Source organism: Ascaphus truei, chromosome 19 (assembly GCF_040206685.1).
Source record: "Ascaphus truei isolate aAscTru1 chromosome 19, aAscTru1.hap1, whole genome shotgun sequence".
Classification (NCBI taxonomy): domain Eukaryota; kingdom Metazoa; phylum Chordata; class Amphibia; order Anura; family Ascaphidae; genus Ascaphus; species Ascaphus truei.
In genome coordinates this window covers 33,399,984-33,472,072 of record NC_134501.1, presented here as the reverse complement: position 1 = coordinate 33,472,072, position 72,089 = coordinate 33,399,984, and the positions used below count along the sequence as shown (strand labels likewise).

General features: G+C 50.5%; 1 protein-coding gene across 1 annotated transcript; it reads left to right on the top strand.

Moving 5' to 3' along the window:
* Positions 1 to 23,708: 23,708 nt before the first annotated feature.
* On the top strand, positions 23,709 to 63,957 carry LOC142470150 (C-signal-like). Its single transcript, XM_075577106.1, has 7 exons — positions 23,709 to 23,908; positions 25,568 to 25,724; positions 26,195 to 26,246; positions 43,138 to 43,325; positions 44,417 to 44,578; positions 57,321 to 57,431; positions 61,573 to 63,957. The coding sequence occupies exons 2-7, from the start codon at positions 25,587 to 25,589 to the stop codon at positions 61,684 to 61,686; spliced, it is 765 nt and encodes a 254-aa protein (XP_075433221.1). The 5' UTR covers positions 23,709 to 23,908; positions 25,568 to 25,586; the 3' UTR covers positions 61,687 to 63,957.
* Positions 63,958 to 72,089: the final 8,132 nt, after the last annotated feature.

The following is a 72,089-nucleotide window of genomic DNA, read 5'->3' as shown; positions in this document are numbered from 1 at the left end:
GGAGGGGAGTGGGGGGAGGAGGGGAGTGGGGGGGAGGAGGGGAGTGGGGGGGAGGAGGAGGGGAGTGGGGGGGAGGGGGGAGGAGGGTAGTGGGGGGGAGGGGGGAGGAGGGTAGTGGGGGGGAGGGGGGGAGGAGGGTAGTGGGGGGAGGGGGGAGGAGGGTAGTGGGGGGAGGGGGGGAGGAGGGGAGTGGGGGGGGGAGGAGGGGAGTGGGGGGGAGGAGGGGAGTGGGGGGGAGGAGGGGAGTGGGGGGAAGGAGGGGAGTGGGGGGGAAGGGGGGAGGAGGGGAGGGGGAGGAGGGGAGTGGGGGGAGGGGGGGAGGAGGGGATGGGGGGGAGAGGGGAGTGGGGGGGAGGGGGGGAGTGGGGGAGAGGGGGGGAGTGGGGGGGGGAGGAGGGGAGTGGGGGAGGAGGGGAGTGGGGGGGGGGAGGATGGGAGGGGGGGAGAGGGGAGTGGGGGGGTGGAACAATAGATGACTATTTGTTGGAAAGGTTGGATAATAATGTTGAAAAGAAAGATGGAATAAAATGTAATACGATGTTGTTTAAAAATGGTTTATTGTAAACACACCACAGTACAATGTATATTTTGGTGACATAACAGATGTAAAAATGTGAGGCGTGTGTCCTGCTAGGGTGTGAGGCGGCGGGTGGCACATGGGTTGTGAGTGCTGTCTGTGAGTGGGGGTCCTGCTATGGGTGGGGGGGGGGGGAAAGGGGAGTGGGGGGGAAAGGGGAGTGGGGGGGGAAGGGGAGTGGGGGGGAAGGGGAGTGGGGGGGGGGGAAGGGGAGTGGGGGGGGAGGAGGGGAGTGGGAGGGGGAGGAGGGGAGTGGGGAGGAGGAGGGAGTGGGGGGGGCAGAGGGGAGTGGGGGGGGGGAGAGGAGTGGGGGGGAGGAGGGGAATGGGGGGGGGGAGTGGGGGGGAGGAGGGGAGGGGGGGGAGGAGGGGAGTGAGGGGGGGGAGGAGGGGAGTGAGGGGGGGAGGAGGGGAGTGAGGGGGGGAGGAGGGGAGTGGGGGGGGAGGAGGGGAGTGGAGGGGGAGGAGGGGAGTGGAGGGGGAGGAGGGGAGTGGGGGGGGAGGGGGGAGGAGGGGAGTGGGGGGGAGGAGGGGAGTGGGGGGGAGGAGGGGAGTGGGGGGGAGGAGGGAGTGGGGGGGAGGAGGGAGTGGGGGGGGGGAGGAGGGGAGTGGGGGGGGAGGAGGGGAGTGGGGGGAGGCGGGGAGGGGGGGGTAGAGGGGAGTGGGGAGGAGGGGAGTGGGGGGGAGGAGGGGAGTGGGGGGGAGGAGGAGGGGAGTGGGGGGGAGGGGGGGAGGAGGGTAGTGGGGGGGAGGGGGGGAGGAGGGTAGTGGGGGGGAGGGGGGGGAGGAGGGGAGTGGGGGGGGGGGAGGGGAGTGGGGGGGGAGGAGGGGAGTGGGGGGGAGGAGGGGAGTGGGGGGAAGGAGGGGAGTGGGGGGGAAGGGGGGAGGGGGAGGAGGGGAGTGGGGGGGAGGGGGGGAGGAGGGGATGGGGGGGAGAGGGGAGTGGGGGAGGGGGGGAGTGGGGGGGGAGGAGGGGGGAGGAGGGAATGGGGGAGGAGGGGAGTGGGGGGGGAGGAGGGGAGGGGGGGAGAGGGGAGTGTGTGTGGGGGGGAGGAGGGGGGAGGAGGGGAGGGGGGGAGGAGGGAGTGGGGGGGGGAGGAGGGAGGGGGGGAGGAGGGGAGGGGGGGGGGGAAGGAGGGAGTGGGGGGGGAGGGGAGTGGGGGGGAGGAGGGGAGTGTGGGGGGGGTGGAGAGCAGTGGGCATATGTATTGTCATAATAATGTATGTTCATGTCCCCCCCCCTCCGTGCGTCCGTCCCCCTGCTGGTTGGCTGGTGCCCCCCCCCGTTCTCCGTGACTCCCCCCCCCTCCCCGTGACTTGCCCCCCCTCCCGTGACTCGCCCCCCCCTCCCCGTGACTCGCCCCCCCCCTCCCCGTGACTCGCCCCCCTCCCCCGTTCCCCGTGACTCGCGCTCCCCCCCCCCCCCCCGGCGGCCGCTTGGTCCCCCGATGTGCCGTCCGGCTGAGTGAGGCGCGTGCAGGTAGCGCCCTGTGTGGGCCTGAGGCGCGAGGCTGCGCGGGTGGGCCTGAGGCGCGAGGCTGCGCGGGTGGGCCTGAGGCGCGAGGCTGCGCGGATGGGCCTGAGGCACGAGGCTGTTACTGGCGCCATAAGCTGAGGCGGGGACGTCACTTACCTGAGCGGGAGGTAGCGCCGGGGAGGTAAGGGAGTGGCTAGGGTAGGAGGGCCGCGCTTCCCGTCCGGAGCCGGTGCAGGGCGGCGCATGTGATGGGTGGGGGGGGGGGTGAGGGGCTCCGGAGCAGCATCGTGCGGTGGATGTTCGGGTGCGTGTGGGGGGGGGGGGTGAGGGGCTCGTAGCAGCATCGTGAGGTGGCATCGTGCGTTGGATGGTGGGGGGGGGGGGTGATGGGCTCCGGAGCAGCATCGTGCGTTGGATGGTCGGCATCGTGCGTTGGATGTTGGGGGGGGGGTGAGGGGCTCCGGAGCAGCATCGTGCGTTGGATGGTCGGCAGCGTGAGTTTTGTGTTGGGGTGAGGGGGGGGGGGGGTTTGAGGTGCTCCGAAGGAGCATCGTGCTGTGGATGTATGGGCGAGGGGGGTGGGGTGGTTTTGGGTGTGCTCCGGGATGTTCGGGTGAGGGGGGGGGGGTGTGATGGAGCATCGTGCGTTGTATGTTCAGCAGCGTGCGTTTGCTGTTCGTGTGAGGGGGGGGGGTGATGGAGCATCGTGCGTTGTATGTTTGGGTGAGGGGGGTTGGTGATGGGCTGCAGTAGCGGGAGAGCTGTGGCGTGCGTTCGTAGTGTGCATGAGGTTGGGGGGGTGGTGGTGGAGGGGGGGGGTGGTGGAGGGGGGTGCATGAGGTTGGGGGGGGTGGTGGTGGAGGGGGGTGGTGGTGGAGGGGGGTGCATGAGGTTGGGGGGGGGTGTGGTGGTGGAGGGGGGTGTTTGTAAGAGGCAGTGTTGCGCTGCTTGTTCGTGCGGTGTGTGGAGGTGAATGCTGTGGTAGCAGGCGGTGAGGGTTTTGTGGGTTGAGAGGTCGCCCCAGAGCAGTGAGGATTGTCAGTGAGGGGTGGGACAGTGGGGTGAGGGGTGGGACAGTGTGGCAGTGGTGTTGGCCGAAGGCCAATGAGAGTCAGTGAGGGGTGGGACAGTGTGGTGAGGGGTGGGACAGTGTTGAGGTGGAGTGACAGGCCAAAGGTGCAATGCGATTGGCCCTAGGGACACAGGGCATGCAGACAAACATACAGACATTTCAGAAATATATAGTAGATATATATATATATGTATATACAATGCTTGACAAATCATCCAAAAATCTACTCGCCGAACCAAAAAATCTACTCGCCACCTAGTCCCGCCCCAACCCCGCATCTAATCCCGCCCCCAGCCCCGCATTAAAAAAAACCATAAATGAAATAAATTGAATAAATTCTTAGTAAGAACAATCATTTTTGACATAAGTTTATTTATTGTATTACATTATACTACAATTAGTCCTTGGTGTGTGTGTGTGTGTGTGTGTGTGTGTGTGTGTGTGTGTGTGTGTGTGTGTGTGTGTGTGTGTGTGTGTGTGTGTGTGTGTGTGTGTGTGTATAAATGTCGAATCTAGAAAAAAAAGCCAGATGTGAATGACTAGTTTCCTGCACCCCTTAACTAGTGCCTGGATGCCCCCACTTCACAATATTTAAAGCAGCAATCCCACCTGGGATCTTACCTGATCCGCAGACCCTCAATGTCCAGATACCTCATTCCCGCAATGTTATACATTGGAGGGGAGGTGTTCCCTACCTGTCTTCTGGGTTACGGGGGATTCCGATGTCTTCTGTGTGAAGCTTGAGTCAGATCTGGAAGAAAGCAGGATAGGTTATTTCGGTGTAGTATAGGGCAGTTAAGATATACAGGGTTAATAAAATATCCAGATCCAGATTGTGAGACAGAGAGAGGGTGAGACAGAGAGAGGGTGAGACAGAGAGAGGGTGAGACTGAGAGAGTCGGAGAAAGAGAAGGTGAGAGAGACGGAGAGAGGGTGAGAGAGACGGAGAGAGGGTGAGAGAGACGGAGAGAGGGTGAGAGAGACGGAGAGAGGGTGAGAGAGACGGAGAGAGGGTGAGAGAGAGAGACGGGGTGAGGGTGAGAGAGAGACGGAGAGAGGGTGAGAGAGAGAGGGGGAGAGAGAGATGGAGAGAGGGTGAGAGAGAGACGGAGAGAGGGTGAGAGAGAGACGGAGAGAGGGTGAGAGAGAGGGAGACGGAGAGACGGTGAGAGAGACGGAGAGAGGGTGAGAGAGACGGAGATAGGGTGAGAGAGACAGAGAGAGGGTGAGAGAGAGACGGAGAGAGGGTGAGGGAGAGAGGGTGAGAGAGAGACGGAGAGAGGGTGAGAGAGAGATGGAGAGAGGGTGAGAGAGAGACGGAGAGAGAGGGTGAGAGAGACGGAGAGAGGGTGAGAGAGAGATGGAGAGAGGGTGAGAGAGAGAGACGGAGAGAGGGTGAAAGAGAGAGACGGAGAGAGGGTGAAAGAGATGGAGAGAGACGGAGAGAGGGAGTGAGGGAGGGAGAGGGGGAGGGGGGGAGAGAGAGAGAGAGGGACGGAGAGAGGGTGACTGTGGGGGGATGGGGTGACTGGGTGGGGGGATGGGGTGACTGGGTGGGGGGATGGGGTGACTGGGTGGGGTGATAGGGTGACGGGGTGTCTGACTGGGTGGGGATTACTGACTGTCTGACTGGGTGGGGATTACTGACTGACTGGGTGGGGTGACTGGGCGACTGGGCAGGGGGCAGGGGGGTGGGATGACTGACTTTTGACTGACTGGGTGGGGGGGTTACTGGCTGGGTGGGGGGGGGGTGTATGACTGACTGACTGGGGGGGGGTATGACTGACTGGGTGGGGGGTATGACTGACTGGGTGGGGGGGGTATGATTGACTGGGTGGGGGGGTATGACTGACTGGGTGGGGGGGGGTTTGACTGACTGGGTGGGGGGGGTTGACTGACTGGGTGGGGGGGTATGACTGACTTGGTGGGGGGGGGTATGACTGACTGGGTGGGGGTGTATGACTGACTGGGTGGGGGGGTATGACTGACTGGGTGGGGGGGTATGACTGACTGACTGGGTGGGGTGGGGGGGTGACTGACTGGGTGGGGTGAGGGGATGACTGACTGGGTGGGGTGGGGGGATGACTGACTGGGTGGGGGGGTATGACTGACTGGGTGGGGTGGGGGGATGACTGACTGGGTGGGGTGGGGGGGTACCTCTGGTGTCCTACACGTTCTCTCTCTCTCATATACACACACACACACACACACTCACACATACACACACACACACACCACTCTCTCTCATACACACACACACACACACACACACCACTCTCTCTCATACACACACACACACACACACACACACACACCACTCTCTCTCATACACACACACACACACACACCACTCTCTCTCATACACACACACACACACACACACACACACACACACACACACACACACACACACACACACACACACACACACACACTCTCATACACACACACTCTCTGTGGGGGGAGGGGGGAAGCGGAGACAGCCACGGCGACCGAGGGGAACACCGCTGCCCCGCGCGTGCAGCCACAGGAGCGGAACCAGAGGGCAAGCGGGACAAGGGAGGAAATCCCCCGCTGTCATCTCCTGCCCCGCGCGAGCAGCCACGGGGACAGGAGCAGAGACTGAGGAGATGAGGGGGGAAGCGCGGGGAGGAGACAGGGACCGCGCGCGAGGAGCAGGAGCAGCCATTACTTACCCCTGCAGAGAAGGCCTCCATTCCGCGTCATGACTGAGTCACGGCCAATCAGCCAGGAGGATATTTTTTTTTGTTATTTATTTTTTAATTTGTGGGGGGGGGGGGGGAACGGAGAGGGGGAGGGAAGCGGAGACAGCCACGAGGACCGAGGGGAACACCCCTGCTGGCATCGGGAGCAGCCACGAGCACTGGGGAAAAGCGGGGACCGTAGGGCAACCGGGACGGGAGGGGGGAACATCGCCCGCTGTCATCTCCTGCTCCGCGCGAGCAAACACAGGGACAGGAGCGGAACCGGAGGGCACAGGGGGGGGGGGACGGGGATGGGGGGAGAAATCCCCTGCTGTCATCTCCTGCCCGACAGGAGCGGAGACTGGAGGGAATGAGGGGGGAAGCGCGGGCAGGAGACGGACCGCAAGCGGGAGGAGCAGCCATTACTTACCCCTGCAGAGAAGGGCTCCATTCCACGTCACGACCAATTGGCCAATCAGCCAGGAGGATATTTTTTTTTTTTTTTACATTTGCGCAGAGCAGGGGGAAAAAGTAGCTGGCCACCGGCCAATTTCCATCCGCGCCTGGCGAGTGGGCGACCGGGTTTGTCGAGCACTGTGTATATATATATATATATATATATATATATATATATATATATATATTCTCTGAACCCCGTTATAACACGGTTAGAGAATTGCACTAGCATATGACTCCTGCCTGATGCAGCAGATTTAGTGTGCGAAACGCGTAGCGAAATGCATTGCAGATACCTAGGCTCCACGCCATTTGGTTGCCAGATTCCATTTGTGTGCTTTTATTGCACGTAGCCACCATATTCCAATTGCTCGGGAAAGTAAGTGACGGAGACGTGGGGACCTACTCCATACAGGTACCGCAGTGACGCGTGAACCCGGAAGTAGGGGAACTGTGAGGTGGTGTCGGCTGATCCCAGCGTGCGGGTGAAACCAACACAAACACAACATCACCCCTATCCCTCCCGATACACTGATATGGTGGCACACAGCCTGGTTGCTTTTTTTACTGGACTGTGTTTTACTGATATGCAAGTAACCACTTGCTTTATTATTGTATTGTTGAATACATATCTCTTGACCTTGGTGCGCTCCTGTGCTTTCTTTCTTGATATATATATTTTACCCTATTTAAAATAAGTGGGGATGGGGGGGTGGGGGCAGAGCTGAGCCGCAGCACTCAAAGCTAACCCCCCCCCCCCTAAATTCTGATGTATTCCATTATGAAATTCCCTTACAAGAATTCTTAACCGGGAGAAACAAAATGGCGACTGCCCAAAATGACGCAGAACATCACCGATTTTTTCATAGGTTTCAATGGCAGTGGTAACGCAGGATATAATAATAATATTAATAATACTTAATAATTAAGAATATCACAGACTATGTCACCGTAACAGGCGCAATAACCCCCACGGGTTCAATAACCCCCGCTACATCTGTGTTGAATCGTTTTCAACATTTCTCCCCTCTCTCCGTCAGTTCTCTTTCTCCCGCCTTTCTATAGTTTTCCCTTGCCCTCCTGCCTCTCTCCCATGGGCCAAACCCTTAATAACGTTTGCTTTGCCAGTTTTCCTCTTACAGCCACACCTGGAATGTAAATACATGCCTGCGTGTCTGAGCCGGGAGGCTTTATATTGTTATCACGTTGGCATAACTTGCATGTACCTGCTTCCTGAGCGCTTTTGTCCTTGTATTGTATTGTATGTCTTTATTTATATAGCGCCATAAATGTACATAGCGCTTCACAGTAGTAATACATATCATATAAATAACAAATAATATAAATAACAGATCATGGGAATAAGTGCTTCAGACATAAAAGTAACATTAAGGAAGAGGAGTCCCTGCTCCAAGGAGCTTACAATCTAATTGTTAGGTAGGGAGAACGTACAGAGACAGTAGGAGGGAGTTCTGGTAAGTGCGTCTGCAGGGGGCCAAGATTTATATATCATGTGTCCAGTATTATCCACAGTGCTAATCATATGCTTCTTTAAGCAGATGTGTCTTAAGGTGGGTCTTAAAGGTGGATAGAGAGGGTGCTAGTCGGGTAATGAGGGGAAGGGCATTCCAGAGGTGCGGGGCAGAAAGTGAGAAAGGTTTAAGGCGGGAGAGAGCTTTAGATACAAAAGGGGTAGAAAGAAGACATCCTTGAGAAGAACGCAAGAGTCGGGATGGTGCATAGCGAGAAATTAGGGCTGAGATGTAAGGAGGGGCAGAAAAGTGTAAAGCTTTAAAAGTGAGGAGGAGAATTGAGTGTGAGATACGGGATTTGATCGGAAGTCAGGAGAGGGATTTCAGGAGGGGAGATGCGGAGATCCTTGTTCGAAGGTGAAGCGCAGTTGCCCTTTTAACCTCCCGGATGGGCAACTTATAAGGAACTGATGTTTACAGAATTCAACCGCAGACTTTAAGGGGCTTATACAACAAGGTCTGTTGCAGGATAGCGCAGCCGAATGGACGTTAACAGGCATTCAAGTCAATGGGAGTTAACACCCATTCATGCATGTTAATTCAGCGGTGCTCAATGCCAGTCCTCAAGAGTCCCCCACTGGTCAGGTTTTAAGAATATCCCTGCTTCAGCACAGGTGGCTCAACCAGTGGCTCAGTCGAAGACTGATCTGTTCGGGGGGTGGGGGAGGGGATGGCTTGACGACTAGAGTTGAGAGCCCCTGAGTTATTAGATCTAGATTTGAATCCTTCTGTTTTGCTGAAACCTATAATGCTGCCTCAATCCACCAAAGAGGTAGATGAGAGGAAGAACAGTAATTACTAGAGGAGATGAGAATAGTTGTCTTTAGTGATGCTATTTAGTGGGCCAACATTAGGACTCTTCAGAATTATAATGTATACAGCTTTCAAAACCTTATACAGAGGTAGCCAGACTTTGTGCTGAACGTTGCAGGAACCGGACCTGGGCTTTCCCAGGGAGCGAATATTAGCGGCACAGTAGGTCCCATAAGCAAGAATGGGCCACCCGCGGCTGACTGCAGAACTCACCTTTCCAGAACCGACACAAAATGCGGCTTTAAGTGATTGGTTCATTACGTATAATTTCTTCACAATCATTCTCGTGAAACAACTAACATGATCATTCCAATTCCGTGTCTGTAGAAGCCACAGATCCCGCCAGTGTCAAAGATGCCACCAAAGAGGTGGAGAAGCATCTGAACGGAGCCGGGTTGAATGTCCTGGTTAACAACGCCGGTATCATGCCAGCGAGCACGCTGGAGTCCGCGGACGCAGAAGACTTTTTGCATGTGTACAACACCAACGTTGTCGGCCCATTATTGGTGACAAAGGTAAGGTCCTGATCACAAACTGACTATAGGAAAAAGATGATTATTCCTATACTGCTACTGCAGGTATACCCGTGATAACTGTGACATTGGGTCAGATTTACTAAGTGGTGCTAAGCCTTAAAGAAGAGCAGTCAGGGCTGATTGCTGGTTTTATTTAACTTACTTTATGAGATCTCTTCTTACTCGATGCTTCGTTCAAATGATAAAAGTGGTTGAAATATTTAGTGACCAGGAGGGTAAAATGGAGCTCTCCCCGGAGCCGAGTGCCATCTAATGGTTACCATGCAGTGGAAAATTAGTGAAAAAAAGCGTTAGTAATATAAATCGGTGAACAATATATTGATACAATTCCAATAGTCCTTGAAGTCCAATAGGCTGCCTAACGAGTCTAGCTGGTTGTCTCCACAATATGCATATGGTAACAAAAAATACCTGTATGGCGCCAAGGATGACAACCCAAGGTATACTACAGCACACAGATAGTTCTTCTGTGGATCCTTCCCGGTCTGTTATGCGGATAAGTGGCCCCAGAATGTTCTCACAGCACTCCAGCATATATGTGGATGGTACCTAAGCCTGATGTGTCAATACGGTTTTGTAATGACTTTAGAAAAGTCAATGAAGTATCGAAGTTTGACCCCTATCCTATGCCCCGGGTAGACGAGTTAATTGAGAGGTTGGCGAAGGCCCCTTTTCTAACCACTTTAGATCTTACACAGAGTCAGCAAACGAGAAAACAGCCTTCTCCACACATGATGGCCTCTTCCGGTATACAGTTTTACCCTTTGGCCTTCATGGGGCACTTGCAACCTTCCAAAGGTTGATGTATAAATTGTTACAGCCGCACTCGAAGTATGCCTCAGCATAATGATGTGGAAATTCATAGTCCAGAATGGGACTCACATCTACAAAAGGTTGAGGCAGTGTTGAGAACCTATTGGGAGCGGGTCTCACAGCCAACCCAGTTAAATGTTCAGTCAGCTCGGCAGAAGCAAAATATCTGGGCTATGTTGTGGGAAAGGGGACAGTAAAACTTCAGCTCAATAAAGTAGAAGCCATTGAGAATTGGCCCCGTCCCCTTAGAAAAAAACAGATTAGGACATTTCTAGGCATTGTGGGTTACTACAGGCGATTTATACCCCATTTTTCAACCCGGGCTGCACAGCTTTCACACTTAGTAAAAACATGGGCACCCGATGTGGTAAAATGGAGCAGTGATACGGAGACCACGTTTTTAGACCTACCTACAGCACTCTGTAGTCACCCAGTTTTGGAACCCACGGATTTTACTAAATCATTTTTTCTGCAAACGGATGCCCCAGAAGTAAGTCTCCGAGCAGTCCTGTCCCAGTTTGTAGGAGATGAGAAACACCCGGTCTTGTATTTAAGTCACAAATTATGTCTCCACGAACAAAGATACGCCACGGTAGAAAAAGAATGTTTGGCCGTAAAGTGGGTAACAGACACTTTAAAGTATTATCTATTAGGCAGGTCTTTTACCCTCATTACAGACCATGCACCCTTACAGTGGATGCATAGAAACAAAGAAAAAAATTCTAGGGTTACCCGCGTGTTTCTGTCATTACAACCCTTCAATTTCACAGTGCAGCATCGGCCAGGCATACTGCATGGTAATGCGGACGCACTTTCTAGGGTGCACAGTCTCAGTGCACGGGCCGCTCAACACGATACTGTTACGCTGGGAAGGGGGATATGTGACAGAGTCATAGACTCTGTATATGATAGTACTAGGTTGCATTATGCCTGCTTTACAGTATGTGATGAATTAACTCCACTTGTTAGACAGGCCACAGGTGATCCTAATTAAGTAAGCTCATCTGCTTTAAAAAGGGGAAGAGGAAATGCCTCTGGGGCAGGAGTCTGTCTCAGACACAGAGAGGACAGAGGAGAGCTGATAGACAGACCCACGCTCCACATACTTATGCTGTCCCAAATGGAATAAAGCTCTCAGGTAAGGAGCCAAGTGGTATTACCAAATATTGTTGTTCTGATCTAGTTTAGCTAACCAGCCAGGTAGATACGTAGGCTTAACCTTGTTTAGTTAGCTTCCCTAACAGGGATAGGCTTTTGTTTATGTTTTTGTTTTACTTAAAGGGACAGAGCACCCATTGTTTTGTTATGTTTATGAACCAATAAAACCACCAGCATATTATTTCACTAGAAGAACTGTGTTGCCTCCTCACTAACCATGGTCATCCTGCCACACAGTATAAGGCCAAATGAACCTAGGTGCCAATTTCAGCGTAGGGACCTTAAGGTGGATATTTTTAAATGACAACCACACCCTGTCTCCCGAGCTGAATTCTTGAATCCTGCGACGGTCACAATCTGCCTGAGTCTTCTGTCTTGAAATTGCCCTCCTAAGATTCTCTTGGATTCTTTTCCAGGAATTCTGAAGATAAAGAATTCTGCTGTCTGCTGCCGGTACCCCAGAACTGGTTGTATCGATGGGCAGGAGAGATGGGCAAAACCCATAATTAACAAAGAAAGGCGACTCCATGGTGGATTCACTGCGATGATTGTTGTGCGCGAACTTGGCCCAAGGAAGGAGATCAGCCGAGTCATCTTGGGTTTGTGGAAGAAATTAACTGTTCGGCACTTCCCCAGATGTAAAAATAGTGCAACAGCACAACCTAGTGGTAAAACGTGCTAATAGCACTCGAAAATTGTACTCAATTCCACTTCAGCTCTGACGTCAAGATTCTCCGGTTGTCAGGGGTTGTTTCTCCTACTCTCTCTCGCTCTATGCATTTCACTGGCTCACGGCCAAGTCTCCTGACGAAACAACCCCAGACAACCGGAGAATCGTGACGTCAGAGCTGAAGGGGAACCGAGTGCAATTTTCCAGCGGCCGCATGAGGAGAAAGCACAAGGCACAACAAAGAGAGCTGAGGCGTCCACTGGAGTCTAGAGGAGCAAGAGACTTTTGCAAAGAAACCTTTGATGCCCTGAAAGACATGACAAAATGTGAGGGTGCATCCAAAGGGACTGCTTTATTCTGTTTAAATTATATTAAAGGTTCTTTTACAGACCAAAGTTTCTGAATGTCTCTCTGCTATATCATCCTGGATGGCCCTCCGTCGCCTTAAACTCAACATGGCTAAAACAGAGCTCCTCATACTTCCTCCCAAACCTGGCCCTACTACCTCCTTCCACATTACTGTTGGAACTACGATCATCCACCCAGTAGCCCAAGCACGCTGCCTAGGGGTCACACTCGACTCCTCTCTCACATTCGCCCCTCACATTCAAAACATTTCTAAAACTTGTCGCTTTTTCCTCCGCAATATAACAAAGATACGCCCTTTCCTCTGTTGCTCGACTGCTAAAACTTTGACTCAGGCCCTCATTCTCTCCCGTCTTGATTACTGTAACCTCCTGCTGTCCGGCCTTCCTGCCTCTCACCTGTCTCCCGTACAATCTATCCTAAATGCTGCTGCCAGAATCACTCTACTCTTTCCTAGATCTGTCTCAGCATCTCCCCTCCTGAAATCCCTCTCCTGGCTTCCGATCAAATCCCGCATCTCACACTCCATTCTTCTCCTCACTTTTAAAGCTTTACACTCTTCTGCCCCTCCTTACATCTCAGCCCTAATTTCTCGCTATGCACCACCCCGACTCTTGCGTTCTGCTCAAAGATGTCTTCTTTCTACCCCCTTTTTATCTAAAGCCCTCTCCCGCCTTAAACCTTTTTCACTGACTGCCCCACACCTCTGGAATGCCCTTCCCCTCAGTACCCGACTAGCACCCTCTCTATCCACCTTTAAGACCCACCTTAAGACACACTTGCTTAAAGAAGCATACGAATAGCACTGTGAACATTCTGAACACATGATACATAAAGCTTGGCCCTCTGCAGACGCACTTACCAGAACTCCCTCCTACTGTCTCTATACGTTCTCCCTACCTACCAATTAGATTGTAAGCTCCTCAGGGCAGGGACTCCTCTTCCTTAATGTTATGTTTGTCTAAAGCACTTATTCCCATGATTTGTTATTTATATTATCTGTTATTTATTCGATTAGCACATGTATTACTACTGTGAAGCGCAATGTACATTAATGGCGCTATATAAATAAAGACATACAATACAATACAATACATATTGCATCAGTCCCTGTTTCTCTTATCCTCACTCAAGATCCGAGTTCACCTGCACCTACAGCTATATTCACCTACAATTGTTATAGCACAGATGGGCTGATGTGTATCTACTGAATATGTCAAGCAACCACTCCCCCAGTCATCCTGGGTGTCTGCGACGAAACAACGAATATACTGCTTCAGTGACTGGTTGGTTCGCTCTGTCTGACCGTTGGTTTGGGGATGGTAACCCGAAGAAAAATGTAGAGATTTACCCAATTGCTGGGAAAAGGAACGCCAGAACTTCTATATAAACTGTGATCCTCAATCGGAAACGATGACCTGTGGTACCCCATGGAGGCGGAAAATCTCCTTGACAAAGACGTCTGCCAGTTTGGGAGAGTTAGGAAGACCTTTCAAGGGAATAAGGTGGGCCTGCTTGGAAAAGCGGTCTACCACTACTAAGATGATGTTCATCCCTTTAGAGCTGGGTAATTCAACTGAACTGAACTGAAGTTCATGGACAAGTGTGTTCAAGGACGATCCGGGATGGGAAGAAGTCAAAGGAGTCCAGGTGGTTTGTTCCGAGGAGTCTTATTACGAGCACATGTTGAGCACACAGCAATGAATTCCTTAATGTCCTTTTGCATGCCGAGCCACCAAAAAGTTCGCTTCACAAGATCGGTGGTTCTCCTAGTACCTGGATATCCTGATGATTTGGATGAGTGACCCCATTAAATAACTTTCCTCATAAAAGGTGGTGAAGTAAAAAATCGCCCCTCTGGGTCTTCAAGACCTTCTGGAATGTGGGACTGGTCTTGTACAATCTCTTTCAAGGCATCAAAGGTGTTAGCAGAAAGTATGTATTTAGAGGGAGGAATAGTTTCCTGACAATCCTCGGTTTTGTCGTCTATCAGAAACTGATGGGTGAGGGCATCAGCCATGACATTTTTCGAAACCGGTAAGTAAGAAATAATAGAATTGAAGCGTGAAAAGAAAAGCGACCACCGGGCTTGACGAGCTCCTAAGCGTCGAGCGCCCTCAATGTAGAGTAAATTCTTGTGGTTGGTCATTATGGTAATAGGTAATTTGATGGCTAGAAGTTCCCGGTTACCCACGTCATAATTATGATCTGCCGGAGAATTTTTTTTGGAGAAAAAGGCACATGGGTGAAGTCTGGCTTGGGGAGTTCTTCTCTGTGAGAGAATAGCACCGGCCAGGACGTATGATGCATCCAAGGTGAACGGTAGTTTATGGTCCAGATGTACGAGGATGGGCACAGAAACGAAAGTGGTTTTCAGATGCTCGAAGGCTTGGGTAGCCGCCGGCGACCAAGAAGTAGGATCCGCACCTTTTTTCATTAGAGCTGTAATGGGGGCTACCGCAGAAGAGAAATTTTGAATGAAGCAGCGGTAGTAATTAGCAAAGCACAGAAAGCATTGTATGGCCTTAAGAGTAGTGGGAAAAGGCCAGTCCAGATCCGCCTTGACCGTAGCCAGGCCCGCCAACAGGGGATTCACCCGGGCCCCCTACGCGGCCGTGCACGTTTTATTAGAAAGAAAAAGTAAAAAAAATCAAATGGCGACGATTCCTGTGTGCATGCGCAGAGCCGAGGTTCCAGCATCAATGCGCAGGGAAAGCAGGGTGTCCAGCCTGCTGCCTGTGGGCCCGCTCCCAACAGGGGATGGAGGGGAAGCGCCATGTCGAGCCCGCTCCCGCCAACCCAGCTTCCTCCGTGCGCCTGCCAACCCAACTTCCCCCATGCCTGCCAACCCAGCTCCCCCCGCACACCTGCCTCCAGCCATGAAATTAGCCCGCCAGTCTCGCCCCTCTCCCCCAGCTGCCTACCTCCCGCTCTCCCCAACCCTCCCCCCGTGCCCCCGAGCCTACCACCCGCCCAGGGCAGCAGCCATGGGGATATCGGGAGCAGGAGGGGAAGCATCTGGTGGGCAAGGAAGCAGGAACCAGCACCCACCCGGTCAAGATCAGTCACCCACCCAGGCAGTCGCACACTCACCCACCCAGTCACTTAGTTACCTGTCACTCACCCACCCAGTCACTCACCCACCCAGTCATTCACCCACCAAGTCATTCACCCACACAGTCATTCACCCACACACCTAGGCAGTCAGGGGGCAGTCAGTCAGTCACCCACCCACCTAGGCAGTCAAAACCCAGGCAGTCAGTTACCCACCCAGACAGTCAGTCACCCATCCAGACAGTCAGTCACCCACCTACTCAGGCAGTCAGTCACCCACCTAGTCAGTCAAAGGCAGTCAGTCAGCCACCCACCCACCCAGGCAGTCAGTCAGTCACCCAACCACTTAGGCAGTCAGTCATCCACCCAGTCAGTCACCCACCCAAGCAGTCTGTCAAAGGGCAAATATAAACAGATTGCATTGTAATATTTTTTTTCGTATTACAATAAGAAGAAAACAGTTAAGTAAAATTTGCGTGCTAAAAAATATTTTTCCGTGGTAGGTGCGCTGTGGGTTCGGGGGAGGGGGGGGGCTGCTCCTTTCATTTGTTCTGGGCACATGATTTCTATTGGCGGCCCTGACCTTAGCCGGATCCATGGTGAGACCAGTGTCCAAAATGATATATCCCAGAAATGCCGTAGTGGTTTGGTGGAGCTGGCACTTCTCCAGTTTAGCGTACAAGTGGTTTTCACGTAGGTATAGAAGATCCTGTTTGACGTGACCGATATGTTCCTGAGAAGACTTAGAAAATATCATTATGTCATCCAGATAGACGATAACAAACTGGTTGAGCAGTTCTCTGAAGATTTCATTATGAAGTCTTGGAAGACGGCAGGGGCATTTCAGAGACCAAAAGGCATGACAAGGTATTCATAATGGCCATCTCGTGTATTGAAAGCCATTTTCCATTCGTCACCCATGCGAATTCTCACAAAATTGTACGCCCCACGCAGATCCAATTTGGTGAAGATGGCGGCTCCTTGGAGGCAATCGAAGAGTTTCGAAATCAATGATAATGGATAACGTTTTTTGATGGTGGTCTTGTTAAGACCTCTAGAATCGATACAGGGTCGTAGAGATCCATCCTTATTTTCACAAAGAAAAAGCCTGCTCCGCCTGGTGAAAAAGATTTCCAAATAAACCCCTATTGTAGATTTTCATGAATATACTCCTTCATAGCCTTAGTTTCAGGAAGGGAGAGTGGATATGAGCTTCCCCTGGGAGGGACTGAGTAGGGTAACAAGTCAATAGGACAATCGAAAGAGCAATGAGGTGGCAGAACCTCTGATCTTGCTTTATCGAAAACATCACGAAATTCGGCATAAACCTCAGGCAAAGTTACCTTCTCTTCATTATGAGGAGCAACCCCGCATATACTTTTGATGGCCACAGCACAGTTCTTGGAACATGAAGCACTCCACAGGACAGGTTCCTTGTAAGTCCAATCTTTATGTGGGTTGTGAAGTTGGAGCCACGGAAGGCCAAGAATCACGTAAACTGATGGAGTATGGATGGCATCCAGCTGGATCCCTTCGGTATGGCGGTATGGTCCTTACTTGTGCGTAATCGAAAGAGGGTGGTCTGTAAAGAAATGAATGCTGGTTGCAGAGGTCGACCATCAATTGCTTCCAAACCTGCAGGACATTTCTTGCGGACGAGGGGGATGTTATTCCTCTGAGCAAAGCCCTGGTCAATTAAGTTCCTCCCGAGCCGGAATCCACAAAAGCTAGTGCAGTGGTGTTGAAGTTCTCGCGGGTCATCTCGCGGGTCAGCAAAAAAGGAACAAGGATCCTGTAGGCAGAGGTTTCTCTTTTGTAGGGGAGGTAGAAAGTGTTCCCAATGTGATTCCCCTGGACCTCATTGGGAGCTGGCGTTTCACGATTTGTGGGGGCAATTGAGTACCTGATGTCCGGGATTATCACAGTACAAGCAGAGTTCGGCATTGCGTCAGCGCTGTTTCTCACTGGAGACAACTTGTTGCCACCAAGTTGCATGGGCTCTGGGATATCTGGTGGAAGAGGTTCAGCGGTACCAGCATGGAGAGAAGAAAATATCGGAGTGAGCTGCCAGTGACCGGATCTCGCAGACCTCCTCTCCTGTAGTTGTTGATCAAAGCGGATACATATCGCCATAGTTCTTCGAGGTTGGTAGGGTGTTCATGTGCAGCTAATTCGTCTTTTAAGGCCTCCGAGTGACCTTGCCAGAAGGCGGCTGGCAACGCCTCGTTATTCCAACCGGTCTCGGCAGCGATAGTGCGGAACTCCAGCGCATTTCTAGCCATGGGTCGATTTCCCTGGGAAATGTGGAAAAGAGAAAAAGCAGCAGTTACCTTGCGACCAGGCGAATCAAAGACTCTGTGGAATTCCGGGGTGAATTGTCCGATACTCTGAGTGAGGTCCAATCTTCTCTCCCAAGAAATAAATCGATAAGGCATAAGTTAGAACTGGATAAAGCATTGATTCAAAAAGGCCCGGCACCCATGGGGGTCGCCACTATAACTGTTGGGTGTAGGAAGTCGGGGTTCAGATGACGATGCAGCAGAAGGCCCCAAAGACACAGAACAAGGAAGATGGGCTTGCGCCAGGTCAGTAAGACACAAGAGGTTCAGTTGCAGTGAGTCCATGCATCGGTCGTTCTGTTCTAAATACTTCTCAATTTTAGAGCACATGCTGGCGTGCGTGCTCAAGACTCGCCCCACCTCAGCGGGGTCCATGTTTGTGGGGCTGAGCATACTGTAACGGAGTGCTCACCACAAACATGGCATGACCCCGAGGCCAAGGTGGGGATATATATATATAAACACCAACCCACAGCCGCGTGGGCGCGTCTGGAGGGTAGATTGGTCAAGGTAGCTGGGTCGGGGTTGGAGAGGTATGGATAGTCAGAGGTACTTGCCGAAGTCGGGGTTGGAGAGGTCCGGATCGTTGCAGGAACTTTAGCTGTGGTCTAGATTGGAGAGGTGCAGATCGTTGTGGTACTTTGCCGAGGTTGGGATTGGAGAGGTGTGGATCGTCGTTTGTAGACGGGGTCAGGAGCATAGAAAAGTGGAGTCTAAAGGAATAACTGGGGTCAGGAACGTAGAAGACCGGAGTCCAGAGGAATAGCCGGGGTCACGAACACAGAAGCTAGGAACCGTACAAGACAAAACTGTGGATGCAAGGGTAGCAGTGAACACTTCGCACATGGGAAGGTTTATGCTCAGCCGATGTGCCAGAGGGAAGGCTGAGCATATCAGAGAAACAGGAACCAATGAGAGGATAGCAGAGTGGAGGCGCGTCAGTAGCGCCGGCTGTGATTGGCAGTTTGGGTGCAGAAGACTGGTGTAGCAAAGCTCCCTGATGATGCTAAGCAACGCAGTGCTGGCACGTGCTGACCACGCACTGCATGTGCGCGCTGTACACTGGTAGCATCACCGCGGGGGCGCCACCTGGAGGCGGGACCATTTGAGACAGTATTAACATCCGCGCGGGATGCGCGCACACCCTTAGGATGGCGGCTGGTAACAGGAGGAGGAAGAGGAGCATCATGGCTGACAGAAGGAGCGGGGGGTCTGATCACGAGTTGGGGTAAGCACCGGGTGTGCCAAGCGCGTCGCGAATCACGGATCCTGACAGGTAATGAATCTGCCTGTAAATGTATTTTTATTACATAGGTTGGAAGCCGGGGGTCTCTGGAGCTGATATTAATGCGGGGGTCTCTGGAGCTGATATTAATGCAGGGCAGCGCCAGAGACTCCCAGCTTCAATCCGATGCAGTAAAAATATTTTTTTTCTTCTAAGTCCTACCACAAATCCCATCCCACCGCCCTTGAGGAAGCGAGATGAGAGTCTCCGAGTTGTAGCCTCGATGAGATTCTTGTAGCTACTAGAAAAGCTCAATTTCTCAAAAAAATGAATATTAACATTTTTTGAGGTCACGCTCGGTTTGTCTCAGCAGTAGAGCTACAGATCAGGGAGACGCACTTCTCGAGCAAGTTTGGCAGGGTATTGAAGCTTTCTGAATAGCTACCTATGCCAACTTGTTCGAGAAGTGCTCAAAATAATCGATGAGTTCGTTATCGAACCTACAAGATTGAGCCCCTATATGAGAGGTGTTTAGGGTCTGTATGAGGTATGTTAGCAGGGCCGCCAACAGAAATCATGGGGCCCAGGACAAATGAAAAGAGCAGAATAGCGCACCTATGCAAATTACAATGCAATCGGTTTATTTTAATATTTTCAACAAAAGACAAAGATACAGCGTGAAGTTTTTGAACAACGGCCGCTCCATCAGTATATATTTAAAAAAATATATATATGTATTGGGTAGGGTTTTTTTGTATGCATTTGGGGGTTGTATATATTTGGGTATATATAAAAAAAAACGTGTGTGTGTATTCCAGAAATACTGGACACAATGGTAAAATATGCGACCCCCCCCAATACATATAAAAAATAGCCCCACCTCCCCAATACATATAATACCTCCACCTCCCCAATACATATAATACCCCCCACCTCCCCAATACATATAATACCCCCCACCTCCCCAATACATATAATACCCCACCTCCCCAATACATATAATACCCCACCTCCCCAATACATATAATACCCCCCACCTTCCCAATACATATAATACCCCCACCTACGCAATAAATATAATACCCCCCACCTCCCCAATACATATAATACCCCCCACCTCCCCAATACATATAATACCCCCACCTACGCAATAAATATAATACCCCCCACCTCCCCAATACATATAATACCCCCCACCTCCCCAATACATATAATACCCCCCACCTCCCCAATACATATAATACCCCCCACCTCCCCAATACATATAATACCCCCCACCTCCCCAATACATATAATACCCCCCACCTCCCAATACATATAATACCCCCCACCTCTCCAATACATATAATACCCCCCACCTCTCCAATACATATAATACCCCCCACCTCTCCAATACATATAATACCCCCCACCTCCCCAATACATATAATACCCCCCACCTCCCCAATACATATAATACCCCACACCTCCCCAATACATATAATACCCCACACCTCCCCAATACATATAATACCCCCCACCTCCCCAATACATATAATACCCCCCACCTCCCCAATACATATAATACCCCCACCTACCCAATAAATATAATACCCCCCACCTCCCCAATACATATAATACCCCCCACCTCCCCAATACATATAATACCCCCCACCTTCTCAATACATATAATACCCCCACCTACGCAATAAATATAATACCCCCACCTCCCCAATACATATAATACCCCCACCTACGCAATAAATATAATACCCCCCACCTCCCCAATACATATAATACCCCCCACCTCCCCAATACATATAATACCCCCCACCTCCCCAATACATATAATACCCCCCACCTCCCCAATACATATAATACCCCCCACCTCCCCAATACATATAATACCCCCCACCTCTCCAATACATATAATACCCCCCACCTCCCCAATACATATAATACCCCCCACCTCCCCAATACATACAATACCCCACACCTCCCCAATACATATAATACCCCACACCTCCCCAATACATATAATACCCCCCACCTCCCCAATACATATAATACCCCCCACCTCCCCAATACATATAATACCCCCACCTACCCAATAAATATAATACCCCCCACCTCCCCAATACATATAATACCCCCCACCTCCCCAATACATATAATACCTCCCACCTCTCCAATACATATAATACCTCCCACCTCTCCAATACATATAATACCCCCCACCTCTCCAATACATATAATACCCCCCACCTCCCCAATACATATAATACCCCCCACCTCCCCAATACATATAATACCCCCCACCTCCCCAATACATATAATACCCCCCACCTCCCCAATACATATAATACCCCCCACCTCCCCAATACATATAATACCCCCCACCTCCCCAATACATATAATACCCCCCACCTCCCCAATACATATAATACCCCCCACCTCCCCAATACATATAATACCCCCCACCTCCCCAATACATATAATACCCCCCACCTCCCCAATACATATAATACCCCCCACCTCCCCAATACATATAATACCCCCCACCTCCCCAATACATATAATACCCCCCACCTCCCCAATACATATAATACCCCCCACCTCCCCAATACATATAATACCCCCCACCTCCCCAATACATATAATACCCCCCACCTCCCCAATACATATAATACCCCCCACCTCCCCAATACATATAATACCCCCCACCTCCCCAATACATATAATACCCCCCACCTCCCCAATACATATAATACCCCCCACCTCCCCAATACATATAATACTCCCACCTCCCCAATACATATAATACTCCCCACCTCCCCAATACATATAATACCCCCCACCTCCCCAATACATATAATACCCCCCACCTCCCCAATACATATAATACCCCCCACCTCCCCAATACATATAATACCCCCCACCTCCCCAATACATATAATACCCCCCACCTCCCCAATACATATAATACCCCCCACCTCCCCAATACATATAATACCCCCCACCTCCCCAATACATATAATACCCCCCACCTCCCCAATACATATAATACCCCCCACCTCCCCAATACATATAATACCCCCAACTCCCCAATACATATAATACCCCCCACCTCCCCAATACATATAATACCCCCCACCTCCCCAATACATATAATACCCCCCACCTCCCCAATACATATAATACCCCCCACCTCCCCAATACATATAATACCCCCCACCTCCCCAATACATATAATACCCCCCACCTCCCCAATACATATAATACCCCCCACCTCCCCAATACATATAATACCCCCCACCTCCCCAATACATATAATACCCCCCACCTCCCCAATACATATAATACCCCCCACCTCCCCAATACATATAATACCCCCCACCTCCCCAATACATATAATACCCCCCACCTCCCCAATACATATAATACCCCCCACCTCCCCAATACATATAATACCCCACACCTCCCCAATACATATAATACCCCCCACCTCCCCAATACATATAATACCCCCAACTCCCCAATACATATAATACCCCCATCTCCCCAATACATATAATACCCCCCACCTCCCCAATACATATAATACCCCCCACCTCCCCAATACATATAATACCCCCCACCTCCCCAATACATATAATACCCCCCACCTCCCCAATACATATAATACCCCCCACCTCCCCAATACATATAATACCCCCCACCTCCCCAATACATATAATACCCCCCACCCCCCCAATACATATAATACCCCCCACCCCCCCAATACATATAATACCCCCCACCTCCCCAATACATATAATACCCCCCACCTCCCCAATACATATAATACCCCCCACCTCCCCAATACATATAATACCCCCCACCTCCCCAATACATATAATACCCCCCACCTCCCCAATACATATAATACCCCCACCTCCCCAATACATATAATACCCCCCACCTCCCCAATACATATAATACCCCCCACCCCACCAATACATATAATACCCCCCACCTCCCCAATACATATAATACCCCCCACCTCCCCAATACATATAATACCCCCCACCTCCCCAATACATATAATACCCCCCACCTCCCCAATACATATAATACCCCCCACCTCCCCAATACATATAATACCCCCACCTCCCCAATACATATAATACTCCCCACCTCCCCAATACATATAATACCCCCCACCTCCCCAATACATATAATACCCCCCACCTCCCCAATACATATAATACCCCCCACCTCCCCAATACATATAATACCCCCACCTCCCCAATACATATAAATATACCCCCCACCTCCCCAATACATATAATACCTCCCACCTCCCCAATACATATAATATCCCCAACTCCCCAATACATATAAATATACCCCCCACCTCCCCAATACATATAATATACCCCCACCACCCCAATACATATAAATATACCCCCCACCTCCCCAATATATATAATATACCCCCACCACCCCAATACATATAAATATACCCCCCACCTCCCCAATACATATAATATACCCCCCACCTCCCCAATACATATAAATATACCCCCACCACCCCAATACATATAAATATACCCCCCACCTCCCCAATACATATAATATACCCCCCACCTCCCCAATACATATAATATACCCTCACCACCCCAATACATATAAATATACCCCCCACCTCCCCAATACATATAATACCTCCCACCTCCCCAATACATATAATACCCCCCACCTCCCCAAAGGCCGCCGGGGTGTAGGCTCCGCTCCCGCTGTCTTCTGGTTGGCTGTCGTCTCCTCCAATCAGGGACAGCACACCCGTCCTCCTTGCTCTGCTTGGCCACCGTCCTGGCCCGCCCTCTCACTGCCTCCGCCGCCCTCTCACTGCCTCCGCCGCCCTCTCAGCACCAGCCCTCTCACTGCCTCCGCCGCCCTCTCAGCACCAGCCCCCGCACTTGCCGCTGCCGTCCTCGCCACTGCCCGCCCTCGCGCTGCCAGCCTTCCGCCGCCGTAACAATGGTAATACCGGACACATATGTGTCCGGTATTACCTCCAATTTTATACCGGACAGGCATCGGAATTACCGGCCTGTCCGGCTGAAAACCGGACACCTGGCAACCCTAGTATTGGGTAGGTGGGTTTTTTGTTTTCATGTGGGGGGGTTGTATTCATTTGGGGGGGTTCTATATATTTGGGGGGGTGGGGATTATTATAACTGTATTTGGGGGTGGGAATTTTTTTGCATTGGGGGTGGGAAGTTTTTTGGTATATATCTTGTGGGGGTAATTGTGTGGGGGGAGAGAATGAGTGAGCGTGGGGTAATTGTGTGGGGGGAGGGAATGAGTGAGCGTGGGGTAATTGTGTGGGGGGAGGGAATGAGTGAGCGTGGGGTAATTGTGTGGGGGGAGGGAATGAGTGAGCGTGGGGTAATTGTGTGGGGGGAGGGAATGAGTGAGCGTGGGGTAATTGTGTGGGGGGAGGGAATGAGTGAGCGTGGGGTAATTGTGTGGGGGGAGGGAATGAGTGAGCGTGGGGTAATTGTGTGGGGGGAGGGAATGAGTGAGCGTGGGGTAATTGTGTGGGGGGAGGGAATGAGTGAGCGTGGGGTAATTGTGTGGGGGGAGGGAATGAGTGAGCGTGGGGTAATTGACGGAGGGAGAGAAGAGGGGGGGTGAGTAAGGAAAAGAGGGAGTGAGAAGCAGTGGAGAGAAACACATGTGAGACGGAAGGGAGAGAAATACATGGGATGGGGGGGGAGGGGGAGAGAGGGGGCGTGTGAGGTGTGAAATTGGGGGTGGGGCAATACTGCCATCACGGGGGGGGGGGGGGAAGGGGCCTGCTTAAAATGTTTGTTTTGGGCCCCACGATTTCTGTTGGCGGCCCTGCCTGCACCGCACAGTGTGCAGCAAATACAAAAACCAACTGTGAGCACAGTCACACGTCTTAGACAGCTCTGCAACCCTGCCCTTCCCCATTATCTCTTAGCATACACTGCTTCCAATGCTGCAGGGGATTCTGGGTAATGACATGCAAATGAGCACTCACTGTGTGTCACTTTTTGCTACTCGTCCATTTACAACCCAAGCTGTGCTGAAAAGCTGTATCAGGTTGAGCTCCGACAGAAGTCAGTCGGTCAGTCGCAAATTTGGGGTGTGCGGTGGGAGTTTTCAAACTGAAAATTCCACCGGCGGCAAAGTGCAGCGTTGTCACTGCGACACTTTACTGGCACAACCCAAATTGTAATTTGGTGCTGCAGTCGTGTGACGCGAGCTGGTTCAGCCAATAGAGGCGAACCAGCTCCGTGACGCGTTCGTTACATGCCCCCGCCACGCCCCCAAACGCCGCAATCTGGCTCCTGCTGTTTGAGCAGAAATCGCTGTGCTGCAGGAGCGAGCGGCGGGGGCGCGAATTGTAGCAAGCTGACGTAGCAGCCTGTCAGAGCGAGCCCTAATGCAGCAGGCGTAAGTTTATGGGGTCCCTGTCAAAATGGACAAGAAGCAAAAGGTGACACTGTGTGCTCATTTGCATGTCACTACCCAGAGTCCCTGGCTGCAGTGAAAGCAGTGCATACTGAGAGATAATGGGGAAAGGCAGGTTGTGGGCGTCCCTGAAACACGTGAATGTGCTCACAGGTGATATTTTCTTTGCTAACCTTATAAATCTGCTGACTCATGTTACATAGGGGATGTAATGATGAGATCGCTGTAGGGAGGGGGAGGAGCGTCAGAGAGTTTAAATTACAGGGTCAGAGCTGGAGAGAATTAAACAGCGAGTGCGTCTCATAATTAGACAACGAGTCCCAAGTAACATGGCCCCGCAAAGAATCCTGATCACAGGGTGTAACCGGGGGATCGGGCTGGAAATAGTCCGTCAGCTCCTAAACCAGCCAGTCCCTCCGAAGCAAATCTTTGCCACGTGTCGGGATCCTGCGCCCCCCCAGAATAAGGTAAGGATCAGATATTTATGGGGGGAAACGCTGTTCACACTGAGCAGGAATGGGTGCTGCGTGGGGTAGATTGATAACGGATAAACTACAGGAGTTACGTTCCTCCCAAAGATCGGGTGACCAGATTTTCAAAAGTAGAAACCGGGACACGATAAAAAATTATTCGTAAAAGAAATTACATCACTTCAAAATAAATATTATAATGGTATTTGTCTAATAGCGTCCCCAATTATGCTGTATTATTGATTTATTTCAGTTTCCTAAATATCTCTCTATCTCTCGTGGACATGTATTTGCGACACTAAAATATTTAGTAACAGTTATCCGTAAGGAGTGAAGTTTATGTTTCTGTGTAACTCTTGTTACTGACTGAGCTAAGCCCACATAGCCAGATGCTCAGTGTCACATCCACCGCTGATTATTTCACACTATGTTCAATTAACTGCATCGCTGCATCTTTATATTTACAGAAACTTCATGATTTGGCAGCAAAACATCCCAGCATTGTTGTGATTAAACTAGGTAAGTGTCCTAACGATCCGCGGCTGTCTGCTCCCTCTCTGCTTGTACATCAGCACCCGCTGACAGGCGTGGGTACAGGCACTACTCTAAATAGCCTCTGCAGCAGGGGCCAAGTCCAGTCCTCAAGGGCCACCAACAGGTCAGGTTTGCAGGATATCCCTGCTTAAGCACAGGTCGAAGATTGAGCCTCTGTTTGCACCACCTATGCTGAAGCAGGGACTCATTGAGGGACTCACCCGCACACACTCTCCTAACACTACTGCATCGCACACGCTCTCCTAACCTCCTAACGCTACTGCACCCGCACACGCTCTCCTAACCTCCTAACACTACTGCACCCGCACACACTCTCCTAACCTCCTAACACTACTGCATCGCACACGCTCTCCTAACACTACTGCACCCGCACACACTCTCCTAACCTCCTAACACTACTGCATCGCACACGCTCTCCTAACACTACTGCACCCGCACACACTCTCCTAACCTCCTAACACTACTGCATCGCACACGCTCTCCTAACACTACTGCACCCGCACACACTCTCCTAACCTCCTAACACTACTGCATCGCACACGCTCTCCTAACACTACTGCACCCGCACACACTCTCCTAACCTCCTAACACTACTGCACCCGCACACACTCTCCTAACCTCCTAACACTACTGCACCCGCACACACTCTCCTAACCTCCTAACACTACTGCATCGCACACGCTCTCCTAAACTCCTAACACTACTACATCGCACACGCTCTCCTAAACTCCTAACGCTACTGCACCCGCACACGCTCTCCTAACCTCCTAACACTACTGCACCCGCACACACTCTCCTAACCTCCTAACACTACTGCACCCGCACACACTCTCCTAACACTACTGCACCCGCACACACTCTCCTAACGCTACTTGAACAGATGTTGCCAGGGTTATCACACCCACTCATGGTGCAGAATATCACAGGTTCTCAGCGGCAGCGGTAACGCAGAATATAATAATATAATAACAATATCACAGACTATGTCACCGTAACATGCCAGCGGGCTCAATAACCCCCGCTACATCTGTATTAAATATAACAGAAGACCTGAAGCCTCAGTGCTACATCCAATATGACCAATTATCTAGTTAAATACTGGTCAGTTTTTCTTCATAAAATAAGTGAGGGTCATTTAGTTCAGCGGAGCGCAAACTCCCCGCGCCTGCGCCCCCTCTTAGCTGCTCCTTCCTCGGTTGACCCTCTTGCGTCCAATGACGCTGTGGGGTCATGTGACATCATGCCACGTGAACCACGGTGTCATTTGACGCATGTGATGTCACATGGCACTGCAGCGTCATTTGCCGCCGCGTTGCCATGGCGATGCGTCACACAGCCGGCTGAAACAAGGTAAGTGGAGTGTTGCAGGGGCCTCACGTGATCCCCCGGCATAAAATTAAATGGCGGGGGAAGAGCACGGGGCCTCTGCAACCACCCGCGCACCACCAAGAAGAATCTCCTGCCCCCCAGAGGGGCGCACCCCCCAGTTTGCGCACCGCTAATTTAGTTAAATTATTTGGCCAAAGCATCGTAAGCTTGCAAACCCCGCCAAGGTATCTCCTCTTCTGCATGTACTAACGCTACTGCACCCGCACACGCTCTCCTAACGCTACTGCACCCGCACATGCTCTCCTAACGCTACTGCACCCGCACACGCTCTCCTAACGCTACTGCACCCGCACACGCTCTCCTAACGCTACTGCACCCGCACACGCTCTCCTAACGCTACTGCACCCGCACACGCTCTCTTAACGCTACTGCACCCGCACACGCTCTCCTAACGCTACTGCACCCGCACACGCTCTCCTAACGCTACTGCACCCGCACACGCTCTCCTAACCTCCTAACGCTACTGCACCCGCACACGCTCTCCTAACGCTACTGCACCCGCACACGCTCTCCTAACGCTACTGCACCCGCACACGCTCTCCTAACGCTACTGCACCCGCACACGCTCTCCTAACGCTACTGCACCCGCACACGCTCTCCTAACGCTACTGCACCCGCACACGCTCTCCTAACGCTACTGCACCCGCACACGCTCTCCTAACGCTACTGCACCCGCACACGCTCTCCTAACGCTACTGCACCCGCACACGCTCTCCTAACGCTACTGCACCCGCACACGCTCTCCTAACGCTACTGCACCCGCACACGCTCTCCTAACGCTACTGCACCCGCACACGCTCTCCTAACGCTACTGCACCCACACACGCTCTCCTAACGCTACTGCACCCGCACACGCTCTCCTAACCTCCTAACGCTACTTCACACGCACACGCTCTCCTAACGCTACTGCACCCGCACACGCTCTCCTAACACTACTGCACCCGCACACGCTCTCCTAACGCTACTGCATCGCACACGCTCTCCTAACACTACTGCACCCGCACACGCTCTCCTAACACTACTGCACCCGCTCACGCTCTCCTAACACTACTGCACCCGCACACGCTCTCCTAACCTCCTAACACTACTGCACCCGCACACGCTCTCCTAATGCTACTGCACCCGCACACGCTCTCTTAACGCTACTGCACCTGCACACGTTCTCCTAACGCTACTGCACCCGCACACGCTCTCCTAACCTCCTAACCCTACTGCACCCGCACACGCTCTCCTAACGCTACTGCACCCGCACACGCTCTCCTAACGCTACTGCACCCGCACACGCTCTCCTAACGCTACTGCACCCGCACACGCTCTCCTAACCTCCTATCACTACTGCACCCGCACACGCTCTCCTAACGCTACTGCACCCGCACACGCTCTCCTAACGCTACTGCACCCGCACACGCTCTCCTAACCTCCTATCACTACTGCACCCGCACACGCTCTCCTAACGCTACTGCACCCGCACACGCTCTCCTAACGCTACTGCACCCGCACACGCTCTCCTAACACTACTGCACCCGCAAGAAAAACACGCTCTCCTAACGCTACTGCACCCGCACACGCTCTCCTAACCTCCTAACGCTACTGCACACGCTCTCCTAACCTCCTAACGCTACTGCACCCGCACACGCTCTCCTAACCTCCTAACACTACTGCACCCGCACACGCTCTCCTAACCTCCTAACGCTACTGCACCCGCACACGCTCTCCTAACCTCCTAACACTACTGCACCTGTACACGCTCTCCTAACGCTACTGCACCCGCACACGCTCTCCTAATGCTACTGCACCCGCACACGCTCTCCTAAAGCTACTGCACCCGCACACGCTCTCCTAACGCTACTGCACCCGCACACGCTCTCCTAACGCTACTGCACCCGCACACGCTCTCCTAACGCTACTGCACCCGCACACGCTCTCCTAACGCTACTGCACCCGCACACGCTCTCCTAACGCTACTGCACCCGCACACGCTCTCCTAACACTACTGCACCCGCACACGCTCTCCTAACGGTACTGCACCCACACACGCTCTCCTAACGCTACTGCGCCTGCACACGCTCTCCTAACGCTACTGCGCCTGCACATGCTCTTATAACGCTACTGCACCCGCACACGCTCTCCTAACGCTATTGCACCCACACACGCTCTCCTAACGCTATTGCACCCACACACGCTCTCCTAACGCTACTGCACCCACACACGCTCTCCTAACGCTACTGCACCCACACACGCTCTCCTAACGCTACTGCACCCACACACGCTCTCCTAACGCTACTGCACCCGCACACGCTCTCCTAACGCTACTGCACCCACACACGCTCTCCTAACGCTACTGCACCCACACACGCTCTCCTAACGCTACTGCACCCACACACGCTCTCCTAACGCTACTGCACCCACACACGCTCTCCTAACGCTACTGCACCCACACACGCTCTCCTAACGCTACTGCAGCCACACACGCTCTCCTAACGCTACTGCACCCACACACGCTCTCCTAACGCTACTGTACCCACACACGCTCTCCTAACCTCCTAACACTACTGCACCCGCACACGCTCTCCTAACGGTACTGCACCCGCACCCGCTCTCCTAACGGTACTGCACCCACACACACTCTCCTAACGCTACTGCACCCGCACACGCTCTCCTAACGCTACTGCGCCTGCACACGCTCTCCTAACGCTACTGCACCTGCACATGCTCTTATAACGCTACTGCACCCGCACACGCTCTCCTAACGCTATTGCACCCACACACGCTCTCCTAACGCTATTGCACCCACACACGCTCTCCTAACGCTACTGCACCCACACACGCTCTCCTAACGCTACTGCACCCACACACGCTCTCCTAACGCTACTGCACCCACACACGCTCTCCTAACGCTACTGCACCCGCACACGCTCTCCTAACACTACTGCACCCGCACACGCTCTCCTAACCTCCTAACACTACTGCACCCGCGCACGCTCTCCTAATACTACTGCACCCGCTCACGCTCTCCTAACGCTACTGCACCCACACACGCTCTCCTAACGCTACTGCACCCGCACACGCTCTCCTAACCTCCTAACACTACTGCACCCGCGCACGCTCTCCTAATACTACTGCACCCGCTCACGCTCTCCTAACGCTACTGCACCCGCACACGCTCTCCTAACCTCCTAACGCTACTGCACCCGCACATGCTCTCCTAACGCTACTGCACCCACACACGCTCTCCTAACGCTACTGCACCCGCACACGCTCTCCTAACGCTACTGCACCCACACACGCTCTCCTAACGCTACTGCACCCACACACGCTCTCCTAACGCTACTGCACCCACACACGCTCTCCTAACGCTACTGCACCCGCACACGCTCTCCTAACCTCCTAACGCTACTGCACCCGCACACGCTCTCCTAACCTCCTAACGCTACTGCACCCGCACACGCTCTCCTAACCTCCTAACACTACTGCACCCACACACGCTCTCCTAACGCTACTGCACCCGCACACGCTCTCCTAACGCTACTGCACCCACACACGCTCTCCTAACGCTACTGCACCCGCACACGCTCTCCTAACGCTACTGCACCCACACATTGTCTCCTAACACTACTGCACCCGCACACGCTCTCCTAACGCTACTGCACCCACACACGCTCTCCTAACGCTACTGCACCCACACACGCTCTCCTAACGCTACTGCACCCACACACGCTCTCCTAACGCTACTGCACCCGCACACGCTCTCCTAACCTCCTAACGCTACTGCACCCGCACACGCTCTCCTAACCTCCTAACGCTACTGCACCCGCACACGCTCTCCTAACCTCCTAACACTACTGCACCCACACACGCTCTCCTAACGCTACTGCACCCGCACACGCTCTCCTACCGCTACTGCACCCACACACGCTCTCCTAACGCTACTGCACCCACACACGCTCTCCTAACGCTACTGCACCCACACACGCTCTCCTAACGCTACTGCACCCGCACACGCTCTCCTAACCTCCTAACGCTACTGCACCCGCACACGCTCTCCTAACCTCCTAACGCTACTGCACCCGCACATGCTCTCCTAACCTCCTAACACTACTGCACCCACACACGCTCTCCTAACGCTACTGCACCCGCACACGCTCTCCTAACGCTACTGCACCCACACACGCTCTCCTAACGCTACTGCACCCGCACACGCTCTCCTAACGCTACTGCACCCACACATTGTCTCCTAACACTACTGCACCCGCACACGCTCTCCTAACGCTACTGCACCCACACACGCTCTCCTAACGCTACTGCACCCACACACGCTCTCCTAACGCTACTGCACCCACACACGCTCTCCTAACGCTACTGCACCCGCACACGCTCTCCTAACCTCCTAACGCTACTGCACCCGCACACGCTCTCCTAACCTCCTAACACTACTGCACCCACACACGCTCTCCTAACGCTACTGCACCCGCACACGCTCTCCTACCGCTACTGCACCCACACACGCTCTCCTAACCTCTGAGAAAAGCGTAAATAAAAACACAGTCTGAGGTTATTTTGAAACAGAATAACACGTGAATTTATTCATTCAAGTGCACAACGGAGAAAGCTTCAAAACAAAAGCTCTCTAAACAATAAACATGGTATGCCATATATTTATATCCTAAAGCTCCACCCCTTTATGGGGGGGCTTGCACGTCACTAAACATTACCTCATTTTGTAATACATAACAATACTAAAGCTGATGTCATTTTGTAATACATAATAATATTGTATAACTGCCTGTCAGCTAGTAACCATTCTGGGGTTAAATGGGATGTGCCTATCCTACCACCTGGCATTTGTGTGAGAACTAGTTTATCTCATGGGTTCTCATAACCTTTATCCTGTTTACACTTTCAATTTGAAGCTGATTGGATGAGGAAGGGTCAATAAAGTCAGCTAAGAGCGATAACATTCCCTTCTCTGCTTCACACATTTCTTTATACAGAAATGAAACACAGAAATTAAGACTCACAGAGACAAGACAAGATGGCGGATTGAAATATTCACACAAAATGGCTTCATCCTAAATGCTGTTATGTTGTTATGCCAGACCCCCTAATGTCTCAACTTTGTCACCTCCTAACGCTACTGCACATGTGCGGGTGCAGTAGTGTTAGGATAGCGTGTGCGGTTGCAGTAGTGTTAGGAGAGCATGTGCGGGTGCATTGTGTTAGGAGAGCGTGTGCGGTTGCAGTAGTGTTGGGAGAGCATGTGCGTTTGCAGTAGTGTTAGGCCTCATCCAGGGTTCCGGCGGCGTGTCGGGGGTGGGCCAGTGACGTCACAGAGCTGGTTCGCCTTCATTGGGCGAATCGCTCACGTGATCGGCCCTGCGCTCCGGCAAGCGCATGATTTGAAAAATTACCTAAGACCTACGCTTCCGCGCGCTTGCGGAAACGTAGGCGAGCCCCTACTAATGTCGCTCTCATTGCGGCTGTAGGGGCTCACAGGTAAGTGCAAGCGCGCCTCAGCACAGCTCAGCGCGTAAGCGCTGACCATACCCGAGGCCTTAGGAGGTTAGGAGAGCGTGTGCGGGTGCAGTAGCGTTAGGAGAGCGTGTGTGGGTGCAGTAGCGTTACGAGGTTAGGAGAGCGTCTGCGGGTGCAGTAGCGTTAGGAGGTTAGGAGAGCGTGTGCGGGTGCAGTAGCGTTAGGACGTTAGGAGAGCGTGTGCAGTAGCGTTAGGAGAGTGTGTGTGGGTGCAGTACCGTTAGGAGAGCGTGTGTGGGTGCAGTAGCGTTAGGAGAGCGTGTGCGGGTGCAGTAGCGTTAGGAGAGCGTGTGCGGGTGCAGTAGTGTTAGGACGTTAGGAGAGCGTGTGTGGGTGCAGTAGCGTTAGGAGAGCGTGTGCGGGTGCAGTAGTGTTAGGACGTTAGGAGAGCGTGTGCGGGTGCAGTAGCGTTAGGAGAGCGTGTGTGGGTGCAGTAGCGTTAGGAGGTTAGGAGTGCGTGTGCGGGTGCAGTAGCGTTAGGAGTGCGTGTGCGGGCGCAGTAGTGTTAGGAGGTTAGGAGAGCGTGTGCGGGTGCAGTAGCGTTAGGTGGTTAGGAGAGCGTGTGCGGGTGCAGTAGCGTTAGGAGTGCGTGTGCGGGCGCAGTAGTGTTAGGAGGTTAGGAGAGCGTGTGCGGGTGCAGTAGCGTTAGGAGGTTAGGAGAGCGTGTGCGGGTGCAGTAGCGTTAGGAGGTTAGGAGAGCGTGTGCGGGTGCAGTAGCGTTAGGAGAGCATGTGCGGGTGCAGTAGCGTTAGGAGGTTAGGAGAGCGTGTGCGGGTGCAGTAGCGTTAGGAGGTTAGGAGAGCGTGTGCGGGTGCAGTAGCGTTAGGAGGTTAGGAGAGCGTGTGCGGGTGCAGTAGTGTTTGGAGGTTAGGAGAGCGTGTGCGGGTGCAGTAGTGTTAGGAGGTTAGGAGAGCGTGTGCGGGTGCAGTAGTGTTTGGAGGTTAGGAGAACGTGTGTGGGTGCAGTAGCGTTAGGAGAGCGTGTGCGGGTGCAGTAGCGTTAGGAGGTTAGGAGAGCGTGTGCGGGTGCAGTAGCGTTAGGAGGTTAGGAGAGCGTGTGCGGGTGCAGTAGCGTTAGGAGGTTAGGAGAGCGTGTGCGGGTGCAGTAGCGTTAGGAGAGCATGTGCGGGTGCAGTAGTGTTAGGAGTGCGGGTGCAGTAGCGTTAGGTGGTTAAGAGAGCGTGTGCGGGTGCAGTAGCGTTAGGAGGTTAGGAGAGCGTGTGCGGGTGCAGTAGCGTTAGGAGGTTAGGAGAGCGTGTGCGGGTGCAGTAGCGTTAGGAGGTTAGGAGAGCGTGTGCGGGTGCAGTAGTGTTAGGAGGTTAGGAGAGCGTGTGCGGGTTCAGTAGTGTTAGGAGGTTAGGAGAGCGTGTGCGGGTGCAGTAGTGTTAGGAGGTTAGGAGAGCGTGTGCGGGTGCAGTAGCGTTAGGAGGTTAGGAGAGCGTGTGCGGGTGCAGTAGTGTTTGGAGGTTAGGAGAGCGTGTGCGGGTGCAGTAGTGTTAGGAGGTTAGGAGAGCGTGTGCGGGTGCAGTAGTGTTAGGAGGTTAGGAGAGCGTGTGCGGGTGCAGTAGTGTTAGGAGGTTAGGAGAGCGTGTGCGGGTGCAGTAGTGTTAGGAGGTTAGGAGAGCGTGTGCGGGTGCAGTAGCGTTAGGAGGTTAGGAGAGCGTGTGCGGGTGCAGTAGCGTTAGGAGGTTAGGAGAGCATGTGCGGGTGCAGTAGCATTAGGAGAGCGTGTGCGGGTGCAGTAGCGTTAGGAGGTTAGGAGAGCATGTGCGGGTGCAGTAGCGTTAGGAGGTTAGGAGAGCGTGTGCGGGTGCAGTAGCGTTAGGAGGTTAGGAGAGCGTGTGCGGGTGCAGTAGCGTTAGGAGGTTAGGAGAGCGTGTGCGGGTGCAGTAGCGTTAGGAGGTTAGGAGAGCGTGTGCGGGTGCAGTAGTGTTAGGAGGTTAGGAGAGCGTGTGCGGGTGCAGTAGCGTTAGGAGGTTAGGAGAGCGTGTGCGGGTGCAGTAGCGTTAGGAGGTTAGGAGAGCGTGTGCGGGTGCAGTAGTGTTAGGACGTTAGGAGAGCGTGTGCGGGTGCAGTAGTGTTAGGACGTTAGGAGAGCATGTGCGGGTGCAGTAGTGTTAGGAGAGCGTGTGCGGGTGCAGTAGTGTTAGGACGTTAGGAGAGCGTGTGCGGGTGCAGTAGTGTTAGGACGTTAGGAGAGCATGTGCGGGTGCAGTAGTGTTAGGAGAGCGTGTGCGGGTGCAGTAGTGTTAGGAGAGCGTGTGCGGGTGCAGTAGTGTTAGGAGAGCGTGTGCGGGTGCAGTAGCGTTAGGAGGTTAGGAGAGCGTGTTCGGGTGCAGTAGTGTTAGGAGAGCGTGTGCGGGTGCAGTAGTGTTAGGAGGTTAGGAGAGCGTGTGCGGGTGCAGTAGTGTTAGGAGGTTAGGAGAGCGTGTGCGGGTGCAGTAGTGTTAGGAGGTTAGGAGAGCGTGTGCGGGTGCAGTAGTGTTAGGAGAGCGTGTGCGGGTGCAGTAGCGTTAGGAGGTTAGGAGAGCGTGTGCGGGTGCAGTAGCGTTAGGAGAGCGTGTGCGGGTGCAGTAGCGTTAGGAGAGCATGTGCGGGTGCAGTAGCGTTAGGAGGTTAGGAGAGCGTGTGCGGGTGCAGTAGCGTTAGGAGAGCGTGTGCGGGTGCAGTAGCGTTAGGAGAGCATGTGTGGGTGCAGTAGCGTTAGGAGAGCGTGTGCGGGTGCAGTAGTGTTAGGAGAGCGTGTGCGGGTGCAGTAGGGTTAGGAGGTTAGGAGAGCGTGTGCGGGTGCAGTAGTGTTAGGAAGTTAGGAGAGCGTGTGCGGGTTCAGTAGTGTTAGGAGGTTAGGAGAGCGTGTGCGGGTGCAGTAGTGTTAGGAGGTTAGGAGAGCGTGTGCGGGTGCAGTAGCGTTAGGAGAACGTGTGCGGGTGCAGTAGTGTTAGGAGGTTAGGAGAGCATGTGCGGGTGCAGTAGCATTAGGAGAGCGTGTGCGGGTGCAGTAGCGTTAGGAGGTTAGGAGAGCATGTGCGGGTGCAGTAGCGTTAGGAGGTTAGGAGAGCGTGTGCGGGTGCAGTAGCGTTAGGAGTGCGGGTGCAGTAGCGTTAGGTGGTTAGGAGAGCGTGTGCGGGTGCAGTAGCGTTAGGAGGTTAGGAGAGCGTGTGCGGGTGCAGTAGCGTTAGGAGGTTAGGAGAGCGTGTGCGGGTGCAGTAGTGTTAGGAGGTTAGGAGAGCGTGTGCGGGTGCAGTAGCGTTAGGAGGTTAGGAGAGCGTGTGCGGGTGCAGTAGTGTTAGGACGTTAGGAGAGCGTGTGCGGGTGCAGTAGTGTTAGGACGTTAGGAGAGCATGTGCGGGTGCAATAGTGTTAGGAGAGCGTGTGCGGGTGCAGTAGTGTTAGGACGTTAGGAGAGCGTGTGCGGGTGCAGTAGTGTTAGGACGTTAGGAGAGCATGTGCGGGTGCAGTAGTGTTAGGAGAGCGTGTGCGGGTGCAGTAGTGTTAGGAGAGCGTGTGCGGGTGCAGTAGTGTTAGGAGAGCGTGTGCGGGTGCAGTAGCGTTAGGAGGTTAGGAGAGCGTGTTCGGGTGCAGTAGTGTTAGGAGAGCGTGTACGGGTGCAGTAGTGTTAGGAGGTTAGGAGAGCGTGTGCGGGTGCAGTAGTGTTAGGAGGTTAGGAGAGCGTGTGCGGGTGCAGTAGCGTTAGGAGGTTAGGAGAGCGTGTGCGGGTGCAGTAGTGTTAGGACGTTAGGAGAGCGTGTGCGGGTGCAGTAGTGTTAGGACGTTAGGAGAGCATGTGCGGGTGCAGTAGTGTTAGGAGAGCGTGTGCGGGTGCAGTAGTGTTAGGACGTTAGGAGAGCGTGTGCGGGTGCAGTAGTGTTAGGACGTTAGGAGAGCATGTGCGGGTGCAGTAGCGTTAGGAGAGCATGTGTGGGTGCAGTAGCGTTAGGAGAGCGTGTGCGGGTGCAGTAGCGTTAGGAGAGCGTGTGCGGGTGCAGTAGTGTTAGGAGGTTAGGAGAGCGTGTGCGGGTGCAGTAGTGTTAGGAAGTTAGGAGAGCGTGTGCGGGTTCAGTAGTATTAGGAGGTTAGGAGAGCGTGTGCGGGTGCAGTAGCGTTAGGAGGTTAGGAGAGCGTGTGCGGGTGCAGTAGCGTTAGAAGGTTAGGAGAGCGTGTGCGGGTGCAGTAGTGTTAGGAGGTTAGGAGAGCGTGTGCGGGTGCAGTAGTGTTAGGAGGTTAGGAGAGCGTGTGCGGGTGCAGTAGTGTTAGGAGGTTAGGAGAGCGTGTGCGGGTGCAGTAGCGTTAGGAGAGCGTGTGCGGGTGCAGTAGCGTTAGGAGGTTAGGAGAGCGTGTGCGGGTGCAGTAGCGTTAGGAGAGCGTGTGCGGGTGCAGTAGCGTTAGGAGGTTAGGAGAGCATGTGCGGGTGCAGTAGCGTTAGGAGGTTAGGAGAGCGTGTGCGGGTGCAGTAGCGTTAGGAGTGCGGGTGCAGTAGCGTTAGGTGGTTAGGAGAGCGTGTGCGGGTGCAGTAGCGTTAGGAGGTTAGGAGAGCGTGTGCGGGTGCAGTAGCGTTAGGAGGTTAGGAGAGCGTGTGCGGGTGCAGTAGTGTTAGGAGGTTAGGAGAGCGTGTGCGGGTGCAGTAGCGTTAGGAGGTTAGGAGAGCGTGTGCGGGTGCAGTAGTGTTAGGACGTTAGGAGAGCGTGTGCGGGTGCAGTAGTGTTAGGACGTTAGGAGAGCATGTGCGGGTGCAATAGTGTTAGGAGAGCGTGTGCGGGTGCAGTAGTGTTAGGACGTTAGGAGAGCGTGTGCGGGTGCAGTAGTGTTAGGACGTTAGGAGAGCGTGTGCGGGTGCAGTAGTGTTAGGAGAGCGTGTGCGGGTGCAGTAGCGTTAGGAGGTTAGGAGAGCGTGTTCGGGTGCAGTAGTGTTAGGAGAGCGTGTACGGGTGCAGTAGTGTTAGGAGGTTAGGAGAGCGGGTGCAGTAGTGTTAGGAGGTTAGGAGAGCGTGTGCGGGTGCAGTAGCGTTAGGAGGTTAGGAGAGCGTGTGCGGGTGCAGTAGTGTTAGGACGTTAGGAGAGCGTGTGCGGGTGCAGTAGTGTTAGGACGTTAGGAGAGCATGTGCGGGTGCAGTAGTGTTAGGAGAGCGTGTGCGGGTGCAGTAGTGTTAGGAGAGCGTGTGCGGGTGCAGTAGTGTTAGGACGTTAGGAGAGCATGTGCGGGTGCAGTAGCGTTAGGAGAGCATGTGTGGGTGCAGTAGCGTTAGGAGAGCGTGTGCGGGTGCAGTAGCGTTAGGAGAGCGTGTGCGGGTGCAGTAGTGTTAGGAGGTTAGGAGAGCGTGTGCGGGTGCAGTAGTGTTAGGAAGTTAGGAGAGCGTGTGCGGGTTCAGTAGTATTAGGAGGTTAGGAGAGCGTGTGCGGGTGCAGTAGCGTTAGGAGGTTAGGAGAGCGTGTGCGGGTGCAGTAGCGTTAGAAGGTTAGGAGAGCGTGTGCGGGTGCAGTAGTGTTAGGAGGTTAGGAGAGCGTGTGCGGGTGCAGTAGTGTTAGGAGGTTAGGAGAGCGTGTGCGGGTGCAGTAGTGTTAGGAGGTTAGGAGAGCGTGTGCGGGTGCAGTAGCGTTAGGAGAGCGTGTGCGGGTGCAGTAGCGTTAGGAGGTTAGGAGAGCGTGTGCGGGTGCAGTAGCGTTAGGAGAGCGTGTGCGGGTGCACACGCTCTCCTAACCTCCTAACGCTACTGCACCCACACACGCTCTCCTAACATTACTGCACCCGCACACGCTCTCCTAACGCTACTGCACCCGCACACGCTCTCCTAATGCTACTGCACCCACACACGCTCTCCTAACCTCCTAACGCTACTGCACCCGCACACGCTCTCCTAACCTCCTAACGCTACTGCACCCGCACACGCTCTCCTAACACTACTGAACCGCACACGCTCTCCTAACACTACTGCACCCGCACACGCTCTCCTAACCTCCTAACGCTACTGCACCCGCACACGCTCTCCTAACACTACTGAACCGCACACGCTCTCCTAACACTACTGCACCCGCACACGCTCTCCTAACGCTACTGCACCCGCTCTCCTAACCTCCTAACGCGACTGCACCCGCACACGCTCTCCTAACGTTACTGCACCCGCACACGCTCTCCTAACCCTACTGCACCTGCACACGCTCTCCTAACCTCCTAACGCTACTGCACCCGCACACGCTCTCCTAACCTCCTAACGCTACTGCACCCGCACACGCTCTCCTAACCTCCTAACGCTACTGCACCCGCACACGCTCTCCTAACCTCCTAACGCTACTGCACCCGCACACGCTCTCCTAACCTCCTAACGCTACTGCACCCGCACACGCTCTCCTAACACTACTGCACCCGCACACGCTCTCCTAACACTACTGCACCCGCACACGCTCTCCTAACCTCCTAACACTACTGCACCCGCACACGCTCTCCTAACACTACTGAACCGCACACGCTCTCCTAACACTACTGCACCCGCACACGCTCTCCTAACGCTACTGCACCCGCTCTCCTTTCCTCCTAACGCGACTGCACCCGCACACGCTCTCCTAACGTTACTGCACCCGCACACGCTCTCCTAACCCTACTGCACCCGCACACGCTCTCCTAACCTCCTAACGCTACTGCACCCGCACACGCTCTCCTAACCTCCTAACACTACTGCACCCGCACACGCTCTCCTAACACTACTGCACCCGCACACGCTCTCCTAACGCTACTGCACCCGCACACGCTCTCCTAACACTACTGCACCCGCACACGCTCTCCTAACGCTACTGCACCCGCACACGCTCTCCCAACCTCCTAACGCTACTGCACCCGCACACGCTCTCCTAACGCTACTGCACCCGCACACGCTCTCCTAACACTACTGCACCCGCACACGCTCTCCTAACATGTCTTGTTATCTTATTCGACTATGTTAACCCCTAGTGCTGTGACGTGAGGTTTCCCAGGCACGCGTTTCCTCCTTTCCCATGCAAGCCTGATACATTAATCAAGGATACCATAAATGTGCTTTCTGATTTTATATATATATATATATATATATATATATTTATATATTGTGTATATATATATATATATATATATATATATATATATATATATATATATATATATATATATATATATATATATATTATTGTATATGTGTGTTTCTAATTTTCTGTATGTTTCATATTGTTCTGCGCACGCTTTTCTGGACTCTGCTTGTCATGCACCTGTGAATGACCAGTCTATAAATGTGTGTATCTGTATTAAATAGTGTCAATTTCTCCCCTCTCTCCGTCAGTTCTCTTTCTCCCGCCTTTCTATAGTTTTTCCCTTGCCCTCCTGCCTCTCTCCCACGGGCCAAACCCTTGATAACGTTTGCTTTGCCAGTTTTCCTCTTACAGCCACACCTAGAATGTAAATACATGCCTGCGTGTCTGAGCCTGGAGGCTTTATATTTTTATCACGTTGGCATAACTTGCATGTACCTGCTTCCTGAGCGCTTGTGTCCTTGTTCGAGGGTGAAGCGCAGTTGCCCTTTAACCTCCCGGACGGCAACTTACAAGGAACTGATGTTTACAGAATTCAACCGCAGACTTTAAGGGGCTTATACAACAAGGTCTGTTGCAGGATAGCGCAGCCGAATGGACGTTAACAGCCATTCAAGTCAATGGGAGTTAATACCCATTTAGGCATGTTAATTCAGAGGGGCTCAAGAGCCCCCCACAGGTCAGGTTTTGAGGATATCTCAGCTTCAGCACAGGTGGCTCAATCAGTGTCTCCGTCAAAGATTGAGCCACCTGTGCTGAAGCTGGCACTAATTGAACCACCTGTGCTGTAGCTCAGACTGATTGAGCCCCTGCGTTAACTCACATCTTATCTATGTGGAGGAGGCGTTAATAGGGTAAAATTGCTAAAAATACAACTATCACGGGAGACCAGGTATATACACCTTTTAAACTGGGAACATAACATTGAGCAAAACAAGGAGGTAAAATAAATTGTGATTTATTCCTTGGAAACCGACGTGCACACAGTGAATTACAATATACAATGGAAAACACACTTACTGGGGGATCTGGGCTAAAAACTAACCTTTCCTTGCTCAAATAGTCCATAAAACAAAGTCTTTAAGTTACCAGGTTTTAACCCAAAATGTCCTAGAACTGCAATCGGCAGGTAGTTCCAGACACCACCGCTGTATCAGTGCCGGAGATGCCAAAATCCCTTGACCGGTAGAAAGTACCAAACGTCCTGGTACTCTTTTCGGCTTGTAGTTCCAGTCGCGACCGCTACGTTCTCCTTTCAAAAAAGTCGGACTTAAAAAATTTCTTGCCTTGAAATTTCTGAAGCTGGCTCGCGTCTATTTCTCCAAGAGCATCTTTTGGTGAGTTTGAATTTGCCTCTGCTGTCTTCGTGCTTAGATTCTGAGGACCGGATTGGCTGCTGGGTTTCTTATAGTATTTCAGTCCCATCCATGAAATACTCCAGGCTTTCCGAGCGTGGGAGAATTCCTACCAGCCAATCAGAGGTTTGCCAGTCTACTGAAGCCGGGCAAGGATGGATTAGAAATCTGACAGGGGCATGCACCAACTTGACACTTCTGCCGCCTGTGAGTCAGAAGCCACCCGTGGTGTTAGGTGTCTCAAGGTCTGTGCTGGGCGAATGGTAGTCCGATGACCTCCATTCATGCCAAGACGAAGGTACTTGAGTCTAACTCCTCCGCCCAAATGACTTTAATACCTTGGCTTTCTCTGTGGCTTTCAAGTCCAGGACCCGAGCAGACTCGGTGGCGCCAGGCTTGGTAGCCACAGGGTCTCTCGGAACCACAGACTTTGAAATCCCCAGCTCATATACAGTGCATAAATATATACCATTATACACAGAATGTCAGAAATAAAAATATTTCACAATTTTGTCTACAGTACGTCCTTCTTTTCTTAGCTTTGACTGAAAGACGCGCACGTTCAGTTTCAGCGCTCCTAGATCTTCTTATATGAAAATGTGTAAAAAGTTGGACCAAATAATGCATTGGTTCAATCAGAGTTACTTTTCTAAAACACATAGGAATTTGGACTTAGACAAAAAATCAGCTTACAACCTTATTGATGGATGAAGCACCCCAGAACCTGTATATTTGGTTTCTGGTTATTGGGGCATATAGTAGTGGACTCCCATTAATCTAGGGACCCCTGACTGTACCCTGGATACACATATCCCTATGCCCTCATTTACCTTTCTGGTCTGTGCTGAAGCAGGGAAACCTGGCGGTGAGTCGCAACTGGTTTCCAGTTGGCCAGCAACTCAGGATCCCTTGTACATAGACACATTCCGCAAAACCCACCCTGAAACTCATAGCCTGAGAATCTCCACTGGTGTGCACTCCTCGAAAGGTAAAACACACAAATTCTTTATTACAGTACAATGCATGTGCCATGACGGGGTTCAAGAGCTGACACTCTAATCTCCCCAATATGGCTCAGAGGTAACCAGCCGGGCATAAGACCTTTATATATGGCCTGGTTACCCCCTCACCGTCACAACAGCAAAATAACTATACAAAGAATCACTCAGTTTGCACAGTGGCATGTTGATTCCACTGCTTCAAACTCGGTGCTAGTCAGTGTCTTTACTCACTGAGCCACTCTGGGTTTTTAATCCATCCCGTCATGCAAGCCAATAGGAAACTGCAACTGAAGATGCTGTGGCTTCCTATAGGCCCGCGTGATGTGGGAGACTGAAACCGCCATTTTGTTTCACCACAACCCGGCACAGACACCGGTATACATCTCAGGAGCTAGAAATAGAGCAGTTCAGCGCCATTGGACCCGGAATTCCCATCCGGTAAAAAGTGGGACTGGTTCATTACGTATAATTTCTTCACAATCATTCTCGTGAAACAACTAACATGATCATTCCAATTCCGTGTCTGTAGAAGCCACAGATCCCGCCAGTGTCAAAGATGCCACCAAAGAGGTGGAAAAGCATCTGAACGGAGCCGGGTTGAATGTCCTGGTTAACAACGCCGGTATCATGCCAGCGAGCACGCTGGAGTCCGCGGACGCAGAAGACTTTTTGCATGTGTACAACACCAACGTTGTCGGCCCATTATTGGTGACAAAGGTAAGGTCCTGATCACAAACTGACTATAGGAAAAAGATGATTATTCCTATACTGCTACTGCAGATATACCCGTGATAACTGTGACATTGGGTCAGATTACTAAGTGGTGCTAAGCCTTAAAGAAGAGCAGTCAGGGCTGATTGCTGGTTTTATTTAACTTACTTTATGAGATCTCTTCTTACTCGATGCTTTGTTTAAGTGATAAAAGTGGTTGAAATATTTAGTGACCGGGAGGTTAAAATGGAGCTCTCCCACGAGCCGAGCGTGGCCTAATGGTTACCATGGTAACCACAGCCACACGAAATTAGGGAAATCAGGCTTTTACCCCTAAAAACAATTTAGTGGCCAAGATACAAACGTTATAGGAGTTAAACTCATAGAGGCTTCTGGGATTGCTGCTATAACGCATCTTTTGGCCCCTGCATTTGAATGAGGCCTTAATGCTTAGTGCTGCTGAGTACAGATGTCCCTATGCCTCTTAAGACGAAACATTGTAATAGACATATTGGTCCCAGAGATAAGGCAAGTTGTTATTATTAAGCTGAGCCGATAACATTCAAAAGTGTAGAAAGGGATCAGAACTGTGGCATCAGTGGGCATGGAATAAAGGTGGCGTCCAATAACATAAAGGGTGTAACGCTGTGACATCAGAGGGTTCTCCTTTTGTACGGAAGGAAGCTGACAGAGACAAACAGGGTATCTGGGAATAAAGAACGGGAAACACTTAGAGATAAGCCCATTTTTTACTTGCGTTAGTGAACTTTGTGAACGTGCCCTTTTCAGTAGTCGAAAAAGTTCACTTTGAGCAAAAAGTTCGCAACAAGATGCGCCTCGTATATTCGATGAATTCCTCTTTTGAAATTCTACCAAACTTGAAAATGAAGTTGCGGGCCGGTAAGTCACCACTTTAAAAAACAAAATGTTGAACAATTTAGACCATTTCCCGATAACGTTTGTTGCTGAAACTTCAGCCAGAGTTGGCGCTGGTTTTTCAAACTTTTTATAAAGATCGGCGGAAGCAGCGGTGGAGCGAGCAGCGGCATGTTCCCCATTTTGTAGAAACACTGTAGGTGACACACTGTATTTTACAGGCTTTCCTGCCGGTCCTGAAGAAAGCTGCACATGAAAATCCCCAGAAGCCTCTGGGCTGCAACAAAGCGGCTTTAATCAACATGTCTACACTGCTGGGATCCATTGAGAAAACTCCTGAGAATATGCAATTATGCCCTGTGGTCTCGTACCGCTGCAGCAAGGTATGGTATATACTGCACAACAGTGGCACATCACATGATATACTTCAAGGGCCACATGTGCGGCCCTTGAGGCCTCAAAAGGGTCTGTATGCATGAATGATATACAGAATATATATATATATATATATTGGCCAAAATATTTTAATCCTAGAACCATGTCAGCATTTCAGTAGGTCCTTGTCACGGGAGACCACTGCTTTTAACACAAAAATTACCCAGATCATTTGAACAAAACGTGAGATTAAAATAAATGGTTTATTTATGCATGAAACACACACAGATGAAGTACAAAATAATACGAATAAACACTTACTGGGATGGGGCAAAACTAAATAAAATGTCCACGGAACGAAATCCACAGAAATCAAGTCTCTAGGCATCAATTCCCAGGAGCGGGGTTGACGCGCAAAAAGAGCCGTGTATCAGTCCTTGGCTAGGGGCGCTGCTCGCAACCCCTGTATCTTTGCCAAAAGGAAACTTTTCGTTCTGTCCTTGCAGGATTCCTTTGGGAATCCTTAGTTCTAACAAACTTTTGAAGCAGGGTACAAGTCTTAGTTACGATGGAGTTTCTTGTACCGCACGATGTAGTAAAACCAGAGACATAACATAAAACACAGACAGAGCTCAGTTTTTAGCACATCTAGTGAGACTCATACACGGTACAGTGCCTAAATATATATGGAATAACTAATAAGTAAATGGTCTTTTAGTTTGACATTTTTGGCCAAAATTGTTGTAAGCCCCTGAGCCAACGCCAAGGCAGACCACATATCAGGGGTCCCTAACGCTAATATAAATTCTTAATAACCTGTTTAATAACAGGAAGAATGATTTATAGTAAATCTGTCAATATTAGCTGTAAAGTTCTGTCTGACTGAAGCTTTTATTAACCTGTACATTACCAGGAAAAGCACTCTGTATTAGAGATGTCTCAGCCAAACTGCAAGCCAAAGTTCTGTCTGACTGAAGCTTTTATTAACCTGTACATTACCAGGAAAAGCACTCTGTATTAGAGATGTCACAGCCAAACTGCAAGCAGGCAAGTTCCCCTGAGTGGAAGATGCTATGGAGTGAGCCCATAACCATTTAGTTATTCCATATATATTTAGGCACTGTACCGTGTATGAGTCTCACTAGATGTGCTAAAAACTGAGCTCTGTCTGTGTTTTATGTTATGTCTCTGGTTTTAATGCAATTGCCAGCTCAGTAGCACTCTTCTGACACTCATATGCTTATATATATGTTGTGGGTATTTTGGGGGTTTAATTGGAGCTTGTTAGGTGTCCAGTATGTTTTACAATTCTTGTCCAGCTAGTCATAGCTGATTGGAGGTTGGCAACCTCCTACTTAATTTAAGCTCACCCCCTCCCACATTTAAATGGTTATGGGCTCACTCCATAGCATCTTCCACACAGGGGAACTTGCCTGCTTGCAGTTTGGCTGTGAGTGTTTTTTCCTGGCTGGATCCTGCTTCTCCTTCCATTCAGAAGCGTATGTGCAGAGCTCCCAAGCATTTGGTAAGGAATCGGCTTTATTCTTTCTTTATTTGTTATATTTTGTTGTGGATCTGTGGGGGAGTATACTATGAGTATACTGGGAGTTTTATAGAGAGTTTTTTGGGTGCATTTACAGGATTAAAAACCGTTTTTGGTTTTCACCCAGGGGCTGCAGTGTTTTAACCCAGCATAGCTGCAGTTTAGCTGGCTGGAAAACTGCAGTCTTACCCCCTCTCTCCTCCCTCACTACTGGAGGTTTTTACTGGTTGTTTAAACTTCCAATTTCACTCTTTTGTTTTCTTAAGCCTGATTCCTTTCTCACTTGCAATTGAGAGCTCTGTGTCTTTTCTTTAAAGACTTGTACAATTGTGGTGATTGCTTATTACAACAGAGAGAGAGTAACCAATAAGGGGAAAAAGATTTAAAACTGCAGCAGGTTTTTAAAAGCTGCTGTTTTTTCCCCTTGCAGAGAGATCTCTTCTTAAAGAGAAAATTTTCCTCTCTGTACCTCTCTCCCTAAGCAATACCCTCCCCTGACTTAGAGGCTTATTTGTTATCATGCCTGGAAAGGGGAATAGGACAAGTGCGGCAACGGGGGCGACGCCCGGATATAAAACACCAAAAACTGTGGCCCCTAGGAGCAACACTCTTAGTCACAGCCCTAGGCCTGGTCCTTCCAGTGCCCTGGCCACGCCTCCCCCAGCACCTGTTAGCAGCGTAACCCCTGCAGTCCCAGTTCCAACATGGGCGCATGTGGCAGTTGCAGGCAATGGCCCCAGCAACAACAATGTTGGGGCCACGCCCTGTCTGAGCAGGAAGCTTGGGGTGAGGTGCCCAATGTCTCCTGGCCTAAACATGGAGATATATGTGAGGGCTGTGGCTGATGTGGTGGGTCCCTCTGCTGTGGTGGCGGCCAGCAAAATGTATGGGAGGGGCATTTTCTTCCTCCGTACGCTGGCTGCCACTCACACCCTGGTGCAGAAAGGCATCAGTGTAGGGGGGAAATACGTCCCTATAGAGCCAATGGAGGGGTTAGGCACAAAGGTCATTCTGTCAAATGTGCCCCCCTTCATCCCAGATAGCCTCATGAAGCCATACCTGCAAGCCCTGGGAGACATTAAGTCCCCCATAATAAAATTATCTTTGGGCTGTAGAGATAGGGCGCTGAGGCATGTGCTCTCATTTAGGCGGCAGGTACAACTGCTGCTGCCGGGGAGCACTGAATCTGTGGAGGGTTCTTTTGGGGTGCGCTACGAGGGCATAACATACACCGTGTACTATGGCACGGAGGGGGTAAGGTGCTATTTGTGCAAGGAGCTGGGGCATACTCGCAGGAGTTGCCTCAAAGGGAACAGAGTACCTATCCCAACTCCTACACCCACCCCTCCCTCTGCCAAGACACCCCGTACCGCTGTGCCCACCACAGCGGGGCCCTCAGGGGCCCAGGTCCGTCCTGGGACCACAAGAGATGTCGCTGTCCCATCTGGAACAGTGACGTCTGTACCTCTCCCCAAAGAACAGAGGGAGAAGGAAAAGCCCTTGAGAGCCCAGGTCCCCCCTGGGACCACAGAAGATGTCACTGCTCCATCTCAAACAGTGACATCTGAACCTCTCCCCCCAAAAAAGAGGGAGAAGAAAAGAGTCACCCCAGAACAGTCACCCTCTGTTGTCACTGTCCCCCCCCAAGAACACCTTACCCCCAATGTAAGCACCGTACAGGGTGCGGGGGAGCAGGAGGAAGCTCCGGCTGGAGAGACAGTGGCACCCTCTTCTGGGGAAGCACCCCCCAGGAAGAAGCCTTTTAAAAACAAAAACAAGAGGGTGATTGAGGAGGGCGAGGAGGGTGAACCGTATTACGTTCACCCTCAGAAGTCTCCGAAGCGGAATGTAACAGCAATTCCGCACAGGGTGGCCCTGTCCGGCCCACTGGTTAGGATTAGCCAGTGTGAGCCGGAATCCATAAATATGCAGCCCCCCCCCCTCGAAGATCTGGAGGGAATACAAGGGGAAGAGGAGGTACCCGGCGTCCCTGGGGTGGAAGGTCAAAGTGCTCAACAACATGAGGCTTTGCCCCTAGAAATGGACGTTGGGAAGCCTTCCAACACTCCTCCCAGTTGGAGAACATCCCCCGGGGACTTGTGCTTCGGTGAACCTATCACACCGAAAGTAGCTGTCTTCGGAGACTCGGGGGTCGACCAGAATCTCCCTCCGGCTGTACCACCTTTGGGTGAAGCGCCTGAGGCCGAGTCAGGTTTTATGTCACCGGAAGGAGGGGATTGGCTAGGGCTGACCCCCATGGTTGAGGATTTAGAGGATGGAGCAGGGAAGGCAGGTGTAGGAGAGGAGGCTTTAGCGAGCAATTCAGGATACACTTGGAGGGTGTCTGACGTGAGCCCTCTTCGCAGAGAGTTTTGGTCTTTGTCAGAGATGACTGCCAAGCTGGACTCTCTCCTTGGGGTGCATGCTGAGGAATGCCCTCCCGCGGTTGGCGAGTGCCCTCCCGCGGTTGGCGAGTGCCCTCCCGCGGTTGGCGAGTGCCCTCCCGCGGTTGGCGAGTGCCCTCCCGCGGTTGGCGAGTGCCCTCCCGCGGTTGGCGAGTGCCCTCCCGCGGTTGGTGAGAACACCTGTGGCATCCCATTTATCCACACGGCGATAGAGGAGATTAGGAGGGCACTGGGTGCCTCTGTGGCCCCCGAGGACACTCGGGAGACCGCTGCCTCCATCATACCGCCTCCAGATACCCCTGAAGATTCTACCCAGGGGTTGGATGTGGAGGATATAGTGGACCCCCTCGTGGAAACACCGAAGAGGGGACCCACTCTAGGGCTGAGAAAGGCTCCCACAGAGAGGGGCGGGGGTCTTGAGTTTTTCAGCCAAGAGGAGCTTGGGGAGTTGGGGCTCAGTGAGGCATCCTCTGGCACCGCAGAGTCGGTGGGCTCCTTGAGCCCTGTTATCCCTGCCCAGGAGATAGATGAGTTCCTAGGAGATACCCTTCACAAGCAAGGAAAAAAGAAGGTGAAGTTGGCCCTCAAGAAGTGGAAGGATGCTTCGTTCATTCTCCACTCTCTTTTTGTATACACCAGGGCCAACCGCAAGGCCAGAATCTCAGGGTCTAATGAACATGTTCGTGCCCTAAAGTTCTACAAATTGATGCGAGAGCACGTAAAGGCTTCTCGGGGTATAGCACCCTGAGCGCCTGTGGGATGGAAAAACTCTTTGACTACCAATGGCTTTGAGCATCGGTACGCTTAACGTAAACAGCTGTAAGGACGGGTTGCGCAGGTTCCAGGTACTCTCCTTTTTACAGAAGGGAAAGTATTCTGTGAGTTTCCTGCAGGAAACCCATACCACTCCAGAGGCTGAAGCCAGCTGGCATCTGGAGTGGCGAGGCAAGGTCTTTTTCAGCCACCTCACTTCGACATCTTGTGGGGTGGTGACCCTGTTCTCTGAATCCTTTCAACCTGAGCTGCTGCTTGCCAAAACGGTTGTTCCAGGTCGCCTGTTGCATATCAGGGTCCGACACGAGGACTACACGTTTAATTTCCTGAACGTGTATGCTCCTGCCACCGGACCCCTGAGAAGGCAGTTCTTCGTCAGAATGTCTGAATACCTGGAGACAGTCGACACGAACGAATACGTGGTGCTCGGGGGTGATTTTAACTGTACCCTCGAGGCTCGGAAAGACCGGAATGGTCCGGAGCCACACCCGTGTTCTGCGTCGGCCTTGCGGGAGGTCATCACCCGCTACTCCTTGGTAGACGTCTGGCGAGAACAACATCCTGAGGCATCCACTGAGTTCACACATGTTAGGGTGTTTAGGGGTGAACGGATGTCCTGGTCCCGGATAGACAGGCTGTATATTTCCAGCCACAGCCTGTCGCGAGCCCAGTCCAGTGCCATTAGGCTGGCGCCGTTTTCGGACCACAATTGTGCGTCCGTGACGGTGACGCTGCTACCTGCAGCACCTTCAGCCGCATATTGGCACTTCAACAATACTTTGTTGGAGGACAAGGGGTTTGAGACGTCGGTCCGAGACTTTTGGATGGCCTGGAGAGGTTGCAGGTCAGACTTTGCCACGTTAGAGCAGTGGTGGGACGTGGGCAAGGTTCATCTGCGCCTCGTGTGTCAGGAGTATACCAGAGGTGCCAGCAGGCAGCGCGATGCTGAGATCGAGGCCCTCAGGGAGGAGGTGCTCGATCTCGAGAAGAGGCTGTCTGTGGAAGGAGACCAATACCTGCAGAGTATGTACGTGGAGAGGAAGTACGCTCTCCGGGACTTGGAAGATCGGAGAGCTCGGGGGGCGTATGTGCGATCCCGCATCCACTTCCTTCGCGAGATGGATCGCGGGTCGCGACTCTTCTACGCGCTGGAGAAAAAGAGGGGAAACCGTAGACATATCACCTGCTTGTTGGCAGAGGACGGTACTCCTTTGACTGACCCGGAGAGCATCCGGGACAGAACCCGGAGATTCTATGTAGATCTTTTCTCTCCGGAGTCAATCCAGCCAGATAAATGCAGGGTCTTATGGGAGGGGCTTCCCACGGTCGGTGAGGATGGAAGGGAGCGGCTTGAGTTACCTTTGACCCTGGCCGAGCTCTCTGAAGCCCTCAATCTCATGTCCCGCGGAAAAACGCCGGGTCTAGACGGGCTGACTGTGGAGTTCTTCCGGTTTTTCTGGGAGATGCTGGGACCTGATTTCACCGAGGTCCTAGCCGAAGCCCTGGAGACCGGTGAGATGCCCCTTTCGTGTCGGCGGGCAATACTGTCTCTGCTGCCGAAGAAGGGGGATCTCCGCCAGATTTCCAACTGGCGACCGGTATCACTGCTCAGCACGGACTATAAGATCGTAGCCAAAGCGCTTTCGCTGAGGCTCAAGTCCGTGCTGGCAGAGGTGATTCACCCCGACCAGTCCTATACTGTCCCGGGCCGGAGTATTCATGACAACATCTTTCTGGTCCGGGACCTGATGCATTACGCACAAAGGACTGGTCTATCACTCGCCTTCCTGTCCCTAGATCAAGAGAAGGCGTTTGACAGAGTGGATCACCGTTACCTTATGCAGACCCTGCAGGCGTTTGGCTTCGGCCCACAATTTGTGGGCTTTCTCCAGATGCTGTACGCCTCTGCAGAGTGTCTGGTGAAGATCAACTGGTCCCTGACGGCACCTTTTGTGTTTGGTCGGGGAGTACGTCAAGGGTGCCCCCTGTCTGGGCAACTGTACGCGCTGGCCATTGAGCCCTTCCTCTGCCTACTGAGGAGGAGGCTCACCGGGCTGGTGCTGCGGGAACCTGACATGCGGGTAGTCCTGTCGGCTTATGCCGATGACGTGCTCCTCGTGGCCCAGGACCTAGATGATCTAGAGCGGGCACAAGCGTGCCAAGAGGTCTATACCGCGGCCTCTTCTGCTCGGATCAACTGGTCCAAGTGCTCTGGCATTCTGGTGGGTCCCTTACAGGTGGACTCCTTGCCCCCCGCGTTTCGGAATGTCTCGTGGGAGGGCGATACTCTCAAGTATCTGGGAGTCTACCTGTCTGCTGCGGAGGTCCCGGCCCCGGAAAACTTCAGTGATCTTGAAGAACGGGTCGTTGCTCGTCTGGGGTCATGGGTGTATCTGTCGAGAATGCTTTCCCTCAGGGGAAGAACCCTGGTGATTAATCAGCTGGTGGCCAGTCAGCTTTGGCACCGGCTGATAGCCATGGGTCCGACCCCCGAATTTATCAACAAGATCCAGAGGAAGTTGATGGATTTTCTTTGGATAGGGAAGCATTGGGTCTCTGCGGGAGTTGCGTGTCTCCCTTTGGAGGAGGGTGGACAGGGAGTGGTGTGTGTTCGCTCCCAGTTACACACTTTCCGCCTCCAATACCTGCAGAGATACCTATTCGCAGATCCGTCTCCGCAGTGGTGCCAGCTGGCAACCAGTTTCTTTCGCCAGCTGCGCAATATGAGGTATGATCGGCAACTGTTTATCATCAGGCCCGAGGGTTTAGGTAGAGACCTCTCGGTGCTGCCGGCATACTATCGGGACTTACTTAAGGCCTGGAAACTGGTCTCCGCGACCAGGAAGGAACAGGCGGTGGGGGTTGATTTCCTCGCCGAGCCCCTGCTGTATAATCCGGCAGTGGGGGCTCGGATGTTGGATTCACCCTCTATTTGCCGCCGGCTAATCCTGGCGCAGGTGACCAGAGTCGGGGATCTCCTGGACTATGGGCGGCGATACTGGGTAAGAGCAGAGGTGCTCGCGCCCCGTATGGGTCTGCGTACTGCCCGCATCCCTCGTCGCTTGATCCAGGAGATTACGGATGCCATCCACCCCGACTCACGCACCTTCATTGAGGGGTTATTGCAGACCGGAGAGCCTTGTCAGCCTATCAACTTCAGCTCTCCGGATTTTTGCGTGGAACAGAAGCCACGGCAACCCCCTCGGGCTCTTCTTTCCCCCAACCTCAGCAAGTTGGGGGATATGTCCCCGGCGTGTTTCCGCGGCATGCCGAGGAAAGTCCTGTATTCTCTTGTGCTCCATATAGTGCATTACCTCGCCCTTGTCACCCGCCCAGACACCATCTGGAGGCGGGTATTCCCTGCGAACGAGGGCGAGAGACCCCGGTGGAGGGAACTCTATTCATCTTTGGTTCCCGGTCCCGCCGGGGATTTGGGTTGGAGGGTCCTCCACGGTGCATTGAGCACAGGAGAGTATTTGGCACACTTCACGGACTCCCCCGCCGCCTGTCCCTTCTGTGGCGAGCGGGAGTCCGTATATCACATTTATTCGAGTTGCGCTAGACTGCAGCCCCTCATGTCCTTCTTGAGGAGCCTTCTCCTGCAGTTCTGGCTGGGTTTTTCCCCTCAACTTTTTATTTTTGGGTGCCCAGTGTCCCGGAACGATAAGCCTAGGGATCTCCTGGTCAACCTGCTCCTGGCATTGGCTAAGGTAGCCATTTGTAAAACCAGGAAGCAGTGTTTGGAGGGGAGGGTTCCAACAAACATCGTGGCCATGTTCCGGGCGCTGGTGCACTCCCGTATTCAGGCAGAGTACTCGTACGCCGAGTCAACTGGGACGGTTTCAGAGTTTGCCTCCCAGTGGGCGTTAGGCGGGGTGCTTTGCTCGGTACCCCCCATCAAGGGTTCTTCAGAATTAACCCTTCTGTTTTAAGTGCACTTTAGCAGTGTACTTGTTGGATTCATTTACTTTTTTTGTTTGACTGGTTTTTTCTTTGTTCTACTTGGTAACAAGTAGAATTGTTGTTTAACTGAATTGGCCGGCTTCGCCGGCCAATCAGTTTCAAACCAGATCAAAATAGGTCCACTCAGGGGAACTTGCCTGCTTGCAGTTTGGCTGTGACATCTCTAATACAGAGTGCTTTTCCTGGTAATGTACAGGTTAATAAAAGCTTCAGTCAGACAGAACTTTGGCTTGCAGTTTGGCTGAGACATCTCTAATACAGAGTGCTTTTCCTGGTAATGTACAGGTTAATAAAAGCTTCAGTCAGACAGAACTTTACAGCTAATATTGACAGATTTACTATAAATCATTCTTCCTGTTATTAAACAGGTTATTAAGAATTTATATTAGCGTTAGGGACCCCTGATATGTGGTCTGCCTTGGCGTTGGCTCAGGGGCTTACAACAATTTTGGCCAAAAATGTCAAACTAAAAGACCATTTACTTATTAGTTATTCCATATATATTTAGGCACTGTACCGTGTATGAGTCTCACTAGATGTGCTAAAAACTGAGCTCTGACTGTGTTTTATGTTATGTCTCCGGCTTTAATGCAATTGCCAGCTCAGTAGCACTCTTCTGACACTCATATGCTTATATATATGTTGTGGGTATTTTGGGGGTTTAATTGGAGCTTGTTAGGTGTCCAGTATGTTTTACAATTCTTGTCCAGCTAGTCATAGCTGATTGGAGGTTGGCAACCTCCTACTTAATTTAAGCTCACCCCCTCCCACATTTAAATGGTTATGGGCTCACTCCATAGCATCTTCCACTCAGGGGAACTTGCCTGCTTGCAGTTTGGCTGTGACATCTCTAATACAGAGTGCTTTTCCTGGTAATGTACAGGTTAATAAAAGCTTCAGTCAGACAGAACTTTGGCTTGCAGTTTGGCTGAGACATCTCTAATACAGAGTGCTTTTCCTGGTAATGTACAGGTTAATAAAAGCTTCAGTCAGACAGAACTTTACAGCTAATATTGACAGATTTACTATAAATCATTCTTCCTGTTATTAAACAGGTTATTAAGAATTTATATTAGCGTTAGGGACCCCTGATATGTGGTCTGCCTTGGCGTTGGCTCAGGGGCTTACAACAATTTTGGCCAAAAATGTCAAACTAAAAGACCATTTACTTATTAGTTATTCCATATATATTTAGGCACTGTACCGTGTATGAGTCTCACTAGATGTGCTAAAAACTGAGCTCTGTCTGTGTTTTATGTTATGTCTCTGGTTTTAATGCAATTGCCAGCTCAGTAGCACTCTTCTGACACTCATATGCTTATATATATGTTGTGGGTATTTTGGGGGTTTAATTGGAGCTTGTTAGGTGTCCAGTATGTTTTACCGCACGATGTAGCTCAGATGAATCTATCTCCTGACTGGCTGCACCGACATTTGAAGACACACAAAGCCTATTCTTACACTGTGCATCCAATCACTGCGTGGGAATTAATAATCCAACCTATTGGCACGCTCTGCCAGTACTTCGGGGAGCCGGGCAGAGGCTTCAAGGTATGCCACAGTCATGTGCTAACTTCGCACTTGAGCCTCTTAGCATACCTAACCAAGCCCCCTGCCCTGGCGACCTGAAGTCTACCCCTCCCCTGACATATGGACATTTGCCAGGCACAACTGTTTATCTTTACTTCCCGGCATGTAACACTTTCAAATGTCGGTATCTTTTTAAGTCCGGACTTTCCTAGACACTCTGGAGTCTTCTCAGCATGGTGTCCCAGATGTCCGCACTTAAGATATGCATGAGTTACTCACCGGAATGGCCGGTCATATACTGAGCTTGCTAATTCCCAATGTATCCGCTGCCTCACCTGTCTGGATGTAAATGCCCTTGCTCTTTATAATTTTAATACCCAAAAAGAGGGGGACTTTCATTTACTATTTTTCCCAAAAGTTAACACATAAACCATGGCTGCCTTACTGTTACCCCAGCAGTACCCACACCAATTTTCATCTTTCCCGCATGTCCTTAACTCAAGTTAGCTACTGAATCTAATTATGTGTGGTCTGTGGTTTAAACTTTCTCCCTGTCTGCGTTTGGCAGTGACTCATTGTTGCAAGGCCTGGAGCGAAGACATGACCACAGCCATACTTATCCAATTAACCTACGATTTAGGCCGTGACTCAGTGTAGCAATGCGCGGAACTAACCTAAGCGCAACTACACTTATCCAATTGACCTAAATACAGTGATGTGGTACTTGTTGTTGCAACCCTCGGAACCAATCCATTAACTGGGACCGCAGTCATTCAATGTAGCTTATTTTAACACGTGTGGTCCGCTTATTCCTAGCCGGACACACAAATACAATTCTAATGTATTACAGGCTCTCAACCCGCAGTGGGCTGCAGAGCTTACCCTTCACAGTTACCATATGACTTAGGGGAACCCTGTTACATGATTTATACATGTGTGCCCCTTATACCTGATGGGACACACACAGACCGTTGTAACATAATTAGAGAGTTGTTGGCATTAATGGGCTGCAGAGCTGACACTTGACGACATTTACCCACTATGACTCAGGGGACCCTTACATGGCTTATACAGTTGATACATGGCATTAATCTCGCCCCCTTATCACTGGGGGGGGGGAGAGACAGGCATTTCGAATCCATTTGCAGTATTATTACCCTGGTTGGGTTGCAGAGCTGACACTCTACAATTCCTAATCTGGTTCAGGGGCACCCAGCAGGGCCAAATACCTTTATTAATGGCCTGGGTACCCCTTCACCGTCACAGTCCTTCACTACCAATATTATACCTGTTAAGCAGCCCCTCGGGCTGCTGGGAATTGTTGTCCCCTTGCGGAGCCTGGTAATGGCCGCCACAATTAATGGTGCACTGTGCATGCGCATCGGCTCTAGTGCGCATGCGCGACTTACAAGATGGCAGCCCTTGCTTGCCAGGTGTACCATGGAGCTCCTAAGCACCAGAGCGCTCCCACCACTGCCCGCAGCCTCTCTCCTCGTTCCTGCACCCGCCACAGGGGTAAACGGGGGGTCGGGGCTACACATAGATTAAAATAAGAATGTCGTTCGTAAAAGAGTATTTATTCAAATAAAATTGTTTATTCAAGCACACGCAGAAATCCTAGTTCCTTAATTGTCAGGAAGGGGGTATCCTTAATTCTTCTTCTCTTGTGAGATTCCGAATTATAGAGAGAAGCTGTCTTGAGTCACGCTTTATTATTGTTGGAATTACCAGTGCAAACGTTAACCCTCACGGGGATAGCACTTAGTCACGAAGCAGATAGCCCCTATCTCAATGTATATTAGAATGAGTAGTTCATATAAGGATATCCTGCTTATTATACTCTAATAGTATCAATAATGAGAGATAGAGTTATACAATAAAATCATTAATAGATGCAGAGTGAGTATTACTTAAAATAGTGTTATCCTATTTTAGGAATCTTAGGCTTGTTATATAGTAGGTGCTGGTGCACGTGCGGGTGCACGCTCGGCGTTGCGCATGCACGTGGCACATGCATTTCATTTATATGTTGTAAGTGGTGGTGTGCATGGCTAGGGGGCGTGGTGTGTAGCCGAGCTGTGATTGGCTTGGCAGCGTCACATGGCGCGGCAGCAGCGCGAAAATATACATTTTCATGTATTTGCTGTGATCTGCCGCGCCACCGCTCCCTGCCGTGTGCGCGGCTGAAGTATGGAACGCCAGGCCTGGACACAGCCAATTCTAATTGACGCATGTGCACTCTATTACACGCCTTACTCTGCGTACAGATGCTGGGCCTCTTGCTAAGTGCAACACATCTATTCCTTTTGATCACTTGGAGTCTCATCAATAGTAGTTCTATTCCTTTTGGTGCTATATAGTTTGCAAGGGAGTCCCAAGGTCTTGGATCCTTGTCTATAAATTACACCAATACAGTATGTTATTTCTGTTTCATTTCCAACCGTGCTGATGCTGTTGCAGGACATTACAAACTAAGGGTGTTTGGTTTTGTGGTTAAACTCACCTGATGCCATATTATCATGATCCTTTCTGCAGGCTGCCCTGAATATGCTGACTAAGTGCCAGTCACTGGGGTATAAGAAAGATGGCATTCTGTGCACTGCCCTCCACCCAGGATGGGTACAGACTGACCTGGGAGGACCTGGTGTGAGTATACGGCTGCGGTACCAAAAAACACCCCCAAAATGTAGCCCTTTGACAACTAATGACTTGACTGTCGTTGATCCCGATAATAGATATTGAAAAAAGTAAATAGAAATCCTATTTAAATTAAACATAACAGTGTGTAATATTTTATGTCCTTTAATATAACTAAAAGAACATTTAAAAAAGTTTTGAAACTTTTATTTATAAAAATATTTTACCAGGAAGACCTGCTCTCAAATTACAGATGTAGCGGCTCTTGTTTCCCCGCTGTCGGGGAAAGTGATTGTGACATCCCCCGGCAGTGAGGATTTAGGCAGCTGTGGCTTTTACCTTCCACGAAACCGCAGCAGCTCCGGAATAGTTCCGCCCGGCTACATCCGTACATAACGTTTTACATTACTTCTGTTGGAGACTAGGGACACGATACAGACATTGTATAGTGACAAAACCATACACAGCCCCTCTCTAGAACGGTACTGCGCCTAGCATACATAAATCTCTCTACGTACACTCCGTACGGTGTAGCGCTAAATAAAGACCCCACCCCACTTAAATGATGTGCGCGTGTTCATGAACGGCGGTTATGTAAAGAATTACAGGAACTGTACAACTTTCCCAGAAAGTTTTAGGCAAAGAACTGCTTTGCAGAGATGAGGGAAGAGTCTGGCAAAACCTGTACGACTGTTTGCCAGAGAGACGGGGCTCCTTTTCCTGTTGTAGGAATAAGTCATAATAATAATAATAATAGTTATTATTATTATTATTATTGTTTGTTATAGCGCTGCTAGTTATTCATAGCGCTTAACAGAGACATTTTGCAGGCACGGGTCCCTGCCCCGTGGAACTTACAATCTATGTTTTTGGTGCCCGAGGCAAAGGGAGATAAAGTGACTTGCCCAAGGTCACAAGGAGCTGACCCCGGGAAGGGAATTCAATGAGATTCCCTTGGCTTCATACTCAGGGCCAGAGTCAGTGTCTAACTCACTGAGCCGCTCCTTCTCATATGCTATTTGTTTAACAACATATACTTCAGCCTCTCCACATTGTAGATCAGTGTTTCTCAGTCACCGGTGAGCCTATGCCAAGGGTGCCGCGGCCCGGGGGGGGAGGGGGGAGGAGGAGAAGTCTTCTCACTGCTGAGTGGGTGCGCCCCGTGCTGACTGGAGACATAGAGGCTGCAACCCGCCTCTCCTCGCCCAGCACAGAGGAGAGAGAGGAGCCTCTCCGTCACCAGGCAGGGCGGGACACACCCGCTGAGCAGCTGACATGTTTTGGGTGTGTGGGGAGGAAGGTGAGTGCTTAATGTGGGATGGGGAGGAAGGTGAGTGCTTAGTGTGGGGGAGGAAGGTGAATGTGATGAGTGCTTAGTGTGGGGTGTAAGAACAAGAAGAGGGAGGAGGTGAATGTGATGTTTATGATTAAGAAAGAGGGTAACTGTGCTGGGTAAATAATTGGGGATACATGTGGTGTGTTGAATAAAAGGGTGAATATGATGTGTGATGGTGAAGGTGGGGTGTGTAAAACGAGTGTGGGTGGATGTGAAACATAGGGTGAGTGTTTTGTGGGTTAATGAGGAAGGGATGAAAAGCAAAGGTGCCCTGAGATTTGAACAATCCTTCAGTGGTGCCCCTGTTCAAAGAAGGTTGAGAACCCCTGAATTAGATAGAGGTGTAACGGGCTTACAGAGGCGCTCAGTGGGGATATCAATTCCTGTGAAGTGGGTATACCTGGTCCTAATCCCCAAGGGCAAATCACTCATGCACAAGAATGAGATTATACAATCTTTGGTGTAGAGACTTATCATGCTTATGAACATCGCTGTAAAGTGCTGTGTACATTATAGGCAGCGAACGCTACATAAAAAAAAAGCTGTGTGTGCTGAGCACGCGCATAGTAAGTGAAACTTCTTTGACTTTTATCACAGAAATTGTATTTGTGTTGGTGATGTTTTAATTAAAAATCAAAATACAATTTCAGTTACTGTACAAAACGCAAATAAATTTGACTTAGAATGCGCGTGCTCGGCACACATCCCATGTATTAGCTATTTGCACTAAGTGTGAATTCCTTGTGTGTGTGTACGTCAGTCAGTCAGTCAGTCAGTCAGTCAGTCAGTCAGTCAGTCAGTCAGTCAGTCAGTCAGTCAGTCAGTCAGTCAGTCAGTCAGTCAGTCAGTCAGTCAGTCAGTCAGTCAGTCAGTCAGTCAGTCAGTCAGTCAGTCAGTCAGTCAGTCAGTCAGTCAGTCAGTCAGTCAGTCAGTCAGTCAGTCAGTCAGTCAGTCAGTCAGTCAGTCAGTCAGTCAGTCAGTCAGTCAGTCAGTCAGTCAGTCAGTCAGTCAGTCAGTCAGTCAGTCAGTCAGTCAGTCAGTCAGTCAGTCAGTCAGTCAGTCAGTCAGTCAGTCAGTCAGTCAGTCAGTCAGTCAGTCAGTCAGTCAGTCAGTCAGTCAGTCAGTCAGTCAGTCAGTCAGTCAGTGTGTGGGTGGGTCAGAGTGTGCGGGGGTGGGTCAGTGTGTGGGGAGGTGTGGGTGAGTCAGTCAGTGTGCGGGGAGGGGTGGGTGAGTCAGTCAGTGTGCGGGGGTGGGTCAGTGTGCGGGGAGGGGTGGGTGGGTCAGTCAGTGTGCGGGGAGGGGTGGGTGGGTCAGTCAGTGTGCGGGGAGGGGTGGGTGGGTCAGTCAGTCAGTGTGCGGGGAGGTGTGGGTGGGTCAGTCAGTCAGTGTGCGGGGAGGTGTGGGTGTGCGGGGAGGTGTGGGTGGGTCAGTCAGTGTGCGGGGAGGTCAGTCAGTCAGTGGGGGGGTGTGGGTCAGTCAGTGTGGGGGGGGGTGTGGGTGGGTCAGTCAGTGTGTGGGGGGGGGGTGTGGGGGGGTCAGTCAGTGTGTGGGGGGGGGGGTGGGTCAGTCAGTGTGTGGGGGGGGGTGGGTCAGTCAGTGTGTGTGGGGGGGGGGGTCAGTCAGTGTGTGGGGGGGGGTGGTTTCAGTCAGTGTGTGGGGGGGGTGTGGGTGGGTCAGTCAGTGTGTGGGGGGGGTCAGTCAGTGTGTGGTGGGGGGGGGTCAGTCAGTGTGTGGGGGGGTCAGTCAGTGTGTGTGGGGGGGTCAGTCAGTGTGTGGGGGGGGGTGGGTCAGTCAGTGTGTGGGGGGGGTGGGTGGGGTCAGTCAGTGTGTGTGGGGGGGGGTCAGTCAGTGTGTGGGGGTGTGTGTCAGTGTGTGTGTATGTGAGTCAGTGTGTGTATGTGTCAGTGTGTATGTATGTGTGTGTGTGTGTGTCCTGCCCCCCTCTCTCCTGACTCTCCCCAGCACACTTGTCCTCCCCCCAGCACACTTGTCCTTTCCCTGCACCCTTATCCTTTCCCTGCACCCAGACCCTTTCAGCAGTCCGCCCCCCCCCCCCCCCATTCCTACCAGATCGCGGCACAGAGGAGATGGAGGCAGTGTCGGCGGGGGGAGAGGAAGAAGCGCGTCATCGTCAGCTGGAGCCGACTCGGAGGCTTCTGATGGTGCTGTGGGGGACGCAGCGCACTCATCACCCCCCTCCTCCCCCCCCCCGTTACCGGAGCAGTTCTATGCCTCGGCCGGGGCATGCACCGGGAGGAGAGGCCGCAGGAGATCAGGGCCTGCATAGGGCCCCGGGGAGCAGTGTGGGCTTCAGTGTCCCTGTGAGGAGAGTCATGGCGTCTTGAGCGTCGCCATGACTACCGGGCATGCGCAGCATATCAATGGGCGGGGAACGGGCGGGGAATCACCGGCGCCGTCACAACTGCGCATGCGCGGCATGGCAGCGGCCGTTAGGAGCGGCGGCTATCGCCGCCGCATATGTCACAATGTGTGGAGGGGGGTGGGACTCAGGGGGGCGATTAGGAGCGGCGCCGGCGGCTATCGCCGCCGCCGCCGCATCTGATTTGTGGAGCGGGTGTGATGTCAGTGTTGGGGTCGGGCTGAGCCAGAACACAGCCCGGCCTCAACTGCCAGCACTGACGTCACATCCGTTTCATTTCTGTCTCCACAATTCTTTTTTGCCCCATCACGAATGAGGTGCCACTAAGGAAGTTTCACTTCAAAAACTAATATTCATTTATATAGACAAAGTTACTATAATTTGTTTTGTTTCCCCCCCCCCCCCCCACTGATTTATATTTCTACATTTTTCAGGCCGTCCTCACGGTCGAGGCGAGTGTGAAGGGGATCCTGAAAGTGCTGGACAGCCTCTCGGAGAAACAGAGTGGAATTCTCGTGGACTGGGAAGGAAATACCATCCCTTGGTGAAAAGGCAGACAAGTGCAGGACATAGAAAACATCTCTTTAAATCAGTATAGTATATCTAGTGCTTATGATCTATAGACAAAATAAGACAAACAAATTAGAACACCGACATCTAAATATCTAAAACCGGTCCCTATTATTCGCCATACATAGCAGCTTCTTTAGTCTTCCTTGGTCTTTTTTAGGAACATATAACTCCAACTTGGAAGTGCTGATAAATTGAAAAAGAATATACAGTTGTGTAGTAGTCCCAGCGATTTCCGTGAAAAAGAAAAAATGGCATATATACAATTAGCTTCTCATAAAATCTCCAGTGATCCAGTGTATCTGTGTGCTATTCACCTCACTACCTGTCCTATCTGCAGTGGTTATCAGCCTCCCACCATTAAAGTGGCCCATTTTAAGTGGCATAGAATATGGATTCCTGAATTTCATGTATACACTTTCTGCTCTAAATCCTTGCAACTACTCTGGATCACATTTTGCATGACTACAGTACTTTGTGTGCTAACTTGAACCGTCTACTGTGTCTGCTGTGAATACTCTACACAGCCTGTCTCTAATTGGTATGCTAAATTGAGCCATCTCTCTAGTGGGAATAAACCATTAAACTGGGCTTATACTTCTGGGGACGGTAATGCAAGCGGTTGCAATGTCCTGTGTATAAGTTGCTGTGTATACAGTAAGTGGCATGGAAGTTTTCTGGAGTTGAACTGAGTTGGAAAGGAGGATATCTTCTAGCAAAGTCTCAAAAAGACGCAACTTCTATCAACATTCTAGAGCACCATCATTCATAAATTGTTTATTTTTCACATCCTGCTCTTTACCCGTATCCTAACATCGATTTCAGTGCCCAGCCCTCTACCTCCTCAACACTAAACTAGCACTAGAAACAAAGAAGTCCAGAGCAACATCCAATGTGACAAAAATACACAGTGAAATACCTATATATCTCTTGAAAAAGGGTCATTTAGTTAACCCTTTGGCCAAAGTGTATAAGCCTGCGAGCGACTTTAAAGGCATGACCATAATATCGCAGGTCCTAACACTAACTGATTAAAATCCTTATTTACCTCTATAATTAGGGGAAGGATGGTCCTGGCATTGAACCTGTCGCAATAAGATGCATGAAGAGAAAACCTGCTTACATGGACAGTGGGGAGGGGTGAGCTTTAAACCCTGGGTGGGAGGAGCCACTAACCTCCAAAACAGCAATTTACTATTTACACTCTATTTGCTATATACCAACAATAATCAAGGCAATCAAAAATAACACAGGGAACAGGCCAACAAAAAACTAAAGAGATATTGGAAGTGTTTGAGGAATTCTATAAAGAATAATACGCAGAAAGACCATTTCATGAGGCAAACAGTGAGGCCTTCTGGTCACGCATACAACTCCCCATATTAAATAAAAAGGCTTTGGATACCCTAAATGCTCCCATAACAATTGAAGAAGTAGAAGGGGTAATATGAACGCTAAAAATAGGCAAAACTCCAGGACCAGATGGTATGACTGGAGAATTTTACAAACTTTTAAAGCAGGAGATAGCACCAATCTTGGCTGATATATTTAATAAAGTATTGAATGGGGAACCATTACCGCATACATTTAATTCAGCATACATGAAAGTGTTACCTAAAAAAGTGAAGAGACATGGAAGACCCAGGATCATACCGACCCATATCACTACTCAACCAGGATTTTAAGCTTCTCACCAAAAATTTGGGCAAATCGAATTAAACCCCTAATACACATGTTAATAACACCAAATCAGACAGGTTTTGTCCCCACGGTAAATATTAGGAGAGTATTAACAATTATAGACTATTATAATAGGAAACATATCTGCAATAAATTAAGGGAGAATAAGATAATACTGAGTTTTGATGCCGAAAAGTCTTTCGATTAGATTGCATGGAGACATCTATTTCACACACTGGAGAAATTTGGTATTCAGGGAAACTTTTTACAAATGGTTAAGGGAATATATGAAAATCCAATGGCAGCAATTATGATTAATAACGAAATGTCAAGCAGGTTCCGTTTGAATAGAGGGACTCGCCAGGGGTGCCCGCTATCTCCCCTGCTGTTTGTTCTGGCCTTGCAACTGCTGTCCATATATCTATCAAATATTAAGGAATTCGAAGGGATAAAAATGGGAAACTGCGAGAGTAACATCTCATTATTTGCAGATCATATGATTCTGTTTGTATCCAATCCAAAGCAATCCGTACCAATTATTATAAAAGCTATAGAGAATTTTGGATCCTTCTCGGGATACACTACACATTTGAATAAATCAGAGGCACTTACGGTATGGCAGGAGATGTCTAAACCTAATGTCGGAAACACCTTCCCTTTCAGATGGGCCCCCGGATATATTAAATACCTAGGTATAACAATACCAAACAATATGAAAAAAACTATGACAATTTGATTTTACCCCTATAATTGGAAAAATGAAAGAAAAATTTGCACTGTGGAACAAACTACCTCCGTCCTTCTGGGGAAGAGGAAATTTGATTAAAATGTCAATGTTCCCTAAATTACTCTACCCAGTGATGATGCTCCCTATCACACTAAGCAACAAAGAGATCAAGAAAGTACATAATATGTTCATATGGGGAGGCAAGAAAAAGAGAATAAGCGGTAGAAAACTACAAATGGATAAGTGCATCCATGCCGGATGTGCAGAAATATGGGCGGGCCTGCCTATTTATATACATATAAGAGATTGGGTAAACTACGCAGATATGTTTGTCATTCCAGAAATGGAAAAAGTATATATGAAGGGACACAACCCGGTGGCAATATTACATACAAAAGATTCAAAACGCCCAACTCATATTAACAACTCTTTACTAATGCACAATACAAAAAAGGCATTGAGAGCTATAAGGAAACAGCTAGCACTTGATAGTGAGGTATCCCAATTAGTCCCAATACAGGCTGTGTCTATGCTCCACAACCTTTTACAGGCGTGTACAAGAAACGCTACTCAGTTGTATACATAAGATAATGAGCACTAATACCATCAATGAATTAAAGCATACCTTATATGGAATTGTATTGTAACGCTCTCTAAAGGAACTAATGTTGTGGAACCTCACGGAGGCTGCACTTTGGAAAACAGCTGCTAATACACGGCCAACGCCGCGAGTGTGGCGAGTGCCTCCAAACATTACACCAAAGACACGCTGATGCATATTTACAGCACATGAATGCAGCCCAAACCACAACTTAAGGAGAATACTTGGCAGATCATTTTCATGATAAAGACAAGCAGCCTGATTATTATTGCCACCTCAGATATTAGGCACACAGGCTGAATCAATCCACCACAGATACAGAGAACGTTATTCGCAGTAATATTTACACGATAACAAAGCTGAACAAGAGCGAGAATACATATGTAGCCCTGGTAAGATTATGGGCTATATTTCTATCCTCCACCTGCACAGTAATCCCTGTTAAGGGCAGGTTTGCATGGAATTATCATGGGTTTTCCTCACCTCAAGCACTTGCCCTGAAATGGTGGAGGTAGGTCACCTGACCCTGTGTCCAATCAAGAGACACAGGGGCAGTGCTTGCTGAAACCATAAAGAGCAGTGCACTTCCTATTTAGTTGGTTCTAGTACTAGTTGTGGTGTGAGTTGGTAGTGAGTTAGGATCCAGAGGAGTCGAGCTGATAGATACAGATAGGTGGACCAAGTACCTCTCACCCTGCTTAGGGGATGAGGGAAGAGCTAGCCCCACTCTGTGTGGCCCTGGGGCCCAGAGTGGAGGCAGGGACATCCTGAAGGAGTACCGCTGGCTAGCTTTATACTGTCGGTTCCTGAAGTACTTCTGCTGCTGTGAAGCAATAAAGAGTTTTACTTAAAGAGACAGAGTGTGAGATTGGAATCTCTCCTCCCTGGGAGGGGATTCTGCAGTAGGGATTCCACCCCGTATCCCTGGGGCCTACTACAGATGGAGGCGCTGCACCATTGAAGGAGAACGAAGGCATCCACCTCAGAAACCTGTCCTGTTGACCCCCATGTCATCGCGGGAGACTCAGGCCCTCCTGTTGCCAGCAGGTACGCACCACACACAGACATGTAGCCAGACCAAGAGACACCCTAGGGTACCCAATATGAGGTTGGAGGGGGGGGGGGTCGATGGGCTACACATACAAATACCAGGAATCATAGTGTATGTAAACAAGTTTCTGCTTTAACATACTTCATGCTCACTGGATACTATCAGTGAATGACCAACTTACTATATATGGATGCAAATCCACAAGCCCTGTGAATCACTATAAGGACAGTTCATTTCAATATATATTACCAGTGTCTAAAAGTTATCCAACAGAGACGTGGATACACACTGTGACAGGGGGAATGAACGTCACCAGCCCTATGCCTGGCAGACGTATGTTTAGGTCTGCAGTGCAGCAGTGACCAGGTTAACGTTCAGCTGGGAGGTCTGATTAATTAGTCTGATCCCAGCTGCCTCATCAAGGAGCTTTAAAAACACCAGGCTGCACACACATGCAGCCTGTCTGAGCAGTGAGATACTGAAGTGCTGAGGGAGAACTACTGCTAAGGTCTGTCTTCACTATGCTATTTTGATGCACTGTATTGCTATACTGTTACCCTGGACTTTGAACAGCCCCTGTTGGGAAAGGGCAAAGCCCCGCTCAGGACTTATTTTCTGTTTGTTTTATACGCTGAAAAGAAGCTGTTTTATTTTTGTGTGCCATATTTTAAGGCTCAATAAATAAGCCTTTCCAAGAAACCCACGTGTGGGTGCATGTACCCTGCAACACACACGCTCTATACAACAAACAAAGTTGTGTAACTTCAGGGAGATTTTACCCAGCAATTGTAGCTGGTTTTGCAGAATGAATGCAGGCCACATTTAGCTCTGCATAACAAATATGCGGATGCCGTTACATAGCTAAAACACGTTGTCTGAATGAATGTAATACTGTATCCTGACTTTGAACCTGAGGAAACACTCCACGAGGAGTAGTATAGAGAGATCACATTATCAATACAGATACATAAAAGTCTTACAAGACACTATTAAGACTACCTGGAACTCCACACTATCCTTACCCATTTCTATTTAATACCTAATCACATGGCTAGAACTTAACAAGTTCAGAGCTTAATAAGTGCCAACAAACCCTAGAGGCACTTCAGGGCTACAGTATACATTTACATGATCTCTAGTATTTGGGAAAAGGGGCACCATCAAAAGGGCTATATACACCCCTGCACTGAAAGCTAATTGCTCCATACTACAGATACATATGTATACGTCATACGATTGAAACCACATTTGGTGACTGAGGAGATACTATCCCTAAACAACCAAGACCTCTATTGTACCAGGGACTGGCAAAACCTATACTAGTGTTAAGTGTATTCTGATAGGGTTCTAATATACCAGTCAGTGTGCATGACAAAGCTCTGAGTGTGCTAGACCCTCTACTAGAGGCACACAGCTACATTTGCTTTTTAACCAGTATCTCTGTAATATCTCCATATTACACTGTCACAATATGTGTTTTAAAATTTAGATTTTAGACCGTTTTCCGCACATATATCTAGACCATTATTATATATAAACTTTTTTGGTCAGTAGTCCACCATAAAAGGGATCTTTCTCTGAGGATCGTTTATCAAACCCACGACTCATCAGCTCTTCCAATACAGGGAAACCCAGAATTCCCGGAAGGATCCACGAGTCAGCCCTTTTTTAATTGGAAAGAGCGGGGATTAACTGAAATAAATCAATTAGTGGACACAAAAAGAGAAACAATATAAATCCTTCCAAGAATTAAAGAATTCAGTTTAGACAACAGAGGGTTCTTTGCTTACCTACAAGTCAGGCATTATGTAAACTGACTAATTACACAGAATCCACAGGGATTCGATGATAATGTCCTGGACTCAACATTAAAAATGTCAAAAAACTAAAAAATGAGTATTAATAAGATCTACCGATTAACTCCTCCCAATGCCGAGGACTCTCTTATGGTAGGGACATGGAAACAGTGGAAAAATTATGTCCCAGAGATAGAAAGCCATGAAATAATAACCAAGGGGCTAAAAAAATTCTTTAAAAGCACCGAGTGTTTATGCTGGAGAGAAACACAAATATAAATTATACATGGAGCATATATGGCACCTGGCATACACGCAAAATTCTCAGATAAGTGTGAGGGAGATTGCCCAAAATGTCTTGGGAAAGACGCCCGTTGTTTCCACATGTTTTGGACATGCCCTCGAATACAAGAGTTCTGGAACAAGATAATCAATTTTATAGATGATATATACCAAATAAAATATAGCAGAGATCCTATAAATGTGCTATTGGGGGCAGAACAGGGGGGGACAAGTGATAAAACCAGATATCCCACGTTTATACAAAAAATTATTTTGATCACTAAGTGATGCATTGTCCTAAAATGGATAGACAAGGAACCGCCAACATTGGAGCTAGTAGAGAGAAAAAATGGGAGAAACACCCCCAAACTGATGCTACAAATACTGCGATGCCAAGTCAATATAAGACAGTCAATATGGGAAACTGGTATGAATGAGAAATAAGCAAGTGGCCCGTAGTAAATAGCCAATAAGGGTGCAAAGCCGGTGCAGCCACCACCTCACCTGGACTCCGTCAGAATGACCCTCCAGCCCGCTTGTTGGTAATCTCCCCCAACTGAGCTGTATCCGAGGGAGCCGAACCTCCCACCTCGGACCGCAGGGATGGCAACTTGGGATGCACAAACGAAGATAAGGGTAGAGACCTGTGAACCCAGAGCCTCCAGCTGTCTCACCGGGTGCCTGCAAATCCTCCCGCGTGGATGTTACCAGGTACCGTGCAGGGGGTGGCGGCTAAAGGGTAACCGGCAGACGATCCACACCTCTACGATAGTCGTCTCCGTCAGATACACTGGCGACACACTTTATTCGAGCTCGGCTAGTCCCACGAATTCGGGTATACCCGGGTGTATTGAGGTTTGTGACTGTTTTCTGCCCGAGTGCATTGAGGTATTTTCCATGTAGGGATTGAAGCATTTTATTCCCGCTGGCTGCAATACTGCACAGTATATATATATATACTGCATTACAATTCATGAATTTATGCCATCTGGTAGACACGCGAAGCATTGCAGCCTATTAAATCCTAATCATTATCATTTAACAGATCAGCCGCCCGTCAGCCAGGCATGAACCCAGGCTGGGAAGGCAAACGCAACGGGGCTTGTCAGAGGTGAGGAGCGGCGCATTCCAGGTATCTGCCAGGTACATACTGGGTATTTGCTCGAATAAAGTGTGTCGGTGCAGTATCTTCTTCTCGTGGTGTGCAGGTGGGTGGAAGGCGTCCCGTCCTCACACTGGCTAAACAGGATCCACTATGCAGCACTGGAGGACATCCTCACGATGAAACAGCTGCTATGCATCACATGAACCGGATAGGCGTGCTTCCATACCAATAGTAGATAAGGGAAAAACAGGAGTGAAAGGTAGAGCACTGCAAAAAGAAAAAGGGCTGGAGGCAAAAAAATGATGATGAACTATTTATTGGGCATATAAGTCATATGGACAGACACACAGTTTAAATAAACTCTGACGCGTTTCCCACCGTGGAGGCGCTTTATCAAAGAGTACTGAGGTTCATTCAATGCCTGTTAATATAGTGATCTGATGTAGACGCACGCCCTCTCAGCGTTTGAATCCAATTAGGTAATCAGGAAGCAGTGTCAAATGTAACGCAGCAAGATTTAAAACTATAGGGCAAAAATCACATCAACACAGCTGATCACTACCCAGGCATGAGTGAACAAATGTTTAAAAACACAAAAATACAAAAGGATAATAATTAAAGGCAAACAAGAACATACACCATAAATGTCTAATTCAAAGAATAAGAAAGAGAATATATCTAGTAAACTAATAATGAAATGACCAAAAAGGAAAAGAAAATATGATAAATGAAATAAAAAATGAAAATAATAAAAAATATATAAAAAGATAATAATAATAATAAATGATAAACAGTTAATGAGATATAATCGTAAATGTAAATATATAATTATAATGAATTAAAAAAGAAAGAAATATAAATATAAATAACGATAAAAATAAAAAAGTGTATGTATACATGTGATCTAATACAAATGTGAAAATAAAAAGTATATATGTGAAATATTAAAAAACCCTTCTTGAACGAACATATATAACAAATGAGGTCACCTTTGTGTATCAAATACAATAATCTATAAGTGATAATCAATTTTAAAGATCTCATATATATAATATACAAATAATATAAAATAAGTAAATACATAATTAATAAAATATGAAAAGTGACACATATATAAATCACAATCAATTTGAATCACCAAAAGTAATATAGAAAACATATACTGCTGCGGCCAAGTTTATTCGAGCATTTGCCCGTTCTTGGCCGCAGCAGTAGCCTGGCGCGCGCCCGAGTGTGACGGGCGCGCGCCGAAGCAGCGGAAGAGCGCCCTCCGATCGGGGCGCTCTCCCTACCGCTACCGGGTCCGCCGGGTCCCCCGGAACCCCCTGCCGCCGTCCCGCAGATCGCGGAGCCCTGGACGCGCGTGCAGGGGGCGCAGGCTCCCGAAGACGCGTGACCGCGCGTCTATGACGCGCGGCACGCCGAGGGGCAGCCACAAGCAAGCCGAGAAATATCCCGGCTTGCGGTACCGGCCACACTTTAATAAAGTGTGTCGGTAGTGTAACAATTTTATTTACAATTTAACAATTTTAACAACAAATCTGACCGAGGGAAAAATATAAATATATTAATCAAAGATAAAAGAAAGATAAAGTGATATATAATAATGGAATCAATAGATCAGGATGATATAGATAAATAAAATAAAAAAGCTCATAATGAGCAATTGATAATAAATCTATAATCATAAGAAATGCTTTAACTCCCAATCTATGTTAATGCCAGAAGGGCACAGTGTATCCAAGGTATAAATCCAATACATCTCTTTTTTATTCAAGATGCTTAATCTATCTCCTCCCCGAATTGGAGCATGTATATCAGGCCTGCACAACATACGGCCCGCGGGCCGCATGCGGCCCATCTCGCCTCTCTGTGCGGCCCGCGATGACTCTGGCCGGGCGCCAGTTAATTAAATAAATTAAAAAAAAAAAAAGTTTAAAAAAATGGCGGCGATTCATCCCTCCTCCCTCCCAGCCCTCTCCCTCCCACTCCCTCCCAGCCCCCAGGTTTTGTGGTGCGCGGGGGCAGCAGCAGCATGAGGAGGATGCGGCAGCCGTGTGCTTTTTATTCTTCAATAGCAGGCTTCCGGGGAGGTCAGAGCATGCCGGGGACGGGGCTTAGTACCCGGGGAGAGAGGATGTGCTGAGCTGATCTAAGAGAGGTGTGGGGTGTGTGTGTGTGTGTGTGTGTGTGTGTGTGTGTGTGTGTGTGTGTGTGTGTGTGTGTGTGTGTGTGTGTGTGTGTGTGTGTGTGTGTGTGTGTGTGTGTGTGTGTGTGTGTGTGTGTGAAAAACGGGCTGGTGGGGGGTGGGTGTGAAAAACGGGCTGGTGGGGGGGGTGGGCTGCTGACATGAGGGGGGGGGGGTGGGCTGCTAACATGTGAGGGGGGGATGGGCTGCTGACGTGTGGGGCAGGGGGGAGAGAGAGTGATGTGAGGTGCAGGGGGGGGAAAGAGTGATGTGAGGTGCAGGGGGGGGGAGATACTGATGTGAGTTGCAGGGGGAGGGTGAGAGTGATGTGAGTTGCAGGGTGGGGAAAGAGTGTCATATTGAGGGGAGGGGGAAAGTGTGTTATATTGAGGGGAGGGGGAGAGTGTCATATTGAGGGGAGGGGGAGAATGTCATATTGAGGGGAGAGGAAGTGTCATATTGAGGGGAGGGGGAGAGCGTGTCATTAAGGGGAGGGGGAGAGAGTGTCATATTGAGGGAAGAGAGACATGGGGGGGATGCTGACTTGTGGGGGGGATGCTGACATGGAATGGGCTGGGGGGATGTGGAGGGGGTATTGTATGTTTGATGTGGAGGGTGTATTGTGTGTTTGATGTGGAGGGGGTATTGTGTGGATGAGGGGGAGAAATGGGGGTATGAGAGATAGATGGGGAGTATCGTAAAGGTTGATAGTGAGGGGTTCTGGGGGAGATATGAGGATGATGATGATGATGAGAGGTGCTTGAGGAGAGATGATGATGATGATTTAACCTGTGCGGCCCAAATTTTTTTTCCTTGGAGCAGTTCGGCCCTTCTCACTTTACGAGTTGGGCAGGCCTGATGTATATGATCTATGCCGAAGAAAGAAAAATTCTTAATAGTACCCTGGGGACATGTAGAAAAATGTCTAGAGACTGGAAGTCCTGTTTTTTG

Excerpts from the sequence above, each read along its gene's own strand:
- LOC142470150 (XM_075577106.1), top strand. The coding sequence starts at position 25,587 with ATGGCCCCGCAAAGAATCCTGATCACAGGGTGTAACCGGGGGATCGGG. Across the intron at positions 26,247-43,137 it reads CATTGTTGTGATTAAACTAG|AAGCCACAGATCCCGCCAGT; the intron begins GTAAGTGTCCTA and ends CCGTGTCTGTAG. Across the intron at positions 57,432-61,572 it reads CTGACCTGGGAGGACCTGGT|GCCGTCCTCACGGTCGAGGC; the intron begins GTGAGTATACGG and ends TACATTTTTCAG.